Consider the following 72,089-nt stretch of genomic DNA (forward strand, 5'->3'; position numbering starts at 1 on the left):
GGAATACAAAATTGGGAGAATGATAAGTATGATTAGGATATAATTAATTAAGCTAGATAATAGGATTAAGAAGAGTGATTTGTAGGGATCACATAATTAGCTTAGTTAATTAAAAAAACTTAACTAATAGAGGTTTAGAAGAAATAAAGTTGTCTGAAATGATTTTAGAGGACTAGGGAAAAATTAATTTTGATAAATTAATTATAAAGCTATAGTGATAAGATTAATTAAATTTGATTTAATTAATCCTAAGAAGAAGGGGATCAACACAATTAAATTGATTAATCATGTGGAAAGACTTAAATTAATTAAATAATAATTTCATCAATTTTAGATGTCTACAAAAATCACACTCCAATATAGATATTGTAGACACCCAAAATTGTCATGTCTAATTAAATAAATATTTTATTTATTTAATCATCTAAGCCTAATTCTTCTATTAATTAAATAAATCCTTATTTATTTATTTAATTCATTTATCCTCTTCTAGCCTTATTTCTCATTTAAATAAATACATTTATTTATTTAAATTATCCTTTTCCTAAATTAAATAAATATTTTATTTATTTAATTATCTTATTTCTTCTATTAATTAAATAAATCTTTATTTATTTAATTAATTCATTATCTTTTTCTACACATGACACATGTCATTCATCTCTTAATTCCTACACTACCTACCTCTTTGATTATTTTACTATTTCTTCTACCTACCCTCTAATCCTAGCCGACATCTCTTTTTACACCTCTCAATCTTATCCCTCCATTTCATATTGTGTCTTCTATTTAAGGAGATGCCTTCTTCATTATCAAACCCAAACAACTTGATCAATTGGCTACACTACGGTTCTACTTGCAACCACATTTCGTTCTTTGTTGAGCTCTTGTGCACATAAAAATCTAAGAGCAAATATATCAAGCAAGATCAATGGAGATAGGAAGAATGGAGATCAAAACCTTATTGGACATGTGATGGTATAATCTTTGTGATTTTGTTTTATTTGCATTGGCTTAGGTAATCTTCATATGTTATGGTGGATCTTTGTTATTGTTAGGCTAGGGTTTTTGTGGTTGGATTCATTTAGCCTTTCAATCTTGTTATTATTGTTATCCATTTTCACCATATACATTTTGGCACACCTGGTGGGACACTTGTCCCTTTGCATTTAACCTTCTTGTTGCAGATTTTGCATTTTTGAGGTTGCAGATCGGACATTTTTCGATGGCATTTTAGGTTTTTCCGCGTCTGCGAACTTTCGGATCGCGTCTTTGATTTTCAGGCGCCTCTGCGGAATCAGGAATCGCGTTTGTGTTTTCGACAAATTTTATTTTGCAGGTTTCAGACAGGAGCGTCTGTGTTTCAGAAACGCGTCTATGTTGTTTCCCCCCGCGTCTGTGATGGAGAAGGGCGTCTGTGATTTTAAAGTGCGTCTATGAATCAAAGAACCGCGTCTGTGTTATCAAGACACGTCTGTGTTGAGGGTAACAGCGTCTGTGTATTTACTATTTCAAAATTTTCAAATTTTCATTGATTCAATTTTCGGATTTCGCACTTAGGGTTTCAGATCTGGTTTATTTTTGGACTAAACCTTTCAGATCTAGCTAACTAATTTTGTGCAGCTTGTCTTGGAAGCAAAACATTTTTGTTGAAGGCCCCTTTTTCATAAAGTCTTTTGGGTTTTTAAAATGCACCTAACTTGTGTGTTTGCAGGAAGGGGTGATTATGTCAAACAACCCAAACTACTAACAAATCTTGTTGCAGGTCCTTGGCTAGGGTTTTGAAATTTTGTTGTGTGCCTTGTTTTCATAGATTAGCAAACACTTCCATTGGTGCACTAAAATTGAATCATTGTCTTTTGTGTCTTGAGCAATAGGCTCTTTTTGTTTAATCTTTAGAGGGCTTGTCTTCCCGTGTGGTCATTAGGACTACTAGTGAGAAGAGAACGACCCAAGTGGTAGCGAGGAAAACCCACCTCATCCGAACCACTATAATCAAATGTATTCATGGTGAAAACTATGAATAACGTGTGCTGATTAGTTCATATCGACACTATGTCTCCCCATAAACCCGTTTGATCAAATTTATTTGATCATTTGTAGGGCGTAACCCCTACCGACTGGGAGCCTTCTGTATTTACAGAGCTAAAAGTGCTACATGTATGGCCACACGAGCGGATGCCCTTACTAGCACCTTTTTGTTTTAGAAGCCCAAATCCTTCTAGTTGTTGGGGCAGGAGGTCGGACCTCTGGTAGCGGCCCACACACATACGGTTCTTAGTAGAGATACAAAGTTTGCCATGGGGAGTTTTCATGGGGACTGATGCTTGGCTGACCCGAGAAGTGAGTGCCGAGGGTGGAGCCAGTGAGGTCAAGCATCTAAGTATCCACTCTGAATAGCGTAGCCTCGGGGGTAAAACCCTATGTGGGATCAACAACTATTGTCTTGGCCAGCCATAAGAATTGTGCTTGTCTTATGTTAAACATTCAAACAATCAAGACCAAACAACAAAACATTGTGTCTTTTGTGTCTTCAAGTGTATGCAAAACATTTTACATCAAACAACACACTTTTGGAGTCTAAACACTTGCAAACATTAAGTCCTCATCATACATTGTGTTCTCTTGTCACGAAAAATAGTCAAACAGTTGGATTTGGTCACAACAAAACAACTTCACAGATTGGAAAAATTGCACGAAATTTACAGAAACGCGTCTGTGTCTGTTTTAATCGTGTCTGAGTCATCTAAGTGCGTCTGTGAAGGGCATAATAGAGTATGTGTGTCTAGCAGCGTCTGTGTCGAACAGAGACACATTTGTGTCTGGGAATCGCGTCTGTGAAGTATACAGAAGCGTCTGTGTCCAGAATTGAAAATTTTTACAGTCCAGCAAACAAAAGAAATCAGTTTCGGAATACTTGAGCTTTCTAGGTTGTTTCTTCAGGTTTCATCTAGCATTCAACCTGTCTTTGGGTCTCATACAGTCCATCATTGTTGCACATCTCATTTTACATTCACAATTGTCTAAACTTGAGTCAAAAGGTCACTTGCTTGTCCTCATCATACTTTGTCAACACACTACATACAACAACACTTTGCTAAGTGGTCCCTCATCAAGGTTTCTTACCTTTGGGTCTCATTTGGTCTTACTTAGAGTCAAGGTCAGCTTACCTCATCAAGAGAAACTATCCTCTCTTTGGAAGTCACACCTACTCTACTACATACATACTTGGTCTTACACTTTGGACATTGCAAGTACACCTCAGATTCATTTACACTCCATACAACTCTTGGTCTTCCATACTCTTGCCATTTTTTCATCTAGTCTCACACATCTTGGTCAATACCTAGTTCATGGTTGAAACCCGTCTTCAAAAATCTAGGAGAAAAGCTAAAGAAGCTCAAGAGTCCGCAAACATGAGTTCTTATGAGTATGACAATGATTTATTTTTCAATCTTGAGCACACTACATTGCCTGACATGGATGTTTATAGAAACATTCCCAATGTGGAAAATGCAGACACTACAAACAACAATGCTACACACAATGACAATGTGGACAACTTTTCAATACATTCAGCTGATGTAGAAGAATCCATTATGAATCCCCATTTCAATAGATTGGTTGAAGAAATAATGAGAAGGGATAGACAATACTTTTTACACATGATGGCACAAAGTGGAGCCAAGATACCTCATGATTTTGACATGTCTCAACTTATGGAAAACCGACCTTTGCAACAAACTCACTCCAACATGGATCAAAGGAGACCTAATAGTGGAGGAAATAGAGGACCACATATGGTACCTGAATCACCATCAGCTTTGCTTCAAAAACCAGAAGTTCCACATACACATGGTCAAACATATGATACGTACCTTCGAAGACCATTATGGAAGTCTTATGCAGATAGATATGCTCAAGCTATGGATCAACCAAAACAATTGGACATTCAAAGGCATGCTCAAAATTTGGATACAAGGAAACCCCGTGTCAAATTTGGGGGCAATACAATAGAACATGACATGCCTGTAGAATATGGTGTACATGCGCAAAATAGATATGGGGTTCCTCAACATGAAGCTATACCAAGTGCTCCATATATGCCGCATCAATATAGACCTCCTCCATATGAACATGTGTATGATCAATATCATCCATATATGCAATATGCTCCTCCTACAATTGGTGCCTCAAACATGGGATATGGTTCAAGAAGTCGATCTCCACCTAAAAGAAATTTGGAGCAACAAATTAGAGATTTACAAAAGAAAATGGAGGACATAAATACACCAAAACCAACATACACAATGAGAGACATATGTCCTTATCCATTTGACAAGAGCATTCCAATGCCTCCATTTCCTGCACACTTTGTGATGCCAAAATTTGACAAGTATAGAGGAAAAGGAGACCCCAAGGCACACATAAGACAATTTTTCATAGCTTGCATCAAGGTAGTGGCAGAAGAAACATATTTGATGAGATTGTTCCCACAAAGCTTAGGCGATCAAGCTATGGAATGGTTCTCTCAACTACCACCTGGTATTAAGTCATGGGGTGACTTAGCGGAGGCATTTATTCAGCATTTCTCCTACAATATAGAGACAGATATCTCAGTCACTACTTTGTGCAATACTAAGCAAAAAGAAGGAGAATCTTTTGCGTCATTTTTACAAAGATGGAGAAATCTAGCTAGCAGATGCTCTTGTGAAATTCCACAGAAACAAATGGTAGAAATGTTCACTCAAAACGTTAACAAGGACATTGGCTATGATCTAAGGAAAGCTTGTTTGTCCACCTTCAAGGATGTTATTGAAAAGGGCTTAGCAACAGAAAAGGTTGTAATTGAACAAGGAGTCATTAAGATATTCAAGGAGAACAAAGATGACTTTAAAGGAAAAGACAAGCCAAGATTTTGGAATAAAAACAAAAACATAGTCAATGATCGTGTTGTTGATGCCAACACAGTGCGACCCAAATTCATCTTTTCGGGATCAAGTTCTACAAACAATCAAGTGAATACTCAAACAACTTCTAGACCATGAAGGAAGTACACCCCATTAGGAGAACCACTTGAATCAGTCTTCAAAAAGCTTGTGGCAAACAAAGTGATCACAGTTCCAGATTTTCCTCCATATGAACCAAAGGTCAAACCAAATTGGTGGAATGATGATGAGTATTGTGAATTTCATAAGAGCAAGGGTCACAAGACAGGAAATTGCCATCGACTGAAGAACATTGTGCAAGATCTCATTGATAGAGGTGATATTGAGATTGAGGGACACTCCTCCAATCAAGAACATGAGATGTTTAAGGAACCATTCCCAAAGCATGACAAGGGAAAAGCCAAAGTCACAGATGATCAGGCCAACTATACTAGAGCACCTTATAACTATGACTCAACTATCAATCATATCTCGATGGACAATCATATCTCTACTATTACCATCAAGAACAAAAATCCTGAGAATCCTCCTCAGAGACCCAGGATTGTCCTAAGAGGTGTTGGATCTTCTTCGGAACATAAGTCTGAATGTCATGTTACAACTCGTTGAGGTAAAATTACTTTGCTAGGTGCCTCCACTAAAAATACCGCTTCTTCATCAACCAAACCTGAGTATGACCTTGTAGAACAGTTAGGGAAGACACCCGCGTTCATCTCCATCCTTGAGCTCTTACACATATCCCCCGCTCATAAAGCTATTCTTGACAAAATCTTGAGAGACACTGTCGTTCCTACTGATCTGAACGTGGAACAGTTTCAAGCCATGGTGGGATACCTTTCCATTCCACACTCCCTTACCTTCACAGAAGTTGATGACGCCTCTGTAAGTCAGCCACATAATGCACCTTTACATGTTGAAGCCTTCATACACAAACATCGAATAAAGCGAGTCCTGATAGATGGAGGAGCTGGTCTAAACATTTGTACATTGAGCACCATTAAACAATTGGGATATTCTGATAAAGCTGTGAATTCAACAAATCAAATCACCATCAAGGCATATGATGATGAAGAGCGCTCATCCAAGGGCACAGTCACCTTACCTCTAAGAATTGGGCCAGTCACAAAGGATGTGGTTTGTCAGGTCCTAGATCTGGATCTCACTTATAATATATTGCTAGGACATCCTTAGATTCATGAGATGAGGGCAGTCCCATCGACATATCATCAATGCATTAAGTTTCCTCATAATGGAGTCGAGGTAACAGTTAACGGTGATCCTAATCCGTTCATATATTGCAATAACCTGAGATCACATACTGAAACCATCATTCCCAGTAATCGTGAGGCTGCTCCTTCTTCGACATACATTGACCCTGAGTCATTGAAACCTTCGACATCAAAACAAGGTGAACTTAAAGGCAAATTTCAGGACAAAGGCATGGGAGAATACATTTTAAATCAGACCATGTATTTACGACAAGTCATGAGCTCTCCAAAAGAATATGGAAGGCCACATCCTAACAAGCAAATATCCATCATGATACTCAAATGGGATCCTACTACCTTTCAAAGATGGGGCAAACTAGAAGAGGAAGATTTATACAAAATGCTCTACAAAGACATTGAAGAGGACACACAAGATTAGATCAATATACCCTGTGAGAAATATGGCAAAGGCTTCAAGATTCTACAAAAATTTGGGTATGATGGAAAAAGCCCTCTTGGGTTACGCAAAGAAGGCATTATGGAGCCCTTACAACCTGAATTGACTGTAAAAAGGGAACGCTCAAAGGGACTTGGTTTTCTGACTTCCAAGATCCACACTAAAAGGACAGAAGAGGCATCACAAATCAAAGTTACCAAAGTTCAACAAGAGGATTACTATTCCACAGATTCCAACGAATGGGAATGGGGTTCAGACAAATCCTCCAGTGACTATGAGCTCACCGAGACATTCAGAGAGCTAGATGAACCCACAGAAGAAGAGGAATTTTATAAAAAGTTTAGAGTTGGTCAAGAAACAACCCATAAGGATTGCACATAGTCTTCGTCTCGTGGTTCTAGGTCGAAATCACATAGGATGAGGACACCTGTCTCGGAAGGCGCAACTAGTGACCACAATTTGGATTTGCTTGCAATCGAAACTGATGAGGAGAGTGCCATCAATGACCTCGACGATTGCCTCGATATACTCGAATATAACCACATCTTCACTCTTAGCCCCGCAAACTCCGAAAACATTAAAGGCCTTCCCCTTGTTCACCACCAACTCATTGACTGGGATTATGAAGGACCAGCACAATTTGACACATTTCAAAATGACGAAGCTATTATTGACTATCTTGGCATACGAGATGATCTTCCCCTTGGGGACCACAAAGCAGGATACACCATAGAACTCAACAACATGGCATATTTTGGTGAGGGTGTCGGACCTTCCAGTCGTAAAAATGTGAAAATAAGAACAAATCAAGGGTCTTATGGCGAAAACCACACTGTGGCGCTATCTAATTCCAAAAAAGTAAAAAGAAAGGATGTATCTGAGGGTGAAAACCTCTCTGAGGCACCCGAAGATGGAAGGCTCGACATTCTCCCAGCATCATATGAGGAAAAGTCATCCATGTTGGTAGAGGATACTATCAAAACAAACATTGGTACAGAAGAAGTTCCACACAATATATTCCTGGCTCAATCATTGACAGAGTCCGAAAGGTCAAAATTCATAAGCTTCTTCAAAGAACGACAAATCAACTTTGCATGGTCATACGCTGATATGCCTGGACTAGATCCGGATTTGGTAATGCATCATTTGACAGTCAAACTGGAGGCAAAGCCAGTGAAACAGAAATTAAGGAAAATGCATCCACAAGTGGCATTACTAGTCAAAGCAAAGCTGGAGAAGTTATAATCAAATCAGGATTGCACCCGAGGATCAACACAAAACATCATTCACTTGTCTGTGGGGAACTTTTTGTTGGAATGTCATGCCCTTTGAGCTGAAAAATGTAGGTGCTACATATCAAAGAGCAATGACCACTATCTTTCATGATCTCATGCACATAACCATGGAAGATTATGTTGATGATCTCTTGGGTAAATCAATAGACAAAGATACACATTTGGACATACTTTCAGTAGTCTTTGATCGGTTGGAAAAATACAAAGTAAGATTAAACCCCAAGAAATGTGTCTTTGGCGTAACCTCCGGGAAGCTCCTAGGATTCATTGTGTCCAAAAGAGGAATCGAAGCCGATCCAGCAAAAGTCAAGGCTATCTTGGACATGCCGCCACCCAGAAATATCAGTCAACTTCGATCCTTACAAGGGAGACTCTAGTCTATATGAAGATTCATAGCACAACTTGTAGATAAGTGTAATCCTTTTCAGCACCTGCTACATAAAAATATCAAATTCAAATGGGATGATAACTATCAACAAGCTTTTCAGACGCTCAAAGATTATCTTTTGAATCCGCCAGTTTTGATGCCACCCATTCCAGATCAGCCTTTGCTACTATACATATCAGCTACTCCAACAGCACTGGGGGCACTCCTAGCACAACAAATTGCTGACGGCAAAGAAAAAGCAGTATACTATATCAGTCGCACATTGGTGGAATATGAGCTAAACTACACAACAATCGAGCGTGCATGTCTCGCTGTGGTCTTTGCTTCACAGAAATTACGTCATTATATGCTTACTCATAAGACTAAGTTGATTGCAAGAATTGATCCATTAAAATACCTTCTCAATAAAGCAACACTTACTGGGCGATTGGCCAAGTGGGTAAGGATCCTGAATGAATTCGACATTGAGTATGTAGACAGAAAAGCAATAAAAGGACAAGCAATCATGGATCAATTAGCAGATGCCCCCATGATTGATGATGTTCCTCTAAATTCACAATTTCTAGATGAATACATTTTAACAATATCACATGCAAAGCCATGGCAACTGTACTTTGACGGTTCATACACACAGCATGGGGCAGGCACTGGTATTCTCTTTATAACTCCTCAAGGCGATTCTATACCAAAATCATACTGCTTATCATTTCCTTGCACTAACAATATAGCGGAATATGAGGCATTAACAACAGGATTACGAATTGCAGTTCAATGGAAGATCCAAGAACTTCGTGTTTTTGGGGATTCTCAACTTGTCATCCGTCAAGCAACTGATGATTACCAAACAAAAGATGAAAAATTAATGCCTTACAAACAAATGGTGGATGGTTTGAAACAGCAGTTCACAAAGATAGATTTTGAGCAGATACCAAGAGAGCAGAATCGTGCTGTAGATGCCATGGCTACAATTGCTTCACTGATTGATCTACCTCAAAATGAGACTTGCTATGAGTTCCTGGTAGACAACCTGTTGGTTCCTTCATATGAGATCACTCCTACTAAAATGATATGCGTTGTTGGTCCCGAATCCCAGTTATATGGTTCCATATTCACATATCTTCGTGACAATATCCTACCTCCTGATCTATCAAATAACCAACGTCGCACTTTCATTCGCCAATCCTCTCGATATGTCATTCTAGCTGATATCCTATACTGACGAGGTCTAGATGGCACTCTTCTTAGATGTTTAGAAAGCGACGAAGCTCAGATTGCGTTACATGAAGTGCATGAAGGGATATGTGGTCCGCATGCTAGTGGTCCTACCTTGGCCAAGAAACTCATTAGGACTGGATATTACTGGCCCAATATGGAAAAAGACTCATATCAGTTTGTTAAGAAATGTAAGCAATGTCAAATTCATGGAGACCTCATACATGCACCAGCACAAGAACTACAACCACTTGCGTCTCCTTGGCCCTTTTGTCAGTGGGGACTCGATCTCATAGGAAAGATTCACCCTCCTTCTTCTAATGGTCATAAGTTCATTATTACTACCACATGATATTTCACAAAATGGATTGAAGCCGTGCCTCTCACACAAGTCACTGGAAAATAGATTGCCACATTCATCCTTAACTATATTATTTGCCGATATGTTATTCCTGTTTCCATTATCACTGATAACGGGCGTCCCTTCAAAAATCAGGATGTTCGTGAACTCTGTGACCGCTTCCATATTTCCCATCATTTCTCTACACCATATTACCCCCAAGGTAATGGCCAAGCTAAGGCATCTAATAAAACAATTCTTAAAATCCTCAAAAAGACAGTCGACGATGCTGGCCGTAACTGGCATATCCAACTCAATCCTGCACTTTGGACCTACCGCACAAGTGTCCGCACACCTACAAGAGCTACACCCTACTCACTTGTCTACGGCGCTGAAGCCATCTTGCCTATTGAGGTCGAGTTACCTTCTTTACGGGTCTCTTTGCAAAATATCATCAACGATGAAGATTACAGGGTCTCTCGCTTACAAGAACTAGAACTGCTGGATGAATGGAGACAAACTGCTTTTAATCATCTCAAGGCTTACCAACAACGACTGAATCGCAGCTACAATCACAAAGTCAAGCCTCGCACATTTGAGGTAGGTGACTTGGTTCTCAGAGAAAATCCCAAGAATCAGCAAGACAGAGAGAAGAAGGGCAAGTTCGAACCAAACTGGCTTGGTCCTTACATCGTTACAGCAGCCTATGGATCTGGTGCATATCAACTCTCAACTACAGAAGGTGAACCTTTGGAGGATCCTATCAACAACATGCACCTTCGCAGGTTCTACACATAGCTCTTCGGAATATCCTAATTCAAAAAATACAAAAAAATCAAAAAAAATCGAAAAATACAAAAAAATCAAAAAAATTCAAAAATACAAAAAAATTATAAAACAAAAAAATCGTTACTTGGTGAAAACCTGGCAAACAGGTGCCTTGTGACACAAAAAAAAAATTGAAAAAATCCAAAAAAGTAAAGAGAAATAATTTCGTCCAACGATGAAAACCACTTCGGTGGCGCCCTGGGCAAGTACCATGGTGAAAACTGGGTCACCAGCGCCATGCGTAGAGACATTGCTCCTCCCTCCTTCAGGATTCTCTTTCATCCTTTCACATTGCACACACTCACAACCTATTCACTCACAATAAACTTACCCATTCCCATCATGGCTTGTTATTGATCTACCCAAGATTGGTTAGCCATTCATAATAAACCGCCCTTTTCACTCCCTTTCCATCCATAATAAATCAGATCTTATCTGTGGCTAAGGCAATTCCTACGTCTAGTGATGGGTGTGGAACTGAGAACACCACATGTTTTGAGGGGTACAGTTTCTTCCAGCTTCCTTCAAGTCTATCTACGCACAATCCGCAATAAAGCAACATTTGCATCACAGATCCGCAATAAAGTTTCATCTTCTCCGCAATAAACTTTCGTCTTCTCCGCAATAAAGTATCAGCTTCATGGATTCAATCAGTTTCAGATGAGACAGCAGCAACAATGAGCTTCAACAAATCAAATCTTTCAATAGACTCAGACAACATTATGGTTTAGTGCTATCTATCCATTTTGTGAAAGTAAACATTATGACCACAATCAAATAAGACTTATACAAGTGACAAGAGACACTAAACTTGAGGACTACAGTGGATGTTGGTGTCGAGTCTTGGTTTTCTTTTGATTTTATCTTTTGGTGACATGTCTTTTAGCTTTTCCAGGATGTCTTTGACTAGAGATTCTATCTCCAGGATGTCTTTGACTAGAAAGGTGAGGATGGGGTATCGTCACCTATTTGCATTTGTTGTCTGTGGATTGTCTCTTAGTAATGCTATGACTTGTCCAAGGATATGAGGACACTGTGAGTCTAGTGTGAACTGGGGCATTCCTTGTTTGTGACTGTCTTATCTCCATGCAAATAGGTACAATGACTTTCTGGGTCAAACATATGCCTCGATTGTCATAACCTACTTGCCATAATAAAGCTCAATGATGATAACACACAAGAAGCTCTTTCACGGTCATATCTTCTATTTTTCATCCCCCTTTCTTGATTAACTTCCATCGTCCTTCTCAAGTCTGCGTAGCCTACTATCACATGACTGAGTATAATGACACACCAAAAACATTTGCATTTCATGTAGTTGCACTTGCATTACCACATATAAGCATTTCACACATACATATAGCTATCACAATTGCATCACATCCTGCACACAACACCTGTTAGCACAATTTACATTTGCATTATCATATTCATCTGCATCACATACATTCACATTTGCATCATGCATACACATATAAAACATAAAAGAACAAAAATATTGCATTGCATCATATACATATTTGCATCCATCACATAAAACATACATCATAAGAACATCTCATCACATAGGTACACATGCATATAGCTGCCGCAAAAATGAATCATCTCATATATATATATAAAGTGTCATGGTACAATGATGTCAAAAACAATCATATGGCTACAAAATCACCCGTAGGTGTCTACAATACAAAAATGGTACAAATACTGATACAAGGGAGCCCTCTATGGCTATGATGAACTCCCTCCCTCGGAGCCGCCTGGCCTCGATGGAATCTGAGCCCTCGAAGGACCCACCCCAGGATCACCCTGCCTGTCCCCTCTATCTGGTGGTGGTGGAGGACCCATGACCCCACCACTCGATGCCTGTCTCCTCCGGCTCCCTCCCGTAGCTGTCGCTGTCCGCGATGGTCTATGGAAGCTCCTCGCCCGCTGATCTGCTGGCACGACACCATAATAAAGGTCCCTCCAGTAGGAAATCTCCTCTCCAGCTCGAAGGACATATGCGTAGCTTGCTCCTGCATCCTCCGCCGCCTGCCTCCCTGCCCTTAGCGCTGTCTCAGCCTCCGTGTAGTGCTGAATCGCCTGATCCCTCTCTCACTTAGTGTCCCTGAGCCTCATCCTGAGACGGTCTCTCTTCCTCTCTAGATCCTATATCTCATCTGCCTGGCCCTGGCAAATCTCCCTGAGCTCAATTAGCTCATCCTCCTCTGGATCCCCACCCTCTACCTCTGCCTATGGCTCTCCCTTTGCGGGTGCCTGCCCCTGTACCTATCCCTGTACCTGTACTGGTGCCTGTACGGGTACCTATCTCGGTACATGCCTAGGTCCCTGTACCTATCTCCATCCCTGCTCCTATGCCTATACTGGCACCTGTCCCTGTACCTATCCATGTCTCTGTCCCTGTGCTCTAGGACCCTGTGCTGCTGGTACCTGTAGGGGAAATCCACTGCGACCCCTCACCACCTGGGCCTATCCCTCCTATCCACCCTCCCTCCGAGGTGCCACCCTCCTCTCCCCAACTACTCCCCTCCGCCTCTGTCGGCCTCGGCCTCCATCACCCCCACCATCATCATCATCATCTCCTCCTCCATCTCCCTCCAGTAGCTCTCCTGGATCTGTCAATCGAGGGAATGGATGCTCGGCCCAATATGCTGCATACTTTGCATCCATCCCGGCATCCTCGATCTCTGGCCACATATCCCAGGGTAGGGGCACCATCTCTGCCAGCTGTGTCAGTGCCTGATCATATGATAATAAAGGCCTAAACTGCGCCTGATCCCTAACTGTATGGGCATACATACCCGAGCCTCGTGGCATCCTCTAGATCCTGCCATACTGCCTACATACTTTGTCCACTAGCTGTCTCTCCAGTATATAGGGCGTCTGCCCAATCAGATACCTGCTCTAGAAGGTGTAAGGCAGCTCCACTGTATCATCCTCCCACTCCTTGCATCCTAGATACGGCCTCCAGATGACTACGTCAATGTCATCTATCACTCGCCGCCAATGCTCTAACCTGCCAATCCGTGGCTGTGAGGTGATCATGTCATACAGATGAACAAAACTCCATCCATGACCTCTCCCTCTGAAATGTATCGGTCACGTAATAGGTAGATGCTTGTATGCCCAAACCTGCAGTAGTGTCACTCCATAGCCCAGTCCCACTGATCCATGGTATACAAACTGGTGAAGCTCATAATATAGGTGGGCCAACACACATGGACCCCATGCATATCTGGTGTGCTACGTCACTAGTGTCTCCAGTGCTCCTCCCCAGCCCACTACCAACCCCCGTGTCGCCCTGTCTGGACATAGGAACCCACTAATAGCTCCTCCGATCACAGCTGGCAAGGCTAACCCTGTCACGGTCATGGTGTCCCATGCCACATGTCCTGCTCTCATCTCTAGGCCGGGATCCTGAAACACTCGTCTCAAAGTTTCTCTGTCTCCGTCATGATCATATGGAATCAGATCTCCATCAATCGGTATATGCAGAATCCTGTAAACATCCTCAAGGGTGACTGTCATCTCACCCATCGGCAAATGGAATGTGCAAGTCTTTGAATGCCATCTCTCGGCCAGCGCAGTCAGCAAACCCATGTTTGCCTGAAACTTAGGCACATACAGCACATGGCTCAAACCCATCTCCTTGATAGCAGCTCTATCCTAAAATGACAACTCCAGTCGCAACCTCTGTGTCGACGGGAATCTCTCCCATGACTCTAACATAGGCAAATACTCCTGCAGTCAAACAAATCAAATCATGTCAGTCATCGTGGCATTCACTGTTCATCACAAAATGCTACTTTTTATCTAAATGCATATGGTTATCTATCTTAGTGACACTCACTGTTCATCACAAAGTGTTGCTTCTATCCTAGTAGTACTCCCTGTTCATCACAAAGTACTACGTGTGTGACACTCCCTATTCATCACAAAGTGTTACTCACATTTTGCACTCCCTGTTCATCACAAAGTGCTGCTCATACTTTGGGTACTCCCTGTTCATCACAAAGTACTCTATCTTGGTGCTCCCTGTTCATCACAAAGTGCCTTGATCTATCCTCGTCTTCCTAGAGGACCTGCTTGAGTGTATCCTCTCAGCAGCTTATCCAATCGACAGCGTATGTTCATCATAGAACTGCCGATTTGACCTAGAAGATGCAAATTCATACTTTTCAAATGCAAACGCGCTTTCCTGACATAAACGTGCATTTATTACATTACCTGGTATGCATTAATGACAACAATAAATGCATCAAAGTACGAGGAGGTTTTGTGGTACTCACCGGCTCTCCTGCCTCTGCTGGCCTCTGAAATCGGCGAACGCGGTCGAATCTGTGTACGAAAGCCATCGCTGCTGATTGCTGCTGCTCTTTTCTCACTCTGCACTTTGATCTCATGAAGGTGTAGATGACAATGAGGATGTCTTTTGCCCATGGTCTATCTTATAGCCTACCCTAGCCTTGGCCTTCATTTCCCGAGTCAGCCTTCTTCATCTCGTGATTTTGTCACTTTATTCGGTCAGTCCATTCTAGCCTTTCTTTCTTATCGAGAGATTGTCTGCAATCTTTTCAGACATTTTCATCCAATCTCTCGAGGGGGCATATCATTCCCATACTGGGGCAACTTTGTATCAGTTCATCTTATCTTCTTTGAAACAACGCGACAAGCCGCATTGTCTCAAAGAGGGGCAAAATGTAGACACCCAAAATTGTCATGTCTAATTAAATAAATATTTTATTTATTTAATCATCTAAGCCTAATTCTTCTATTAATTAAATAAATCCTTATTTATTTAATTAATTCATTTATCCTCTTCTAGCCTTATTTCTCATTTAAATAAATACATTTATTTATTTAAATTATCCTTTTCCTAAATTAAATAAATATTTTATTTATTTAATTATCTTATTTCTTCTATTAATTAAATAAATCTTTATTTATTTAATTAATTCATTATCTTTTTCTACACATGACACATGTCATTCATCTCTTAATTCCTACACTACCTACCTCTTTCATTATTTTACTATTTCTTCTACCTACCCTCTAATCCTAGCCAACCTCTCTTCTTACAACTCTCAATCTTATCCCTCCATTTCATATTGTGTCTTCTATTTAAGGAGATGCCTTCTTCATTATCAAACCCTAACAACTTGATCAATTGGCTACACTACGGTTCTACTTGCAACCACATTCCGTTCTTTGTTGAGCTCTTGTGCACATAAAAATCTGAGAGCAAATATATCAAGCAAGATCAATGGAGATAGGAAGAATGGAGATCAAAACCCTATTGGACATGTGATGGTATAATCTTTGTGATTTTGTTTTATTTGCATTGTCTTAGGTAATCTTCATATGTTATGGTGGATCTTTGTTATTGTTAGGCTAGGGTTTTTATGGTTGGATTCATTTAGCCTTTCAATCTTGTTATTATTGTTATCCATTTTCACCATATACAGATATATATGATTATGATGATTAAGCCACGAGACGGGGATGTCATTGCTCTAGACTTCCTAGATAAGACACACAACCTTAGGGAAATATATAAAAGAAAATTGCACAACTGAAACTCACTGCTTCGAGACAAAATATAGAGAGCTTCCCAGAGAGACACGTTGTCTTTCAATAGGAATAGATGAACTAAAAATGAATAGGATCTCGTGATCATGAAATTGACCTTGAACCTTTGTGTCAAGTGTCCAATATCATGGCAAATACATCCGACCTCAAACTCTGTTACCAAACACTATCACATATCTTCTCAACTAGCTTTCACGCATCTTTTCTATGAAATATGTTTACATATCATTCACATTCACATCACATAATTTTAAACATATCCCACTCTTCTATGCACTTCAACACATAAATTTACTCATCCTTATATACAAAGGTGTTCATTAAAATTCTCAACTAGGTTAGCCCAAAATAGAGTATATATAATTACATAAACTAGGCCATCCAGACCACTGGTCCACTCCAGGAGAAAGAGGGGACCCAAAATCAGCACCACACACCCTTCTAATTTTATTCCAATTAACCACATACCCTAACACATCTTCCAAAGCTAGTTCCAAATGAAATGTGTAGATAAACAATAAAACTTAGAAACTAGTTGGCCCAAAAACATCTTCTAATGCAAATTACTTAATGTAGATCTCCGCACACCATGGCGAAACCAAAAAAGATATTCTAACTCAACCTCCGATGCATATATAGACCAAAAAAAGAATGATCCAAACAAGATAATCCATCTAGGCACATTGAGACCCAACACAATTGACTAGTCTAAGCACAAATGAACATAACTCACTTGCAAAATAAAAACAATACTAGAAATTCAAACTAGAACACTGCACGGACCAAATAAGCATGTAATCCAAACCACAACACTTGAATTCTCATATCTAGAAGCCACCAAGTAAATTTTAGACCAATATGTGAGACACTCTCACCATAAGAGAAAAACAACAATTAATCTCATCATCTAAGCAACTTGAAGATCTGCACTCTTTCCTACCTATTATAACTTATACTACATTGATCATCTACAAACTCCTTATGTAAGCACAAAATCTTCACCAGGCAATATGAAAACATCTGAACACTCAATACCAAACCAAATATATCATTGAACATTTATCACCAACTATCAACAATAGTAGTTTGCACAACACAAGACCATATCTAGACCAACAAGTTTGACATCAGTGACAACATAACTCAAATTTCCAACAATCTCCCCCTTTTTCATTGATGGCAACACTTGTACCATCTTCTACTAAAATATCCCCCCTTTGACATCAAAGACAAAGGGCACATATCTAAAAATAGTCACCTTCCTTTGGAGCTCTCTCTCCCTTTGTAATATTCCTCTAATCTCTTTTATCTTGGTATATTCCCTTTCTTTGATACATGCAATACTCCACTTGATAGGGGAAACTCTAATAACCAAAACACTTCATCCACCACTACTCCCCGTAAGAGCAGCCACAAGATTAATATAGGAGATAAAAGATAAGCCTTGAATCTCCCCTTGGAAAGATGCATCATATCTATGCATCTAGTTAGATAAAGGAGGGGAAATAACCCCTAACATCAACTTGAGATACATAAAAGTGTCCTTTTCTAATGCTTTAGCAAAGACATCTATAATTTGTTCCTTTGTAAGTACATACTCCAATCTAACCTCTTTATCTACAACCTTCTCTCTCAAGAAGTGATATCAGATAGAAATGTGTTTATTTCTTGAATGCATTGTCGGGTTCTTTGAAATGTTTATAGCATTGTCACACATAATGGGAATTGCTTCATCATACATTACGTTGACATCACTAAGAGTTTGCTTCATCCATATAACTTGAGTATAAAAAGATGTTGTTGCAATATAATCTACTTTTTCTTTAGATAATGAAACTTAATCTATTTCTTACTTAACCAAGAGACCAACCTATCTCCCAAGAAAAATGAACCTCTACTTGTGTTTCTCCTATCATCTACATATTCAACCCAGTCAACATCTGTATATGCCTTTAGTATGAAGTTACCATTCTTTTTATACCATAAACCATAATCCAGAGTGCCCTTCAAATATCTGAATATTTTGTTTATTGCTTGATCATGTGATGCTTCAAATTGGCCTAAAATATTGCAACCAAATAGATATCCTACACAATGTTTGGTCTAGAAGTAGTCAAATACAACAATCCACCACTCATAGATTTGTGCTTCTTTTGATCAACATTTAAAGATTTATCATCCTTTCTCAACTTACAACTAGTAGACATAGGGGTTGCAATCGGTTTACTATTCTCCATCTCAAACTTCTTTACCATTTCCTTGACATACTTGGCCTAAGAGATAAAAATTCCATTTTCTAACATAGTAAATTGAAAACCAAGAAAGAAAGACAACTCACCAATCATAGACATTTTGAAATCCTTTTACATTTCATCAACAAATCTTACACATGTTATTATCACCTCCAAAGATAATATCATCAACATACACAACAACAATCAACAACTTATCACCTTCAACTTTGAAATAAAGATTGTTGTTCTCAATACCTTTTTTGAAATTTTACTGCAAGATGTACTTATCCAAGCTAGCATACCAAGCCCAGGGGGCTTGCTTAAGTTCATACAATTCTTTCTTTAATCTACAAACCATGTCTAGAAATTGTGACAACTTAAACCCATGTGGTTGTTCAATATAAACTTCTTCTTCAAGCTCTCCATTTGGAAAGGCTGATTCGACATCCAAATGATACACCTTAAAAAAAATTATAAAGTAGAAAATGCAAGAAACATTCTTATGGTTTCCATCCTAGCTACTAGAGTAAATGTCTCCTCAAAATATATACCTTCTAATTGTGAATAAACTTTACATACTAGTCTTTTGTTGTTTCTTATGACTTATCCATCCTCATTCAACTTATTCCAGAACACCCACTTAGTTCCTATCACATTTTTGTCTAGTGGTCTAGGTACTAGTTCCCATGTTTGACTATTCTCCATCTAATTTAGTTCTTCTTCCATAACCTTTATCCAAATTTCATATTTTCTTGTTTCCTTATAAGACTTTAGTTCCACTTAAGATAAGAAACAATAATTTGTCTTCTCACTAGCTTATGCAACTTTCCTTCTAGTATGAACATCTTTGTGTTTTATCTCCAATGATATGGTCTTCTAAGTGGTTCTTTTGCACATACTTAGCTAGTTTTTTGGGTACTTTCTTAGGTTCTTCTTCTTCTTCAGTGATTATCTCTTCTTTGTTTTCAAATTTTGGATCATTCTTCTCTTTTATAACAATTGGAATAACTTCTATTTCAGTCTTAGAATTAGGTTTTGGAGTAGCCTGATCTCTTTTTTCACACACTTTTATATTTGTGCTTTCTATCATCTTGTTTAGCCTTTTGTTGAAACATCACCAAGCTTTTCTATTTGTAGCACATCCCCAAAAATACCTTCATCTACTCTAGAATTAAACTTTCTTAGGTCTTCTTCATCTCTCTTGATATAACACTTTCTTCCAAAAATTTAGAAATACTTCAAAGTGGGGGGTTTATCATTCCAAAGCTCATAAGGTGTCTTATTGTGATTTAGTCTCACATGTACCTTGTTAAGAATTTAAACAACAGTTTGCACAACTTAATCCAATATACATTAGTCAGGTTAGCATATTTCAACATAGTTCTAGCCATTTCAATAACAATGTTATTATTTTGTTCTACAACTCCATTCTACTTTGTGGTCCTCGGTGCAGAAAATTGCCTTCTAATACCATGTTCCTCACAAAATTTATCAAATTCAATTGAAGTAAACTATCCTCCTTTATTAGATCTCAAACATTTGATCCTAGCATATACATGATTCTCTACCATTTATTTTAACAATTTAAACCTTTCAAAATCCTTAGATTTTTCCTTTAAGAATGTAACCCATGTTATCCTAGAGTAATAATCAATAAGCAACATAAAGTACCTTTCTCCACTGAGTCTCATTGTCCTAGTGGGTCTAGAAAGGTTTGTGTGAACCAGCTCCAAAGGTTTTCAAGTAGAATATTCTTTGTTCTTGAACCTCCTTTTCATCTATTTTCCTAGTTGACATTCCCAACACGTGGCATTAATATGTTTGATGATCGTTGGTAAATCCCTCACAACTGCAATAGTTCTAATCTTCACCATATTATAAAAATTGATATGTCTCATTCTCTTGTACCATAGCCAACATTCACTATTTTGAGCCAACAAATAGTTATTTATGTTGGAGTTGAGAAAACACAACACCACAGGAGCCTAAAGATCTTCTACAAGCTAAAACAATCTATTACAAGGAGAAGCAATGAAGCAAAGCAATCTGAAGAACAATACACAGCAAAAATATGCTCAAAAGAGGAGAGCTCAATATTCACCAAAAAAGTGTAGTGTCATAATAATACAAAGAACTGAAAAATAACCTCTAATAGGTCAAGAAACCCTAAAAGGGAAAACCTAGGCTTGCACATAATAATTAATAAAAGAATTAATTATTATGAACCTAATGTTAGCTTAAGTGTAAAAAGATAATAGGGAACTTAAATAATTAAACAAATATTGTTTAATTAATCAAGTAAATACACAATTACTCTAACACCCCCCCTTAAGCTAGACTTAGGGAGAAGCTAAAGCCTAGAACAACTACTACAAGCAGGAAAGATGGGTCCCGACAACAAGGCCTGATCAAGTACCCAAATACAATGAAATCTCTATGAAACAAAGAAAAGGAGAAAACCCAGTGGGAAAAAACTCCTCTCCAAAAAGAGATAAAATAACATGCTGAAAGAAGAAGAAGGAAGTCAGGCCTCATAAAGACCCCCCAACGACAACTTCTTTCACCCAAGCATAGAATGCAACTGAAGATAGCACGGTGATGCAAAAGGTTTCGTGAAGATGTCTGCAACTTGGTCGGTAGTGGGAATGTACTCCAGAATGAGAACACCATCCTAAATCAACTGGCGGATGAAATGCATGTGAAGCTCAATGTGCTTCGTCCGCTGATGCTCTACCAGGTTGCAGGAAATATGAATAGCACTCTGATTGTCACATCAAAGAACAGTGGGACTATCAGGAGGAAAACCAAACTCAGTCACCAACTGTCGAAGCCATAAGATCTCCTGACTGGTGAGCACAGCAGCTCGGTACTCATCCTCTGTAGATGATAATGCATGAGCAATCTGCTTCTTGCAAGACCATGTGATAGGACCAGAGCCAAGATAGAAAACAAAGCCAAAAGTAGACTTCCGATCAGTGACATCACCAACCCAATCTGAGTTAGTGTAGCCAACAATGTAAGGGTCCCCTAATATATAGTGAATGCCATGAGAACTAGAGCCCTAAATGTACCGCAAAATATGTTTGGCTTCTTGCTAATGACTCTCATGACGATCATGGGAGAATTGAGAGACAAGGCCAACCGCAAAGGAAACATCAGGACGGGTGTGAGTCATGTACAACAAACTGCCAACCAACTGCCTATAAAGTGTAGAATCTACTGAAGGAGTGGGGCAAGTGTTGGTCAAAACAACCCTTGACTGAAATGGAGTGGGAGCAGGCTTGCAATCAAGCATGCCGAAGCACCGAAGTATATCAAGAGCATACTTCTACTGGTAAATGTAGATCCCACCTAAAGACTGAATCACTTGAAGACCAAGATTTGTCATCTCAAACTGATCCATCAAGGCTCACTGAGTATGCTGAATCATAGAGGATGAGCTACTAGTGATGAGGAGATCATCAACATATAGCACAAGAATCAAGATCTCACCCTCAAGAAGCTGAATGTACACTGTGTGATCAGAATGACTATGGGTGAACCCAGTGGAGAGCAAGAAAGAATCCATCTTCTCATACCAAGCCCAAGGGGTCTGTTTGAGACCATACAATGAACGTCGAAGTCTACAAACCAAAGAACTATCCTGCACAAATCCCTGAGGCTGCTCCATGTAGATTTTCTCTTGTAGATCCCCATGCAAGAAGGCACTCTTCACATCCATCTGAAAAATAGGCCAACCCCGAGAAGCTGCAAGAGATAGTACAAAGTGAATGGAGTTCATCTTGGTGACAAGGGCAAAGGTCTCGGAGTAATCAATACCCTCAACCTATGAGAAACCCTTTGAAATAAGATGTTCTTTGTACTTATCAATGGAACCATCAGCAGCATACTTGGTGTGATACAACCAGCGACACCTAACAATCTTTCTGCCCTTAGGAAGAGGACGGAGATCCCAAGTATGATTCCTCATCAAAGAAGAATACTCCTCCTCCATAGCACAACCCCACTCAGGATGACTGGTAGCCTTTGAAAACTTTTGAGGATCATCTGAAATAGCATGACTCAAAAGACTAGAACCCACAGTATGAGAATGGGTCCGACAAGTATCTGAAGGATCATTGGCCAAAGGACCTGCCGCCTCAATAGGAAAGCAAGCCCACTTGGGCATCTGAGGTGGATCATCAACACCATCATCAGAATCATCTTCAAAAAGATCCTGAAGAGATGCAGTGGAAGGAGTAGGTAGAGGAGGAGACACTGGAGTCGGGGTATCCACTGTGGGAAGGTGCTCATCAAACTGAACATCCCATCAAAATAGGACCCCTCTAGAATCAGAATCAAACAACTTGTACGCTTTAACATCCTCATAGTAGCCAACAAAAATGAGAGGTCGGCTCTTCTGCTCCATGGATTTCCTCTAAGCATCAAGAATAAAAGCCCAAGCCCCAGTGCCAAACACTTGGAAAAAAGAAACATCAGGTTTGTTATGAGACCAAGCCTCCTCAACAGTCATATGTCAAATAGCCTTGTGAGGCATCCAATTCTAAATATAGTTGGCACAATTGATTGCCTCAGCCCAAAAAAATGAATCCATGGACTTGGACTGAAGCATACAATTCGCCATCTCCCGTAAGGTTCTGTTCTTGCACTCAGCAACACCATTCTGTTGAGGGGTGTAGGGAACAGTAAACTGATGCTGCAAACCATGCTCAGTGCAAAAATCTTTGAAAGCCTGATTCACATACTCCCCCCCATTATCTGTACGTATTCACCGAATAGAACAACTTGACTACTTCTCAACAAATGTCTTGAACATTCAAAATGACTCAAAGACATCAGACTTATACTTAAGAAAGTACACCCATGTGCATTTGAAGAAGTCATCAATAAAAGTGAGCACATACTTGGCCCCAGAAAAAGGAGTGGGAAATGACATGAGATCACTATGAATCAAATCCAAGGGTGCCAAAGCACGAGGGGCTCTTCCCTTTGGAAAGGGATCTCTATGATGCTTGCTAAGTACACAACCATGACAAACACCATCAGTGCAGGAAATTTGTGGAATCCCAAGAACAAGTGTATGTGTACTCATCTGCTGAAGATATCTGTAATTGACATGGCCCAAGCACTCATGCCAAAGCTTACTCACTAAATCTGCATGTGCTATAAGAGACGAGCCAACACCCACAGAGGGCTCAAATCCATCAAATCTATATAGACAAGATGCAGTATCCACACTCCCAGTAGCCACAACCAAATTAGAGTCATGGAGGTCTCGAATAACCACATCATGTGGTGAGAACTTAATTGTCTTACCAGAGCCAGAGTGGCAAATCTTATAAATGGACAGGAGGTTCGTCGAGATGTCAAGAACAACCAGAACATCCTACAGAGTACCCCCATCCAATGAGATAGAACCTAAACCCAAGACTGAAAGTTGAACTGAGTCACCCACTGCAATCTATGAAGTACCACAAGAGGCAAGAGATGTAACCAACTGCAGAGTGTGAGTCATATGGTGAGAAGCACCAAAATCAAGTATCCATGTGGACCCATAGGTTGAAGCTCGAGTAGTGAGAGAATGACCTTTCCCTATGGAAGGAGAAGATGCCCGAGGTGAGGAGATGTGATGATGTTGCATGGCTTCCTCTAAAGCCTCTAAACGTTTCCAACACTGGGAAACATGATGTCCTTCCTTGCCACAAAAACTGCAAGTATCTCTAGATTTCTTCTTAGTTTTGGAGGAAGACTCACCAGACTGTGAAGATTTACCATGCTTGGGAGGAAATGGTGGTTTATATTAAGACTTATGAGCAGGCTTGGAGAGATTCTCACTACCTGCAGAAGGCTTCTTCGCCTTCGGTTTCTGCTTTTGTTTCTCCTTAGAGGACTGAGCAACCAATGCCTTGTGCTTGGATCTTGAAAGCATATCCAGCTGAGAAAGATGAGATTGCTCATGAGACAAACACTCACAAAAGACTTTAAAGGTAGGCATGGTGAAACAAGCACCCAAGCCATCCATGATGGAGTAGAAAGCAGAGGCAAAAAATTAAAAATGACCCCGAAGCTTTGAAAGAATCAAATGAATGCACTTTGTGTCTATCTTGATCTTGCCACATCCTTGAAGAACAGATCGGGTAGTCTTGAACTTGTTCAAGAAATCCTCAATGGTGGGAAAGGAATCAGGTGACAAAGAAACCAACTCTGCCTCAATCTGTAATGCCTAAATCTCATTGACCCTCCCGAAGAGAGACTCAAACTTCAACCACATAGCCCGAGGAGTGAGAAACTCATCAAGGTGAAATAGAAGACTATTTGAGACATGCAATGAGAGCAAACCCAGGGCCTCATCCATCTTGTTCTTGTGCTAAAGAAGCTCATAAGGGCGCTGTAATATTGGTTGAACCTCATCCAAACAAGACCACAACCCTCGTGCCCTGAGGAGCCTCATGATGCGGGGCTTCCAGGTGTGATAGTTGTGTGAAGTCAACAACTCAACTGAAGGATTGGCCATGAGAACAAAACTCTATACCTGCACCTGCACCTGCTTGTTGGTTTTTTTATTATGTGATCTTTTAGAATAGACATAAGTTGTAGAAGGGTTTGTTCATTTTGAGAGTTTTGATGTTTTTGATTTTTGATATAAATGACAAAAAGCAAGAAAAAACACCCCCCCATATAGATAAACCCAAACCCTAGTACATACTGATGAGAAGGAAGTAGTGCATAAGCAAAAAAACTTCAAACTGATATCTCATGTACCTGATGAAAATTTCGGGTGGAGAAGCCAGGAGGAGGTAGCCAGAGGGCAGAGATGGTGGTGGTTGGGTCGAACGGAGGTGGTGAATTCCAGGCCGAGTGGAGGCAGTGAGCAGCGTTGTCGATGGTGGTGAGTTCCAGCGGGGAAGCTGGTAGGGTGGTGGCCGGTGGGGGCCAGCAAGGCGGTGGTCGGCGCCCGGGCGGTTGCCGGTGGGGGCCAGAGGGGGTGCCAACGGTGGCCAAGGCCGTGCCACAGGGACCTGCATGTGGGCCAGACTGACAAGGCCAGTTGTTGTACGATGGCCAGACTGTCAGTACGGGTACTTGCACAATCCCCAAGTCCCAAAACAATTTTTAAAAAAAAAAACTTATTTTTTTTCACCTTTTTTGTGATTTAAAAATAAATAAAAAATCTAGCCTGCATGCCGTAAAAAGGCACAATTTTTTTGAATTTTTTCTCAATTTGCGTGCCAGAATCGTACGGCCTGGTGTTGGAGAAAAAAATCACCCAGATGCTTAGGAGTCAAAAATAGACAAATTTTATATGACTATAGGGGTTTTTGGGCCTTATGAGCACGATGGTGAGGTCCATTTAGGCCCAAAGTGCTCAAAAAAAAAACCTATCCCTAAGCACACAAAAAAAATTCCTGAAACCCCAAATTTGCTTCCAATGCAAAAAATCTCAAAAATAGGAACAAATAGCTGTCAATTTGAGCTCTGATACCATGTTGGAGTTGAGAAAACACAACACCATAGGAGCCTAAAGATCTTCTGCAATATAAAACAATTTGTTACAAGGAGAAGCAATGAAGCAAAGTAATTTGAAGAACAATACACAAGAAAAATATGCTCAAAAGAGGAGAGCTCAATATTCACCAAAAAAGTGTAGTGTCATAATAATACAAAGAAATGAAAAATAACCTCTAATAGGTCAAGAAACCCTAAAAAGGAAAACCTAGGGTTGCACATAATAATTAATAAAAGAATTAATTATTATGCACCTAATGTTAGCTTAACTGTAAAAAGATAATAGCGAACTTAAAGAATTAAACAAATATTGTTTAATTAATCAAGTAAATACCCAATTACTCTAATGGTTTCCACTCTTGTCTTTCATATAGTAGACATTTTCATTTGTTCTAACACCTTTTTCAACCAATCTTGTGGAACTTGTTTTTCTGATCACACATCTAGACTCTTTAAATATGAGCTCAAAACCTTCATTGCACATCTATATTACACTCAACAAATTATGTCTCATACCACTGACATAGTAAACATCCTCAGTCTTACACTTTCCATTAATTGTAATGTTTTCTTTTCCATAAATAGGTGTTGCCTCTTCTCCTATAAATTTCACCAATCCACCATCTAACCTCTCAAGGTTAATGAACTTACCTTTATCACCTGTCATATGGTTTAAGCAACCAGAGTCAATGATACAAGCCTTTGGTTCAACTTTAACATGCAAAGTAGCTTTTCCTTTTATAAGGTTTCCATTATTCTTCATATTTTCCAGTCTTTTAGACCTTCCATTATCCTTCTCCTTTATAGCCAATAATAAGAATTATTCATTTGAATCATCACCATATTCAACTTCAAATAAGTGTCTCTCCATTGGAAAAAGACCTCTTTTTCCTTTATCTCTGTCATATGTCTTCTTATTTTTATCACAACTTTTGTATCTATCATTCCTTTTATCATCATTAGATCATTTGTAATCTTCCTTATACATACATATAGAAGCATAATGAAAAATTATATCACAATTCAAGCATTTAGAGGTAGCTTACCTTTGTACTTTGTGATTACTCTTTTTAGTTTTCTAACAAAGTTTGATTCGAGCTCATACATCTCTTCACTTGCTTTTGGTTCATCTTCAGGTTTCTTTCAAACATTGAATGTTGTTTCTCTCATTTCCTTTTTGGTATCATCCATTTCAATAGTCTCAAAAGTAAATAGTGAACCAAGAATTTGCTCCAGTGTGTACTTATCCAAATCATGACTCTCCTCAATTTTATCAAACATCTTGGGTGTGTAGGGTTTAGGCAATATCAACAATAGTTTTCTTACAACATCGCTTTCTTCTATTTTTCCACCAGCATGTTTGATATCATTTACAACTTCATTTATCCTAAGTATATAAATTTCAATGAGCTCATCATCAGAGATCCTTAGGTTCTCAAATTTGTGCTTCAAATTTGTCAATTTAGCTTCTTTTTTTTTAATCTTCAAATCACCTTCATATACACTTCTCATCTTGTCACAAATTTATTTAGAATTCTTCAATCCCACAACCCTGCTAAACACTTCATCACTTAAGCAACTGACAATAGAAACCATAGCCTTTATATTATTCTTAAAATATTTTATCTCATCTGGATTTTGTGGAGGACCATTCAGGGAGGAATATAACTAGTCTTGATAATTTCCTATATTTCCTTTGGTAGAGACTTTGAGTGAAATTCCATTCTCTCTTTCCTATAAGAGTAATTTGCACCTTCAAACTTTGGTTCTTTGAAATTCAAATCCTACGCCATTCCAGATCTCCCTCAAGTGATTAAGCTTCTCAAGAAGGGACCAGACTTTAATATCCATTATTGAACACACAGTAGGGCTGAGAGGCAGGGGTAAATCAGTTTGGATCTCTACCACAACTTTATTTCTGATATATATTAAACTTCAAACATAGCCAACACATTACTTTAATGAAATCATGAAAGCACAAAACACAATCAACTCATGAACACCATATCTATGTGAAAAACCCAGGAAGGGAAAAACCACAGTGAGAATCACTCACAATATAGATATAAACGATTTCAATTATTAGGCCACATGCCAAGGATCTCACTACTCTATAATTGCTAGCTAAGGCGCATAATCTTAGGGCAAGATACAAAGGACTTGCACATTGAAACTCACTACTTCAGGGCAAGATATAAAGAGTTTCCAAGAGAGAGACACTATCTTCCAGTAGAAATAGGTGAATTGAAAATGAATAAGCTCTTGTAATCATGAAATTGACCTTTAACCTTTGTATCAAGTGCCCAATATCATGGCAAATGTATCTGACCTCAAACTTTGTGACCAAACACTATCATTGTTCTTCGCTATTGAATTGGTTGAAAGAAACAAAATACTAAGAGAGGGGGGGGTGAATCAATATTCCCATAATTACTAAAACTTTCTCATTATTTCTAAACCTTTTATTGATATACCAATTTCATCAATTAAGCATATAAATATGAAAAAGCAAATGCAGAATAAATAAATTTTACAACCACAAATTGAACACCAGAAAATATACATGGAAAACCCAAATGGGAAAAACCACGGTGAGTGTTAGCTCTCAAGATAATATAACTAGTTATATGGTGTTTACAAAAGGGGTGGCTCACTGCCAGATTACAAAGATGACTCACTATCAGAATGCTCAATGCAATAGATGTAAATCAATTGAACAAAATTGCATCTTTTAATGCATATGGTTAGTTCCAAATTAAGTTCAAATAACAACTCACACATCTTACAGTAGATCTAGAAAGGGATCAATATACCATAGTCTACAATCACCTACAATAAGTCTAGTAAGGGATTACTACACTATGCTATTGAACCAACTACTTGCAACAATTTTTTTAAAGGATTACTGCAACACCATTTGCACACTGACTCTGCTATATACTCCTCACACTATAACTACTCCATTGTCCTCAACTCTATCATTCACATACCTCTTACTATGTTATACCGCACACACCCTGCTTTCTTTCATGCTCTTCACACACCTTCTATATATATATATATATATATATATATATATATATATCGGTAAGCACATATACCAAAATACTATGTTGGCCAAGGACAAATTATTTATACAATAATAAACTTCTCAGAACAACGTGTTATCCAATAAAGCCTTGACCAAATCATGATAACAAAGTTGGCCTTTCTTGATCTCCTACATGCATCCTTCACACATTTTATTTACCAATGCATATACCTTAATTAATGTAACAAAACAAGGGTCTACTAGACCCATAGATACAACTCATAAGCATAAAAAATCAAAGCACAACAACTCCTAACTCCTAGATACAGATGCCACAAATGCCGAAACATAGATCATGATAGATATGACTAGGTACAACTGATACCGAACCTCACACAACTGATACTGGAATAGGATATTAGCTAAAATAAGAACAACACATGGTTATATAGATGAGGAACTTCTAGAAATGACTTTAGTAGATAATCTATGCCTTATTGATTTATATCGCATTGATGCTCAATAAGTAATACCAAAACTGGTTCAATAACATACACCATCCGGTCCTAATTGGATAACTAGGTTTGACATCAATGGCAAAAATGACAATATTCGCATAAATCCAACAATCTCCCTGTTTGTCATTAATAGAAAAACATCTAAAAAAAGAATAATGCATGAATCTCAAAACTCCCCCTTACTCATATGATTGATATATGTATTCCTCCCATATTATATTTCTCTCCATCTCTATTCCTCTCCCCCTTTGACAATAATGAAAAAGGGTGCCAACAAAACGAAAAAAGTAAAAAATGTAAGAAAAAAAAGTTCCTTAACCGCTCTTCTTTTGAAATATTTGCTTGCACTTTTCCTTCAATTCTGGAAGGAGAACCTCCCAACAATGCACAACCAATTTAATACTAATAGGTAAAGTTCTACATTCTACTAACAATTTAATGACATGAGAAAAGTTGTCTGGAGCATATAAATTCTACTCATAATTAACTGTATGACCAAGCAATATAGAAAAGTGCTCTAGCTTAGCTTCAATAATTTCCTTGACCTTGTATAAAAACACTCGCATAGTCTTCTCTTTTCCTTTGCAACATTAGCAATTCAGCCTGAAGAGAATTTATCTTTTTCCTCTTCTCTCCATCCTTGCCACCCATTAAATCAAATGACTTACCCAAAGAATACAATTCTTCTTCAACAACATCAATGTTAGCTTTATGCTTCACTATAACAATCGACCATGAAAGACAATATCCATAAACCTTGCTAGCATTGTCGATACAATCTCTTATTTCATTTATACATTTGGATAAATCCCTTTTCTTCTGAATTCTATACTAATAGGTTGTTCAATCAATCTCTCTTTAACTATCTCAGACAGATTCCAAAAGCACATCATTGACATCTTCAATCTTGGTATTGTTCTGGAGCAAATGATCTATTAGAATATTCTCAATTTTGTCCACCTCAATAGAAGTTAGCCATATATTTCCAATCTTCTTTATTTCATCTAGATTGCCAATGATCTCCAACAAATTAGACTCATCATCAAATTCAGATGCTTTCACTTTCTGATATGCAACAACTACTCCCTTAGCCACAGGAGAATTTGGATCCTCAATTACAACAGTGTCTTCTTATATCTGATACATCTTTTGCTTCTTAGATTCCAAAGAACTAGAAGGCACAATCTCTTTCTTTTTTCTTTTTCTAGAGGAAGAACCTTCCTTAACTAAACTAGTAGTGGGGGATACTAGACCAATAATCCACATATCCAAAAATGATTTGAAATATGCATTACATAAATCTTCTTTCTTATCCAATCCATTCAAATATTGTAATATTTGCCCAGCAACAGGGACTCCAAATTACCATATCACATTCTCCTTAGTCAGAAGGGATCCCAGACAATACATAGCCAAACAAACAAGCAATGATCCAAACTAGAAGCAGTAACCTTGATCATTTGTCACTTTGATATTCTCTAACAATTGATCCTTTAATAATTCACATAAATTGAACATAGCATCTTCCATAGAAATTTTATGTGCAACATACATTGCAATAGCTGAAGTTGAACCTTCTTTATTTCTAAAATAGATCTTATAGGAAATTTCATATGCTACGTACCTCATACTAGGATGAATGATTTTTTTGATCAACAATGCCCTTTGATCACCCATTACACTAGTTAGGGTTTCATCCTCCTTGATTTTCATTGTCTTCTTAACCAGTACACTCCCACTATCGCACAGGCCAATAACAACCAAAATAATTCCCTTCGTGATCGGATAGGGTTTATCCCACATGATTCTTTTATTCTGCACGTGACTCAAAATTAACTTGATTACATATTCATTGTCAAACCACGAGAACTCGCTCCATAAGTCCATTCCTTTGTGACTTAACTCTTTAACCTTCTACAAGTCTGCTTCACTAAGATTCCTTTCCATTTTTATGATCTTCTCTGTGTCAAATTTATCTAGCTGAACTCTTTCCATCAATTGAAAACTTATGGTGCTTGATTCTCCAACAATCATCTTTGATTCCATGCTTGCTCTGCTTTTTTTCTTTGCACTCTATTAATTTTTTTCTCCTCCTTCTCAAGCAAATTTCTCTTGCATAATGAAAAAAATGATCTTTAATTCCCAAATTTAACTCACCTTCTTCTAGGGTTTTTCCACCAAATACTATCTTATCAATGACATAAGCACAAACCTTTAATTATCAGAGCGCATCTCTAACACAATCATGCTAAACCAATGACATGAACCAACTCGAAAGAGGGGACCAAAAGATTTTCTTTGAAAACTCCCCCTGAGCTGAAGCAATGAGCTCAATTACCCAAGGAAGAGGTGCAGGCACCAGATTCCAGTACACTAGGATTGCTTTCATTGTTTACCTCTTTTCTCTAGACCAACACTTCCTTTTTCTTTGATTCAATAGTCTTTACCATATTCTTCTTAGTATACTTCTCCACATTTTCATTTTTACATTCATTAGCATAATGTCCGGATTGCTTGCACTTGTAACAATTCATGTTCTTATGTACTGAATTTACTAAATATGGTCTGGATCTGCATTGATTAGCTTTGTGACCACAACCATTGCATGTGTGACAATATCCATGAAAGTTATTATTCACCTTATTTGCTTCAACTAGATTGTGATTCTGACTCATAGCATGATTTCTATAGTAATTTGCTTTACAACCAAACCTCTTGCAATTTTAACATTGAATGCTTCTACAGTTTACAATCTTATGACCAAATTTATTGAATTGAAAATAGTAACCATTAATGATGGGTACCTTTGTGCATTTGGTTGTCAAACCGGTAGTCTTCTTGTAGTATACATTCGTTTCAGGGGATTGCTTGCATCTTTTGTTTTCTTCTTTGATTCTACCTTAACTTCTTTTCTTTTATCTTTATCAATCTGATTTGAGCTTTCACCGATTTGAAATCGTAGTCTAGTCTTCTCTAAATGAGATTTCTATATGTTAATAAAATCTTCTAAAATTTCATTGCTATCAAGAACCTTACTTTCCGCATTCAACTTCTTGTTCTAGCTTCTCACATTCTGCGGTCTTCAGCTTGATAGATTCTTTCAGGGTTTCTTATATCTTGATCTTTTCCTCAATCTTCTACATGAAATCCTTAATGGTTTCATTCACTTGCTTCAACTAATTGTTAGCTTCCTTATGTCTCAATTTAAACTTTTGGATTTGTTCTCTCAACTTTTACGCACATCCATTCGATACCTTTACATTCTCTTTCAATTCTCCATTCTCATATTTAGCACTTTTCAGATCTTCAAGAGGTATTTGCAATTCCTCATTCAAATGATATTCTCTAGTCATACTCATCAATGCCATGATTCAACCAACAAGAATCTCCCTTGAGCAATTAAACTTTCAAGCAAGGGACCAAATATCTAATACCAATTGTGTTGAAAGGACCGAAATATTGAGAGGGGGGTGAATCAGTATTCCCACGATTACTAAAACTTTCTCACTATTTCTAAACCTTTTATTGATATACCAATTTCATCAATTAAGCACCTTACAAGTTTCACACAAGGATTCCTATCAACTTCTCAGGCACATTACATTTAAAAGAGGGGGGAAAATTCACTAGATCCAATCTCAATGGAAAGAGATTGAATACTAAATGAATTAGCAATGGATTTGGAAAGTGATACTAACCCCTCTTTTAGAATGGATATGTTGAATTATGTGATTTAAGACTATGTAAAAGTGACAAAGAAATGATTATAACTTGAGATAGAAATGCAGAATGAAGTTCTGCACCTAGAATTAGCAGTAAAATGTTGAGATGAAGCTCCCCTACAAATTTGGGTGAAAGTTGTTGGGACTATGTTGAAAGTACACACGGTCCACCGAAAAATCCGCGCCTCGAAAAGGGTTTTTTCGTCTCTAAAAGTGAAGTCCAAATATGCAAATATAGTCGCACACCTATAACCTACACACATAAAAGAAAGAAAATGTTGTTGGGATTGGGGGTTTTCCTTCAGGTCAAACCATGGTTTTGGAATTAACCAATTGATGAAAAGTACTTGCAAGTAAATGACTAAAGTAGAATTCACCTCAAGAGAGGATGCAATTGAAATATTGATAGAGTTGTTTGAAAGGATATATAGAATAGGATGTCAAAGAGATTTCCTCTATAATGGTTGAATCCTTGACTTGAATGCAACACCTAGCCTTGAAAGGAGATTTGAGAATGCTCAATTCTTGAAAGGAGATTTGAGAATGCTTAATGCTTGAAAGGATACTTGAATGCTTGATTTTGCTTAGGATCAAAATTTCCACCTATTGAACTCGTATCTCCCAATGGGAGGGAAAAATTTGTCTTATATATTCGTCAATTAGGGTTAATTGACTAATTTTTCGTTATAGGCCGACACAGGGAAAATTTTCCTACTTCAAAGTTGCAAATATCAATGCAAATTTTGAGAGGAGGGGGCAAAAAATAGGGCAAGGACAGGGGTGCCACGCCCCTGTCCAACCCTAAATTAGGATAGAGAGCAGGAACATGTAGTACGGGGTGCGAGGAAATGCAGGTTTCAGGGGGGTGCAAGCATATCTCAGGTCTCCAATTAGGCTTAGGGATTCGTTCACCAATATGAAATCCCAAATTTGGTTGAAAATTGCAAGGTCACAATTTTATGACACTACATTTAGCCCCCGCTTTAGCGGGAGTATAAGTGTATGCCAATACTATCGGTAAAGTACAAAGAAACAAGATTGAAAGACTTTCACCACGTCAAGGAGGCAAGATACACCAAGCCCCTACTGGACTAAGGATCTTACAACATCGATTAACAAAGTAAGAGGGAAGATCAAGGAGGAAGAACCATGACTGGAAGTAGAAAGTTCCCCTCACTATGAGTCATGAAAAAGAAAGGATACCAAAAATTACAAAGTAAAGTCAAGTCAAGTAAGTAACTTTGAGAATAAAGAAGGAAAATATGAGTGGAGTGTATGTCCCCACATTAAAGCGATCGCGTACGCCTTACCAGGAGTGATTGCTTTAAAGTAGGATACACCCAAGAGAGAAAGAAAGGGAGCACATTATCGCAAGAATTTAGCCCCCAATCGAGAAATAAACCCAAGGATAATGAACACAAAACACAAAGCATGAGGCAGTTTTGCTTTCCTCAGGGTCAGTATGTTGTATGATGACTCATGTATATCACATATATATGCATAGAATAGTCCCAATTCCCCCAAAAAAGGAAACTACCTTGGAAGAAAGGGAAGAGAGTTGTCTTTTGAGTCAACATGAAAGAGACCAAAAGAGATCTCAATGCTTTGCATCATCCTCAAGTAGACATTACTAGGAAACATAGAAGAACAGGGATACACATAAAAGAATGATCACAAAAGAGAAAGAAAAGAGAGAGAGGTAGAGGATCTACAGTGCTAATGTAGCTAGTCTAGCATGACATCCACCTCTTGATCTTGTTGATCACTATTTCAGGAAGGTGGGAAACATGCCAGAGGAGTGATATCGATCGCAATATATGGAGCTATCACAAGATCCAAACAAGGGCTATGCTCATGTTCTAAGTCACTTTGTTCAATTCTAGGAGCTGGGATTAAGGATTTTGAAAACTCTGCAGACAAATGTTTGTCAACATCAACATATTCATATTCACTTTCAGAAGCATTAGGAGTTATATTGTCATCATGAATAACATTTTCACCTATTTCTTTATCAATATTTATAGAAAGAGGAGGTCGCACATGAAAAGAAGTAAAACCATCACATGTTTTTTACAACTTAGTATTTGGAGATTTAGGTTCAACATCTTGCTTAGGAGAAAAGGGAATAATGTCAACTATTGGAGTTTTGGGAGATTGAATATTTTGAGGCACAACTTCATGAGCTCTAGCACGACACTTTCATTGGTGTTCTCTCACACAATGATTCCATTGAGTCTTAGTGGAAGACTGAGAAGAAGGAGGAATATTTGTTGAAGGAGGAACATTCTCATGTTTGGTAGTTGGAGGTTTAGGTTGAGGTCTTTTAGGTTGAACAAGAGGAGAGGCAGTCTCTTCTCTCTATAAGAGCAAGGAAACAAAGCTGCACCATGTAAAGGAGGAATGTTTGGTGTAGGAAGGAGACCAGGTCCATCATGAGGAGGAGGTACAGGTCTCACCTTAGGAGAAATATTATTGTTCTTCTTAGGATAAGTCATAGTTTCATCCATAGGAGGAAGATTAGTTCTATCTGTCGGGGGAAGAACCTCATCTTCAAGAAGAATAGGAATATCAAGTTTTGGAGTTCTAAGATGGCTTAAGGATAAGATCATATCTTTCTTCCATTTTTGATAAGATTGAAAGAGAGAATCACTTCTTGATGGAAGAGATTGAAATTGTTTAGGCCAAAAGAAATCAAAAGGAACACCAGGGTTTCTTTCAGCTGGTTGAAATAAGCTATGGTTAACAGTTATGATTTCTCCATTGCGAGGGAATTTCAAATAGTTATGATTTGGAGAAGCAATATCCTTCATGGAAGATAGACAAGGGTAGCCCAACTTCACAAAAAATTTCTTAGAGGAAGGAATGATAATGAAGTTGACATCCATAGATTTAGTGTGAACCTTAATAGGAAGTGTGATAGAACCAATGGTAGGACAAGAGAATCCATCAAATAACCTAACGACCACATTGGTATCATCATAGATTGGTTTATGCCAATGTAAAATGAAAAGATACTCCTCAATGATGACATTAACCATGCAAGAGGGATCTATAAGCACACCATGACAAGGCATGTCTTGAATCTTAGCAACTATGTATAAACGCCCATCAGGTGCTCTAATTGTCTCACTAGGGTCAAATGTGATACATAGATTCTTAGGTTTTCCTTGTTTCTCTACCATATTCACCAAGTTTTGAACTGTGGTAGTCACATTAGAAGGAGAGAAAGAGGCATGTTTAGTCTCAATGACATTAGAGGTATGAGAAGGTAAAGGATCAGTAAAAATTTTAAGATTTTGATTGGGAGGAGCTACTGATTTGTTTCCCTTATCATTCACACCTACCACAGATATAGTATCATTATCAATTAAATCTTGAATCTTACTTTTTAATGCAAAACATTTCTCAGTATCATGACCAGGTTGACGATGAAATTGACAAAAAGAATTATTATCAAAGTAAGGTGAGGCTGCCTTAGAAGGGTCAATTGGTTTTATTGGAGGAAGTTTAATAACATTTCTTTGTAACAACTGAGACATAATGCTATGTAAAGATTCATTCAAAGGATTAAATTGTCTTTCTCTTTTGAAAAATTTAGAAATAGGAGGCACACCTGTAGTAGCATTCACATTGTTGTTGTTGATGTTGTCATTAAATTTGATGAGGCCTTTACTTGGTTTGAACTTCGCAAACGGTTGTTGAGCATTGCCACCCTTATCACTCAGAGCCATAGGAATGGATTGCTCCAGTTGATTCACAGTCAATTGATAATTGTGAAGTGTTGCACACAACTACAGAAAGGATGTAAACTCAGAAAGGAGAAGTTTTTCTCTAATATCTTTTTGCAAATTAGAAATGCAAATTCCTTGAATATCATTATTAGGCACTGGAAAAGAAATTTGAGAACATGAATGCTTATATCTACCAATGAAATCAATCACTTTTTCTTTAATGCCTTGTTTACAATGCATTAAATTGGTCAAAGTGATTTTTGGACCTATGTTGTTTTGAAATTGTTGAATAAAAGCATTTTCTAATTGTTGAAAAGAAATAATAGAATAGGAAGGCAAAGAGCAATACCATTGTAAAGCCTTATCTCTTAATGTTCTAGTAAACAATTTGGCAAGCAATCTTTCATCATAAGAAAAGTCAGCACACAAAGTCTAGAATGTCTTGACATGTGTTAAAGGATTACCTTTTCCATTATAGAGTTCCAATTGAGGTACTTCAACATGTTTAGGAGGGACAACTCTAACAATATCAAGAGAAAGTGGGCTTGCGACATCAAATGTGGGCACACTAAACTTAGATTGACTCATGGAAGCGATTTTTTGTTGCAATGATGACATAGTTTGAGAAAGGTTATTAATGGTTGCTTCGGTTGAAGAATTTGTGTTAGGCATGTTTGATTGAGAAGATGGTGTGATATTGTTAAAAGAAGGCATTGATTGAGAATAAGGTGGTGGAACATTATGGTAATTAGGCATAGGTGATGATTGAGTGGGAAATGGGGCACTAAAAGGAGGAATAGAATGATTGGATGAATTTCCCCCTTGTGTCATATTGATTGGGTGAGAGACAAGAGTAATACTTATTGAAGGCATAGGTAAGGATGGAGAATTGATTGAAGAAGAAGGATTACCCCCATGACTAACGATTGTAGGCATGACATTTTGAGTTGATGTAGCCATGATGTTTGAAGTGAAAGTAAGAATGCTAGCCATTGAAGTGGTCAAAGGAATAGTAGAAGGTTGTGAATAACCTAACTTCTCAACACAACTCTTTATACACATGACATTAGAACCAACAATATGAGCAATGCCACGCAATATATCAATTCCATTCTTATCACTTTGAATCATGCATTTTAGACCTTCAATTAATGGAAGAGCTTCACTATTAAGATATTCTTGGGACATCCATTGTTGAAAGTTGTCAAATTGATTATCCAATTTTGAAAGTTGATCTATGGAAACTCTAGTCAAAGCTTCTTCCTCATCATTAGAATCATCAATTGGATAAATAGGGATGTTATTAGGATGGGAAGAATTAACATTATCCTCATTGAAAAAGTCACCCAAATTAGGCTCCATCTCCTTGGTAATTAAACCTTAGGAAGCCTCAATTCTAATGCTTCGTCTAACGGGGATAGTATAGGTAGGACTAATAGTGGTAAAACTCATGCACTAGAGGGAAATTTGGGATTTTGAATTTGAATTTTGGGAACAAAGTTTGCAAAATCGAATAATACAAAATTCAAGAGAATTATGATTATACAATTTGAACTTTATTGAAAGGAGAAATGACACAATTTTTTTAAAAAAATTAAGAAATTGAGATTTTAAAATTAGGGCCAATAGAATACCACTTAATTTCAAAATTAAAATTGTCAAAATTTGAATTTTTAAAATCAGGTCAAATTATAATTAACCATTCAATTTCAAACTTTTCCTTGAAAGTTGTGATGTTGAAATTTGGAAGTATTCTTGATTTTAGAGAGATCAAAATTTGAGAAAATCAGCCAATTTTTTGGATTCAATCAATTAAATGCAGTCATAATAGTCTCCCGAAATTTCGGGTAAGAAGCCAGGGACCGTGTTGAAAGTGCACACAGTCCTCCCAACTTTTTTCAAAAAAATTTAGGGATGAAAGTTACAATGATTTTAAAGCTAACCTCAAAAAATTTGTTAATTTTATGAATTTTAGATAGAGGAAATTAAGGTGTGAATCTCAAAATAGGACCCTATTAGGGTTTTGAAAAAGATAAGAATTTGAATGGTAAATTTGAAAAAGGTCAAACCTAATGGATAGGGCCACCTTAAAAAATGTTTAAAAAATTGAAATTGATTGAAACCGATTGAAATTTACACAAAATCTAAGTAACTTTGAAAATTAGGGTTTTAAGACCTAACCACTCAATTTTAAAATTTTGAATTTTGGAAAAGGGAGGGAAATTGAAATTTTGAATTTTAGGAAATAGGACAAATCTGAAAATAGTTCCAAATCTGAAAATTAAATGTGAATTGATTTTTTGCACAAGTTCAAGTTGATTTTTGAAAATTCGGGTTTTGACAATTAACCACTTAATCTTGTAAATTTAATTTACAATTTGAACAAGACAATGAAGAAATTGAATTTGACAAACAATGCAATTTTCAGATCTAAAACAATATATGGCAATTTTTTGCAAAACACAAGTTCAATTCCAATTTTTGAAAACTAGGGTTTTGATTGTATTAACCACTAAGTTTTGTAAATTTGCAAGAAAATTAAACTTGTAAATGAAAAATATGCAATAATTTGTAATGTCAAGCATGTAAGACATTGGGTTCACCAAAATGTAATGTGGAAAAAAGGTGAAGAGAGAAGATCAAGTGGAAAGGACTAAAAGTTTCACACAAGGATTCCTTTCAACTTCTCACGCACATTACATTTAAAAAAGGGGAGAAAATTCACTAGATCCAATCTCAATGGAAAGAGATTGAATACTAAATGAATTGACAATAGATTTGGAAAGTGATACTGACCGCTCTTTTAGAATGGATATGTTGAATTATGCGATTTAAGACTAAGTGTAAAAGTGTCAAAGAAATTATTAAAACTTGAGATAGAAATGCGGAATGAAGCTGTGCACCTGGAATTAGAAGTAAAATGTTGAGATGAAGCTCCTCTGCAAATTTGGGCGAAAGTTGTCAAGACCGTGTTGAAAGTGCACACGATGCTTCGAAAATCCGCATGCCGAAAAGGGTTTTTTCGTCTCTGAAAATGAAGTCCAAATTTGGAAATACAGCCATGCACCTACAACCTACACACACAAAAAAAGAGAAAATGTTGTTGGGATTGGGGGTTTGCCTTTAGGTCAAACCATGGTTTTGGAATTAACCAAATGATGAAAAGTACTTGCAAGTAAATGAAAGTAAATGACTGAAGTAGAATTCACCTCAAGAGAGGATGCAATTGAAATGTTGATAGAGTTGTTTGAAAGAATATGTAGAATATGATGTCAAACAGATCTCCTCTTTAATGGTTGAATCCTTGACTTGAATGCAACACCTAGCCTTGAAAGGAGATTTGAGAATGCTCAATGCTTGAAAGGATACTTGAATGCTTGAATGCTTGATTTCGGTTAGGATTGCAATTTCCACCTATTGAACTCATATCTCCCAATGGGAGGGAAAAATGTGTCTTATATATTCATCAGTTAGGGTTAATTGACTGATTCCTCGTTCTAGGCTGACATAGGGAAACTTTTCCCACTTCAAAGTTGCAAAGCTCAATACAAATTTTGAGTGGAGGGGGCCCAAAATAGGGCAAGGACAGGGGTGCCACGCTCCTATCCTAGGGGGGACAAGGGCGCCATGCCCCTATCTTGCCCTAATTTAGGATAGAGAGCAAGAATAGGCAATGCGGGGTGCAAGGAAATGTAAGTTTCAGGGGGTGTGAGCATATCTCGGGTCTCCAATCAAGCTTAAGGATTCGTTTGCCAATGTGAAGACCCAAATGCAATCAAAAATTACAAGGTCACAATTTTATGATGCTATACGAATAAACAAATAATACAACCACAAATTGAACACCGTATTTTACACGTGGAGGACCCAAATTGGAAAAACAACAGAGAGTGTTAGCTCTCGAGATAATATAACTAGTTATATGGTGTTTACAAAAGGGGTGGCTCATTGCCAGATTATAAAGATGACTCACTGCTAGAATGCTCATTGCAATATATGTAAATGAATAGAAGAAAATTGCATCTCCTAATGCATGTGGTCAGTTCCAAACTAAGCTCAGATAACAACTCACACAACCTACAACAAATTTGGCAAGAGATCATTGTACCACTATCTACAATCACATACAACAAGTCCGACAAAGGATTACTACACTATGCTATTGAACCAACTACCTGCAACAGACCCAATAAAGGATTACTGCAACACTCTCTACACACTGACTTTTCTATATACTCTTTAGCTCATATACTCCTCACACTATAACTACTTTTTTTTCCACAACTTTTTCATTCGCATACCTCTTACTCTGCTATATCTCACACACTTTGCTTTCTTTCATTCTCTTCACACACACACACACACACACACACATCGGTAAGCGCATATACCAAAATACTATGTCAGCCAAACACAAATGATTTATAAAATAATAAGTTGCTTAGATCAACAAGTTATCCAATAAATCCTTGACCAAATCATGATAATAAAGTCAGTCTTTCCTTGATCTTCTACATGCTTCCTTCACACATTTCATTTACCGTTGCATGTACCTTAATTATCAGGACAAAATAGGGGTCTATCAAACCCATAGATACAAACTCATAAGCACAAAAACTCCAAGCACAATAACTCCTAACTCTAAGATACAGATACCACAAATGCCATAAATTTCGAAATATAGATCATGATAGATACAATTAAGTACAACTAATACCATTGATACCAAACCTCACACAACTGATACTGGAACAATACATTAACCAAAATAGGCACAACTCAATATTCTAGAGCTGAGGATCATCTAGAAATGACTCCAATAGATCATCTATGCCTTACTGATTTATATCACATTGATGCTTGATCAACAATACCAAAATTGCTTCAATAACATGCACCATCCAGTCCTAACCGGGTAACTAGGTTTGACATTAATGGCAACAATGACAATATTCACACGTCTAACATTTTCAACTAGGTTTCACACACCTTTTCCATCAAATCTACTTTTATATCATTCACATTTACATCACATTGTTTCAAACACATCCCACTCTTTTGTACACTTCAACACATACATTTACTCATCCTATATACAAAGTTGTTCATTAAAATTACAACTAGGTTGGCCTAAAATAGAGTATAAAAAATTACATAAGCTAGATCATTCAGACCAATAATATCCAATGCAGTCCACTCTATGAGAATTAGGGGACCCAAAATCAACACTACTCCTCCTTCTAAGTTTGTTTCAATGAATTGAATACCCTAACACTTCTTCCAAATCAGATTCCAAATGAAACATGTAGATAAACAATAAAATTTTGTAATTAGTCAGCTTGAGAGCATCTTCCAATGCAAATTACTTAATGTGGATCTCCACACACCACGGTGAGACCCAAAATAATATTCTAACTCAACCTCCAATGCCTATTTGAACAAAGAAAAGCATGATCCAAATAAGATAATCCATCTAGGCACACTGAGACCCAACACAACTAACCATACCAAGCATAAACTAGCATAACTCACTTGTGTCCTTATATACAAAGTGTGTAGGGGAAAAAGCGAGACTAGGTTAACATGCCCTAATCCTACCTTTTGACACACATTACGGAATACGAAAGAGCCTAGAGGTATCACACAATTGGCTACTTCTTTTTGTGAAAGAGAGAGCCATGGGCTACCTATTAGGATTTCTATTCCTTTGTTGTAATTGAAAGATAAAATGATGCAAGTTCAAGTCCTAATCCCAAAATGCATGTATGAACTAATAACAAGATTGCAGAATTGCGATTAAACAATGAATAGCTGTAAACACAAGGACAAAACAAGAATGCAGATGCGTACCCAGAGTCAAAATATGAGTGAAAATGTTCAGGACAGGGGCACGGGCGCCACTGTCCTGATACTGTGCTAGAAACTGCTCCTGAAACTGTTGTCTTGCACTCTGGAAAACTGTTGAAAATGCTGTCTGTCAGGAGGACCAGGGTGCCCAGTGCCTCTGTCCCAGGGACCAGGGAGCCCAATGCCCCTGTCCTCGTAGGACCAAGGCACCCCACGCCCCTGTCCTAGTCTTTTTCTCTGCAATTTGGTGTGGAGTGTTGTCTCAACCTGCTTTTCCCAGATCTGCAACCTACGACATCGTCTGAGTCCCGAAACCTGCACTTGTATTTGAAAAGGGTATGGTGGGCGGCTATATAGGGTTTTGCCTTAGTCAAACCCCCGCTTTGGTGATTTCCACCTCCACGAATAGCCAAGTTGTATTGTAAAATGTACTGTGTGTGCAGACCTTGTGTGTGTGCAAGATCCCAAAATGCAAATAAGCAAACTAGAGCAACCTAGAAAGTAAACCCTAATTGCTTTTAAATGATAATGTAAATGCTCTAAATCAAGATGCAAAGTGATCTAAAGCATGAATAAATGATATATTGAAGCTTATGCAAAGACATGAAAACAACATGAAATCATACCCAACCCCCAAGGGAGGGGTACAAGCCAATCTTCAGTCGGTAATCTCCTATTGTTCTTCAATGTCTTCCAAGCCCTAAATGGATGAATGAAATTGATAAATGCTTGATAGAGGGATGTTGAATGTTGTTGAAGTCTTCAAAGATCTTCTCTTTCGCTGCATATGAGGTTCCTGAAAACAAAAATCTGGATCCTTTCAAATGAAGAAAGAGAGCTCTTATGTATGAAACCCTAGGTCGTAATTTCGTCTTTTGGCCGACCTAGAGATTGAATCTCCCGCCAATTTCTTGGGGTTAAGCTTTATTTTATGATTGGATTGTGCTCCTAAAATTTTGAGAAAAATGTCCGGGACCATGTGCACTTCGGGCGCCACGGTCCCGACAACTTTTCACCAAATTTTTAGGGCCATTGGATATGATGATTTTAGAGAGAATCCCAAAGTTACAAGTGATTTCGAGATGTTTTGACCCCCGAAACCAAGCCCCCAAGTTCAAAATAGGACTTAATTAGGGTTTTTGATTGAATGATGTATTGGAGGAATAAAATGAAAAGGGCACACTTTAACGAAAGGGCCCAACTTTATGATGTGGAGAATGGTGAAATAGGACCTTAGACTTAATTAATTTGATTAATTAAGTGCTAAAGGAGAAATGCAATGCAAAATGTAAAATGCACCAAGGCGGGTACTAAACTAGGTGTGAAATTGTACCACCCTAGCAAGTGCGTACAATTTACGATGCTACATAGAGATATTCATTAAAATTATAAACTAGGTTGGTGTAAAATAAAGCATATAAAACTACATAAACTAGGCCATCTAGACCAATAATATCCAATGCAAACCACTCCAGGAGAAAGAGGGGACTCAAAATCAGCACCGTTCATCCTTCTAAGTTGATTTCAATGAACCACATACCCTAACACACCTTCCAAAGCCTGTTCGAAGTGAAACATGTAGATAAACAATAAAACTTAGCAACTACTCGGCCTAAGAACATCTTCCAAGGCAAATTACGTAATGCGGATCTCCACACACTAAAATGAGACCCAAAATAATATTCTAACTCAACCTCTAATGCATATCCAGACCAAAAAAAACATGATCCAACAAGATAATCCATCCAAGCACAATGAGACCCAACACAACCGATGATACCATGCATAAACTAGCATAGCTCACTTTTTGAACAATAACAACTCTAGAGATTTAAACTATGACACTCCACAAGATAAATAAGCATGTCCTCTAAACTACAACACTTGAATTCACATATCCAAAAGCCACTAAGCAAATTATGAACCAATCTAACAAACTCTCACTGTTAGAGAACAAAAATGACTAAAATCATCTGAGAAACCAAAGGACCTGTAAAGTTGATAGTACACCATTCACAGAATATTAACATTACATCCAACTCTGAACACCATACTCTTCACAATTCGGAACAAAATATTCTTCCATTAGGGCATTAAATACTCTTTTTAGTGTATTAAAACTTTTGCTACACTATTTTTTGAGAAACTCATCATGTAAGCACAACATATTGGTGTAGGACCACCTAGGTTCTAATTTCCTTGTTTTTGCAAATTTTGGCTTGTACTGACCTTAGCCAAGTCGGTGGTGAATAAGGACTCCAGGAGGGTCCAAGAGTGAGTATTTTGGCAATGTAGGTCTAGCTGGAGTTCATTTTATCTAGGTTTGCATTTTTGTGTAGATAGTGTGTTTTGAGTAGTTTTGACCTTTTTGTTGGTCAAAAGTGTCAAATGTTGACAAAATCCTTAGAGGGGGTTAAGTAAGCCTTAGAAATGTTTAAGATGCCATATGTGATGACTGGGTATAGGTCTCTTAGGTTGGAGAGATCAAAAGTGTCAAAAACACAAAGTTGCAAAAAGTTGTCATGACAACTTTTGTCCTGAAGTTGGTTAGCGGTGGATTTAGGGATTGATCAATGCCATGGAAGGATTAAACACGTGGAAAAAATATATAAACCCCCTCCTGCATGTTTTTCAAGGTTTGTGTACTTGGAATTTGAAAGCAATAATCAAAACACAAGATTTTGGACTGCACTTGTACATTGTTTTTGTCAATTTTGCATTCTTGTGAAATTTTAATGGATTGAATCCATGAATCCAATGATGGATTGAGATTCAATAGTGTATTGCAGAGTAGGATTTTCATTTTCAAGCATTGTAATTAGGTTTTTACTACTGTTGAAGTGATTTGATTCACAAATAGCCAGTTTTGGCTTGTAAATAGTCTCCTCTTTGTAAATATGGTTGCCCCATGAATCCCACACGTGTTGCCATCACGACTAGTTGGGGTATGGTTGGAAACCTTTTGTATAGTGTAAATATATAGGTTCAAGTGCTGGATAAGTGTTTGATCATGATTGACACCTCTTTCTAGGCGAGTCCAGGAGCAACTTGGTTAGAGAAGAAGAGGTGAAAAAGTGTCGAATAGTGCAGAGGTGAAAGCAAAAGCACCATTACTAAATTTGGAGGAGTTCATGGGCTTGGGAAAGACTTGTATGAGCTAGGAGGATACTTGAAGAATCCATTTCATAGAAAAACCCCAAATTGCTTACTCACTGCCAGTTTAAGCCCTTGAAAACCCTACAAACCCTCATTTTGGGGTTCATACCTTGTACGGTCAGACCAAAGCCTAAAACCACAAAAATCTATTGGGCATGGGTGTATCATTGAAGGAAAGAAAAAATTGTTTGGGGGTTCTTTGAGTCATTTTCCTCCAAGCCCTATAAAACCAGTCTAGGAGGCCTAATTAGGCCTAATTCCTTGTAGCCCTTTTTCGGACAAGATTGTGAAACCGGTAGGAAATCTTAAGATTGAAAACTACCAAAGGACTCCTTATGCACCAAAAAAATGTTAAAAGAACTATTACACCTCTGTAACATCTCAGGTCAATTGGGGGTCAATATGACAAGTGGGGGCTAAGAGGCCAAAATTGAGCACTAGAGAAGTACAGTGAATTGATAGGGTTCCTAACCAAAACACCTGAAGCAAACACCCTAGAAGGGACAAGAACCAAGCCCTAGAAGAGAGTGAGAGGGATTTGGAGGCCTAAAAAGCAACTAGGATTGGTGAGTTAGTGGAATTGAGCAACATCAACTAAGAAAGTGTTGAGTGGGCTAGGTAAACCCCATCAAATTGGTATCAGAGCCTACAAGATTTGAGCTAGTAAGGTTGATGTCCTTGTTGTCAGGAGAGTTGTTTCGAGACAAAATGGTGATCAATTTTGAATTGGCAAGGAAAGTGGAAGACCAAGAGGAGGAGAATAGGCTCCTGAAGGAAAAGTTGGAAAGATTGGAGAGCAAGCTTGGTGATATTGAGAGCAAGGCAAAAGAAGTGTATGTAAAGGTGGAAGGAGTAGAAGGAAAGGGTAAAGAAGTGGCAGAGGTAGAAAAGATACCTGAACCTGATCTTATCTTAGAGAAAGAACCTTTTTTTAAGGTATTGAAGGCCTTGAGTGACAAGTCACTAGAAGGATTGCCATTGTTCACTAGCAAGATGGAGGCGAAAGTGGTCCTAGAATGGATAGAAGGTATGGAGAACCACTTTGAGTGTGAATGCATAACTGAAGCCCAAAGAGTTAGAGTAGCCAAGTCCAGGATGAGAGGCCCCGCTCTCACATGGTGGTCGTTTGTTCAAGATGAGAGGAAGAAAATGGGCAAAGCACCCATCTCTTCTTGGAAAGGGATGTTAGTTAAAATCAAAGAAGTCTATCTCCCTAATAACTATGAAGTGCAAATTCATAGGAAGAGGCAAAACTTAAGGTAGAAGGATCTTGATGTCAGTAGCTACACCAAAGAGTTTCACAAACTTAGCCTTAGATCTCATGTGGTAGAAGAGGAGAGTCTCAAGATTGCTAGGTACCTAAATGGACTACGGTGGAACATCCAAGAAGAAATTAGTTTGATGAGCCCAAAAATAGTCCATCAAACTTTTCAACTTGCTCTTAAGGTGGAGGAAAAATTGAAAAGAAGACATGAATCAAGCAATAATAGGGGCAGAGGCAAGGGAAAATACAATAGAGGCCATAGAGGAGGCTTTGGTGGAAGAAGTTCTGAACAAAGAACAGAAGGAGAGTCTAAACTCATTGAGCAACAAGATAGTGTCAGCAGCAGGGGAGGATTCAATAGAGGAAGGCGATCAAACAATGGTTCTAGAGGAAGATCTAGTAGCCAAGGTAGAGGTTCCTCATACTTTGCAACAATGAAATGTTATCAATGTAACCAACTTGGTCAACCAACATATAGGTGTCTAGAGAAGGGATTATTATCACATGATGGTGAAAGAAGAGTGAGCTACCTCCAAGAAGAGTCTTCAAGCAACAAGACCTCAGAAGTTGCCTTAGAATCAAAAGTAGGTGACAACTTGATGATAAGGAGAACTTTGATCAAAGAACCAGTTAGAAAAGAGCCTAGCCAAAGAAGGTCCTTGTTTAGGATCAAATGCAAGACTTTGGATAAAGTATGCAAAGTGATCATTGATTCAGGGTCTATAGACAATATAGTGTCAGAGGAGGGAGTAGGGAAGCTCAAATTGCAGAGGATACCTCACAATGACCCTTATAAAGTCACTTGGTTGAACAAAGGACAACATGTTCTTGTTAATGAGCAAGCATGGGTGGATTTTACCATTGGAAGGTATAAGGACAAGGTGTTATGTGATGTCCTACCCATGGATGCATGCCATATTCTCTTAGGAAGACCATGGTAATTTGATAGACAAGCTATCCATGATGGAGCCAAGAATGCATATTCATTCAAGAAGGATGGAGTCACTTTCAAGATTTAGTCTATCCTTGAGGAAGGTGAAAAAAGGCAGCGGGTCCTAATGTTCTTTTGGTGAGTGAAAAGCAGTTCTTGAAGACGCTTGAGGAAGGTGAAGGCATAGGGTTTGCACTTGTGATGAAGCCCAAAGAAGAAGACAAGAAAGAACAACAAGATTTACCCATAGAGGTGCAATAATTGTTGAAGAAATTCAAAGGTATAGTAAGTGAAGGACAACTAGCCACCTTACCTCCTAAAAGAACCATAAGCCATCAAATAGACTTCATTCCTAGAGCATCTTTGCCTAATAAGGCAGCCTATAAAATGACTCCTCAATAGAATGTTCAAATGTCTAAGCAAGTCCAAGAGCTCTTAGATCAAGGCCTAATTAGGAAGAGTATTAGCCCTTATGCTATCCCTACCGTGTTGGCACCAAAAAAAGGTGGTACTTGGAGGTTGTGTACTGATTCTAGAGCCATAAATAGGATCACCATCAGATATAGGTTCCCTATTCCTAGAATAGAAGACCTAATGGATTGTTTAGGGGAAGCCAAGTACTTTACCAAGATTGACCTTAAGAGTGGCTACCATCAAATAAGAATCAAGGAGGGTGATGAATGGAAGACTGCATTTAAGACTACTGAAGGTCTTTATGAGTGGCTTGTAATGCCATTTGGCTTATCCAATGCTCCAAGCACCTTCATGAGACTCATGAATGAGGTGATGAAGGACTTCATAGGTAAATTTGAGGTAGTATATCTTGATGATATTCTCATTTTCAGTTAGGATAGAGCAGCACATATTAGTCATTTGCAAGATGTATTACAAAGATTATATGATGAAAAGCTAACCATGAATTTGGAGAAATGTGAGTTTGTTAAGAAGGAATTGGTTTACCTTGGGTTTTTCTTATCTCAAGGAAACCTCAAGATGGACCCAAGCAAATTTCAAGCCATTGTAAATTGGCCCACTCCTAGATCAGCAACAAAGGTGAGAAGCTTCCATGGATTAGCCCAATACTATAGAAAGTTTATTAGGTAGTTCACTGCAATATGTGCCCCAATGCTAGAAACCATTAGAGGTGGTATGAAGGTAAAGTTTCAGTGGAATGAGGTAGAAAACAAAGGTTTTGAAACATTGAAGGAGAAAATAGCTACCCAACTGGTACTAGTATTGCCTAGTTTTGAGAAACTATTTATTGCAGAGTGTGATGCAAGCAATGTAGCAGTAGGTGTTGTCCTAAGTCAAGAGGGAAGACTAGTAGCCTTCCATAGTGAGAAGCTAAGTGATGCCAAGAGGAAATACTCCTCTTATGATCTTAAGTTGTATGATTTGATGCAGGCATTGAGAAAATGGAGACACTATCTCCTACCTAAAGAATTTGTGGTGTACATAGATAACCAAGCGTTAAGTTTTCTGAATTCCTAAGACAAACTCAGTCACAAACACATGAAATGGGTGGAGTATATGAAAGCGTATACTTTCACCATTAAGCACAAGAAAGGGCAGCAAAACCGGGTAGCTGATGCACTGAGTAGGAGGCTCTTCACAGTCCAAGGAATTCAGTTGAGAAGCATCATTGTAGATAGTTTTAAGGATTTGTATGCAGAGGATGAAGACTTCTCAAGTGCCTACCAAGTATGCAAGGAATATCAAAATCATTTCCATAGTGAATACTTAGATTTCACTTTGCAAAATGGGCTATTGTTGAAAGGTGGACAACTTTGTGGCCCTAGAGGCTCGATGAGGGAAAATATAATACAAGAGAAACACAATGGCAACCTTAGTGGTCATTTTGGAGTCAATAAGACTCAAGAATTGGTTCAGAGATTCTATTATTATCCAGGGATGAATCAAGATATAAAGAGGTATGTGGAGACTTGCATAGTTTGCTAAAAAGATAAGGGTACTTCAACAAATGTCGGTTTGTATCCACCTCTTCCCATTCCAAGTAGACCTTGGGAATGCATTAGCATGAATTTTGTGGTAGGTTTGCCAAAGACTAAGCAAGTATATGATAGTATTTTTGTCATTGTGGACAGATTTAGCAAAATGGCTCACTTTGTGCCGTGTAAGACCACTCATGATGCATGCCACATAGCTCAGTTGTTCTTTAAGGAAATAGTAAGGATACATGGTTTACCATTGAGTATAGTTTCAGATAGGGACTCCAAATTTATGAGTCATTTTTGGAAAACATTATGGCAAAATCTTGTCACAAACCTCTCTTTTGGATCAGCCTACCATCCTCAAACACATGGGCAGACTAAGGTGGTAAATAGAAGTTTAGGAAACCTATTGAGGTGCCTTACCAAGGAGTATGGTCAGACATGGGATCAAGTACTTGCTCAATTTGAATATGCATACAATGACACTATAAATAGGACTACTGGTAAGAGCCCTTTTGAAATAGTCTATGGTGTGCACCCAAGAGGCATTTTTGAGTTGAGAGATTTAGGAAGTGCAACAATCAGAAGTGGATATGTAGAGGACTTTTCTTAGTCCATGAAGGAGGTCCAGGAATCAGTTAGGAAAGCTTTGAAGGAGAACACAAGCAAAATCAAACAAAAAGTTGATGAAAAGAGGAGAAATCTACAATTTCAAGTGGGGGATCTTGTTATGGTGCACTTGAACAAAGCAAGGCTACAACAAGGTGTGCCAAACAAGTTGCAGATGAGGAGGATAGGTCCATGTGCCATTTTAGCTAAGTATGGTGGAAATGCATACATGGTGGATCTTCCTAGTGACATAGGCTTATCACCGGTTTTTAACATAACAGATTTGATTGCATACAATGGGGTAGTCCAAGGTATAGGTTGCAGTCCCATAGAGGTTTTAGATGATGCACATAACCTTCACTTACCACCCAAGCCTAATCCTAAGGCCGAGAAGGTGTTAAGTTCAAGAATTGCTAAGAAGACTAGGCATCAAGCCTATTGGGAGGACCTCATTAAGTGGCAGGGAATGGATGATGTTGAGGCTACATGGGTGATGGAGTTATAGTTTTAGAAGCTTGGCATTGATCCAACACTAATTCCTCAAGAGGTGGCATGATCTCTTTTTGTTAGGGAGAATGGTGCAGGAGCACCTAGGTTCTAATTTCCTTGTTTTTGCAAATTTTGGCTTGTACTAACCTTAGCCAAGTCAGTGGTGAATAAGGACTCTAAGAGGGTCCAAGAGTGAGTATTTTGGCAATGTAGGTTTAGGTGGAGTTCATTTTATCTAGGTTTGCATTTTTGTGTAGATAGTGTGTTTTGAGTAGTTTTGACCTTTTTGTTGGTCGAAAGTGTCAAATGTTAAAAAAAGCCTTAGAGGGGGTTAAGTAAGCCTTAGAAATGTTTAATATGTCATATGTGATGATTGGGTATAGGTCTCTTAGGTTGGAGAGATCAAAAGTGTCAAAAACACAAAGTTGCAAAAGTTGCAAAAAGTTGTCATGACAACTTTTGTCCTGAAGTTGGTTAGCGGTGGATTTAGGGATTGCTCAATGCCATGGAAGGATTCCACACGTGGAAAAACTATATAAACCCCCTCCTACAAATTTTTCAAGGTTGGTGTACTTGGAATTTGAAAGTAATAATCAAAACACAAGATTTTGGACTGCACTTTTACATTGTTTTTGTCAATTTTGCATTCTTGTGAAAGTTTAATGGATTGAATCCATGAATCCAATGATGGGTTGAGATTAAATAGTGTGTTTTAGAGTAGGATTTTCATTTTCAAGCATTGTAATTATCTTTTACTACTATTGAAGTTATTTGATTCACAAATAGCCAGTTTTGGCTTGTAAATAGTCTTTTCTTTGTAAATATGGTTGCCCCATGAATCCCACACGTGTTGCCATCATGGCTAATTGGGGAATGGTTGGAAACCTTCTGTATAGTGTAAATATGTAGGTTCAAGTTCTGGATAAGTGTTTTATCATGAATGACACCTCTTTCTAGGCAAGTCCAGGAGCAACCCGGTTAGAGAAGAAGAGGTGAAAAAGTGTTGAATAGTGCAGAGGTGAAAGCAAAAGCACCATTACTAAATTTGGAGGAGTTCATGGGGTTGGGAAAGACTTGTATGAGATAGGAGGATCCTTAAAGCATCCATTTCATAGCAAAACCCCAAATTGCCTACTCACTATTGGTTTAAGCCCTTGAAAACCCTACAAACCCTCATTTTGGGGTTCATACCTTGTACGGTCAGACCAGAGCCTAAAACCACAAAAATCTATTGGGTATGGGTGTATCATTCAAGGAAAGCAAAACTTGTTTGGGGGTTCTTTGAGTCATTTTCCTCCAAGCCCTAGAAAACCAATCTAGGAGGCCTAATTAGGCCTAATTCCTTGTAGCCCTTTTCCAGACAAGATTGTGAAACCGGTAGGAAATCTTAAGATTGAAAACTACCAAAGGACTCCTTATGCACCAAATTTTTTTAAAAGACCTTATTACACCTCTGCAACATCTCATGGCAATTGAGGGTCAATATGACAAGTGGGGGCTAAGAGGCCAAAATTGAGCACTAGAGAAGTACAGTGAATTGATAGGGTTCCTAACCAAAACACCTGAAGCAAACACCCTAGAAGGGACAAGAACCAAGACCTAGAAGAGAGTGAGAGGGACTTGGAGGCCTAGAAAGAAACTAGGCTTGTGTGTTGGTGGAATTGAGCAACATCAACTAAGGAAGTGTTGAGCAGGCTAGATAAACCCCATCACATCTTCACTAGGCAATATGACAACGTCTGAAAAACTCAATATCAGATCAAATATACCACTAAAAATTTGTGATCAACTATCACCAACAGTAGTTTGGATAGCACAATACCTTATCTAGACCAGACCAGATCTGAACCAACAAGTTTGACATCAATTACAACATAACTCAAATTTCTAACAAAAACATGTTTGCTTGGAGATTGTTGAAACTTACTACTCAACAATGCTCAAATCTAAAGAATACTTGAAGGATATGGTGTGTTGAAATGTCACCTTGATAATTGAAGATGGTTTGGATATTATAGAATGCTTGTGATATGAAAATGAATTATATGAATTGTCTTATATAGGATTCTTAAGGTATTTCATAAATTAGGCCGACCTCCAACGATCATATTGAGACATGTAATGTCCCCTTTTTAGTTTGTTCCTATTCTTGAGTGATTAGCCTATCATTTTGACCCTCCTAGGCTATAATTGTGGATAGAGGGTCTTTTGAGGCAAGGGCTTGGTTATTGGGGGTTCTCGACTTCTCCAGAATTCGGTATGTTCCAGTTTGGTCTTCGTTTGGTTCAGATTGGACTTTGTTTGGGATCTGTATGCATTACTAAAAATAGAAAGGGCCCCTCTCTATGTTCTCAAGTGAAACTTTTTATAGCTCATTCTCCATAGTTGTCCTCATATCCTCTTGAGTTAAATCAACATTCTTAACAAAGTCATCATATAAATTTTTGGCTATCATGGGTGAAGTATCTCTATTCCTTGTTCTTCCTTTTTTCTTGCCACAATCCATCAAATACTTCATCTAGCAGTCAAAATCTAGAAAAATTTTGGTCTTATATGGAAGTGCTCTATATTCCTCATAAGCAATCATCACTTCATCAACAAATTTAGAAGCCATATTTTCCACATAGGGTGGCGGGATGATAACTTTGTTACCACTATAATATCCCCTTCTCATTTATGACTCAAAGCGTGCAAGGAATATCAACAAACAAATGTTTCCTAACATTCAACCTCTTGTTCAAAAGAATTAGACTGTATAACCTGTGTGTTATGTGATTTTCTAGATAGTCGTATAATCTTGCGTGTTGTGTTGTTTGGACTTAACATGCAAATACATGGACCAAAATATGGAAAATGTACACTAATAGCTGACTAGAAATTTGACAAATAGTTGGCATACAATCATGTAACAAGATATAAACTAAATGTAACCTTATATCTCTCTTTATTAGAAGGCAATAGACTTATTACAAATGTCTAAATAAGGGCCAAGACTCTTAGCTAATAACAAACAATTTTCAGAATGTAGTCATATGTAGCTCCAAACTCTTTAATTGCAGCATTTTAGATTAATTACAATGATTGAATATGCCAACTATTAGTCAAATTTACAGTCAGCTATTAGTGTACAAATAAACGGTAATATCCGAACTATAAGATTCAGGTCACTGGCATGTTCATACATGCTCAATTACAAAATTGGTCAACTTCAGACCTTTAAATCTTATGATATATCTTCTATATTATTTTTGATGATTTATGATGCTTAATTACATTGATTTATATGGTCTAGAGGAATCCAGTCAGCCTAAGAAGAATCAAACAATGATGAACAAGATGAAACGTGCCAAAACCACCATGTCGACCTCCGCCAAGGAAAATCCTCCAGAAAGTCTAAAGGATGAAGTGTGGATCAAAGGGAAGGTTGGCCACATTCCAAGGAACATTGGAATAATGCGTTGAGGCTCTGCAATCTATGGAAAGGATTTGCAAGATTCGCTAAGAGCAAATAGGTCCAAGAGGCTCCAGTGTTCTAAGCAAGAAAACTATCTCGGAATCCGGAAGCGATAACTTATCGAAAAATAATCTAAACGTCTCGCAGTTTAGAAATAAGGAAGATGATCACGTTCACAAGCAAAATCCAGCACCACAAGATCCGGTGAGAAAATGCAAGAAAATGCAGAAAGAAATGTTGAAATTGAAAACTGAAAATAAACTGAAAATAAATGTTTTTGGTTGATGCAAGATTGCCAAGAACCGGGGATGCTCTTGTATCAGACATCCAAGATTGTTGAAAAAAGTGAGTCTCTCACTTTGATGGGGTCAGAGGAAAACCAAGGTGGTCCACCTCTTCCTGAGAAGTCCAAGATGAATCTTCAACTGGTATGTTCTTCCATTTCACAAGATACTCCTTGTACTGACTACGTCGGGTACTATGCCCAATCATGTTGTCCAAAATGTCTTCAATCTGATCTGGTTCCTTCTGGGGCAACTGTTTCTCCAAGTCTGCAATACTGTCTTCACTAGATTCTGATTCATGATACTAATGTGGATCTGCAATGTTGAATATAGGTGAAATACTCAAACTATCCGGTAGCTCTACTTCATATGCATTTCCGGAACTAAATTTCCTCAAGATCTTGCAAGGTCCAAACTTCTTCATCTGCAACTTGTTATAGGTTCCAAGTGGAGATCTCTCTTTTCTTAGATACACCATCACTTCATCACCCACTTCGATTCCTTATGTCTTCTCTTCTCATCTTCTTTCTCCTTATACTTGTTGTTCATTTCCTCCAAATGTTGCTTAACCTGAATATGTAAGGCCTTCATATGATATGCAAATTCTTCAGCCTCTACACTCTGCTTGTCTTCATTACTGATATCTCTCAATTCTGATATACCTCTAAGGTATACTCTGGTAACAATCTCAAAAGGTGTTCTTCTGATACTCTTGTTTACTGAATTATTGTAGGCAAACTCTGCTTGTGCAAGAATTAAATCCCAACTTCTGGTTTTCTCTCCTACTAAGCATCTCAACAAATTTACCAAGCTCTTGTTTACTACCTCTGTTTGTCCATCGGTCTATGGGTGAAATGTATAACTGTACTCCAAATGTGTCTTCATCTTCTTCCAAAGTGTTCTCCAAAAATAACCAACAAACTTAGTGTCTCTGTTTGAAACTATGCTCTTAGGTAATCCATGTAATCTCACCACTTCCTTGAAAAATAGGTCAGCTATATGTACTGCATCTGATGTTTTCTTACAAGATATAAATGATCCATCTTCGAGAATCTATCCACCACCACAAATATAGAATAATTTCCTCTTTGTGTCTTAGACAATCCAAGTATGAAATCCATTCTTATATCCTTCCAAGGTCTTTCCAGTACTGTCAAAGGTTTATACAATCCCACATTCTAACTACCACCTTTTGCAACTTGACAAACTTGACAACTCTACACAAATTTCTTGACATCCTTATGAATCTGAGGCCAAAAGTAATGTTCACTCACCAATGCTACTATTTTGTCAATAACAAAGTACCCAACTAATCCTCCACTATGTTTTTCTTTTACTAGATCCTCTCTCATAGAACTCTTAGGTATACACAAATGAACTCCTCTGAACAATATCCCATCCTAAATGAAATAATCTAGCCACTAACTTCTGTCCACCATAACCATTTCTCTACATGCTTTCCAAGGTTCTACAAAATCCAGGTCATTAGCGTACAAGGTCTTCAACTCCTCAAATCCTACTACTGTCACCCTCATCTTTGTTAGAAAATTTATTTTTTTACTTAATGCATCAACAAGTTTGTTTGACTTTCCACTTCTATGCTTCAACATAAAGGTATAACTCTACAAAAGTTCTACCCATCTCATATGTCTCTTATTCAACTTACTTTATTTTTTCAAATACTAAGGCTTGATGATCAATATACAACACAAACTCCTTAAGCAACAGATAATGTCTCCACTTCTTCAAAGCTTGAACTATGGCATAAAATTCCTAATCATACACTGAATATCTCCTCCTGGCATCATTCAAATTTTTATTGAAATAAGCTACTTCTCTCCCTTACTGACTTAATACTACTCCATTTGCATTCTCACTTGCATCACAGTCTACTTGAAATACCTTGTTGAAATCCGGTAAAGCCAACACAAGCTACTTAGTCACCTTTTGTTTCAAAAATTCAAAACTCTTATTTGCTTTGGTTGTTTACTTGAATTCTTTTTATCTCCTCTCATTGTCTCAGTCATAGGGTTAAAAACTAAATTGAAATTTCTGATAAACTTCCGATAGAAACTAGCCAATCCATGAAATGATCTTACCTCTCCAATGCTTTCCGATGTAGGCCATTCAATAATTGCTTTTACCTTTTCAAGGTCAATCTTCAATCCATCCACAAATATCACAAATCCCAAATAGACTAATTCTTCTTTCATGAAACTACACTTTTTTAAGGTTTATCAGTAACTTCTCTTCTCTCAACCTCTACAAAAATTGTCTTAAATGCAACAAATGCTCCTCTATTGTTTTATTGAAAATTAAAATGTCATCCAAATATACAATAACAAATTTACCCAAGAATTTATTCAATACCTCATTCATCAACCTCATGAAAGTACTTGATGCATTAGTCAACCCAAAAGTCATCACCAACCATTCATACAATCCTTCATTTATCTTGAATGTTGTCTTCCACTCATCTCCTTCTCTGATTCTGATATGATCATATCCACTCTTCAAATCTATCTTTGAGTAGTATTTGGCTCTACTTAGGCAATCCATTATGTCTTATATCCTAGGTAAAGGAAACTGGTACTTTACTGTGATCTTGTTTATTGCTCTGGAATCAGTACACATCCTCCATTCTCCATTCTTTTTAGGTGCTAACGTTGTTGGTACTGCACGGGGACTCAAACTTTCTCTAATCAAACCTTTCTTCAATAATTCATGCACTTGTATATTCAACTCTTCATTCTTCGTCGATGTCATCTGGTGTGCAGCTTTGTTGGGCAAACTAGCTCTGGGAATCAGGCCCATGCAATGACTGATACTCCTCATAGGTGTTAATCCATCAGACAAAGTATCTAAAATGATGTCTTCATACTCTGTCAACAACTCCCTTATCTCCTTCGGTTGTCCTTCATGCTCTGGGTTCTTAGTCTTCTTAGAAACTAAGGCAAAACACACATTCTCATGTCTCATTTCATCCACCAAACAGATTCTAGCATCCATACAAACTTCACTCTTTAGGGGCTCCTCTAAGGGTAACAAGTTTTGTTTCATCCCATTCGTTAAAATAATGTATATGTTCTTTCTCCCATCATGTATTGCCTATCTATCAAACTGCCAAGGTCTACCCAACAAAATGTGACAAATATCCATAGCCATAATAACACACAAAACTTCATCATGATAATTTCCGATTTTCAATTTCACCAAGCATTTCTCACTCACTAACAACTTATGAGCATCCTGAATCCATGTTATCTGATAAGGCTTAGGGTATTTCAATCTTTCCAACTTCAATTTATTCACCACTTCTTCTAAAACAAGATTATCTTAACTACCACTATCAATAAATACTTTACAACACTTATTGGATACCTTACATCTAGTATTGAACAAATTTCTCCTCTACAAGGGCTCTTCATCTTCTTTGGTATGACATAGGGCTCTCCTCATCATCAACAATTCTCCATCTTCTGGTTTATTAGCTGATCCAGTGAGGCTTTCTTCTACCAAGGTTTTTCTCCCCTGTGGTCTCCATCTTCTTACATTCGAAAGTACGATGTCCTTCTCCTCCACACTTAAAGAAAGTTCCTTTAAACACTCTCTTTTCTTGTCTTCTAACATATTTTCCAAAACCATCATTCTGGTAACCATCAGGTTCTCTTCTCCGGTAGAAATTATTGTCATCCTTTAGGTTCCTATTCCTCTGGAATATCCTATTCCTCCTTGAAATCTTTCTCCAGAAAACCTTCCACCTCTTCCTCTCTGTCTCTTCTCATGTCTTTTGTTCAACTTCTATTATGCTTTTAGGGCATATTGGTAAGCTTCTTCAACACTCTACAACTTGATCAAACTGAGTTCATCTTGTATAGACATCTGGAATCCATTCAAATTTTTTGCAACTTGTTCAATCTCATCATGGACATGTCCAGATTTGATATTCAACTTGTAGAATGCTTTGGTATACTCCTCCACACTAGATTCTTTCTGCTTCAAGTTTTGTAACTTCCAGAACAGATTCACTTGATAATCAACTAGCACAAAATTTAATTTTAGCTTGGCAACCATCCACTCCCATGTTTTGATCTTCTCTTTACCTCTTCTCTATCTATCAACCGGCAAATGTTCCCACCAAAGAGATGCATGACCTTTCAACCCAGAACAGGCATATTTCACTTTTCTTTCTCTTGCGGTGTTCTCAAAATCAAAATAGTTCTCCATCTCAGAGATCAAAATTCATCTGAATCTAACTTTCCATCATACTCTGGTGGGGTAAAATGTGGTTTGGTATTATCTCTACTCAAAACCCTCAAGAACCTCTCTTCATCTGGATCAATCACCTGTGGGTTTGCTACTTATTCTGTCAGTGCTTCTTCATCTTCTTCATCTTCGCTCACATATTCAATATGTTGGCCTCTTCTCTAGGTTGTCTCAATGACTTCTAATCGGGCTGCAATTCCCCTCAACAATTCCATCATAGCAGGGTCTACATTCCCATGCACTCCATCATTCCTATTTCCTCTTTGGGCCATCTTCACACCAGTCCTCTACAGCTGCAGGTCAGATCCACAATCCGCCACCCCACAACAAAATCTTCAAGACAACGCAATATCCAGAACAAAATCTCACTCTGATATAACTTGGTGTAGTCACTGGTTAGGAGAGACCTCAAAGAGATCAATCCAAATTGGGTAGCAAGAGTAAACACAATGGAAACAAGAGGATATGATGGAGACAATGAAGAAATGAATGAATTATATCATGAAAACTAATTACAAATAATTAGTAATATCCAAATTACAAAATTCGGCTCACTAGCTTGCTCATACATGCTCAATTACAGAATTAGTCAACTCCGGACCTCTAAATCTTATCATATATCTTCTATATTCTTTCTGATGATTTATGATGCTTAATTATATTGATTTATATGGTCTAGAGGGATCCAGTCAGCCCAAGAAGAATCAAACAATGGCGAACAAGATGAAACATGCCAAAACCACCATGTCATCCTTCTCCAAGGAAAATCCTCCAGAAAATCCAAAGGATGAAGTGCGGATCAAAGGGAAGGTCGGCCACACACCAAGGAACATTGGAAAAATTTGTCGAGGCTTCACAAGCTACAAAAAGGATCTACAAGATTCGCTAAGAGGAAATAGGTCCAAGCGGCTTCGATGTTCTAAGCCAGAAAATTGTCTTAGAATCCAAAAGCGATAACTTGCCAAAAAATAATCCAAATGTCCCATGGTTTAGGAATAAAAAAGATAATCATGTTCGCAAGGAAAATCTAGCTCCGCAAGATTTGGTGAGAAAATGCAAGGAAATGCATAAATAACTGTTGAAACTGCAAAACAGAAAACAAACTAAAAAGAAATGTTTTTGGTTGATGCAAGATTTCCAAGAACCAGGGATGCTCTTGCATCATAATTTTATGCAATAAAGTACATCGAGTTATGAAAGCTGCAACTCAATAAATGAAAATTGAATCCTTGAAAAGAGAAAAGATTGAAACACTATCCTTACCTCCCAAGCATGTAGATGGGAATAAGAAGGCTATTATGTTGCTAGCCAAGTATGATTACACATGAAATTTTACCATGATGAATGAAAAAAATCCCCCAAAAGAAAATATACTAATGTTATTTAATGAGGAACAACATAATAGGTGAAGTCACAAGTGCTAATGTGATACCTTCTCATTTGGATTGAGAAAAAGCATGTGATTCGATGTAAGATGAATAAGATCCTTGTAACATAAATATTGAACATGTTGTTTAAAAGCTTTGCAATCACTTAGAGAATGACAATAACTATGATGAAACAAACAATGTGTATTACCATCACTTGGCTTGGGATTCTTTGAAAAATGTTTTAAGGGGAGCTTGATGTTTTTATCATATTTGAGTTTCTAGAAGATTCTTTTTGCTATTTTCAAACGATCCTTGATAGAGATAGGCTTTGTTTCTTGTTGAGTAGGAGGAGAAGGCTTAGAGAAAACAACTAATAAAGGAGGAAAGGATTTTTATCATAAACCTCATTAAAATTGGTTGTGTAAGTACATGTTGAAGGGCAAAAGGGATGAATAGATGAAGAAGGAAGATCCTTTGTAGGGAGATTCTTATTTCTTTCATCACTATTCATATCCACTTTTTTGGGTTGGGAAGAAGTATATGAAGCATCATCTTAACTCAATGTTATGTTAGGAGATAAATCATGAATAAAATGTATAACATCATCTTGTCTCAAAATATGTTGATGATTAAGGTAAGCTCTTAGAGAATAAGGAGGATCTAGAGTGATATATGTACTAAGATTAACACACTTACCTTGTCCATCTTGCACCAAAGTACCTTTGTGAGAAGAAGATTCATCATCACTCTTCAATGTTGTATCTCCATTGGAGAGAACATTGATGCATTAATTATTTCCTCATGAATAAAAGACACTCTAGGAGAGGTACAAGTATTATTAATTTCAATACCATCCCTAAGATTAGCAAGGGTTCCATTCGAAACATCTACCAAAGCTTTTATGAAATCCAAATATTCTATTAACCTCTTTAAAAATATCATCATAGAGCCACGTGAAATATGTTTGAAAGCTTTGAGAAATCAATTTAATTTGAGAAAAATATTTGAACCTTCATAATGCCATACATTAAAGTTGTATGAATGAGTTTAAACAACATGAAGTGAAAGAAGCTATTATCCAACACATGATTTTGATAATAATAATAATAAGTAATGTAATCACATGTGAAATAGCAAACCAATCAAATTTTGTAAATTTCATTATGAAAAATTAGTTTTGAAAACACCCAATCATATATATGAAAATTATTAGAAGCATAAGGTTCACCAAAATATAATGGTGAGAGGTTTTCACCAGTTTAGCCATGTAAACAAGGAATGAGCCTACTTCTAACTCTGATTACATAAAAGAGGAATAAAATCAATAGATTCAACCTCAATTGTATGAAAAGGGTTGAATGTTGATTGATTTATATTCTTGCATTGTTTTAGTTGAAAATGAACTATGGAAATATGTAAATTAAATGCAATATCTAGGGCTAAGGATGTGAAATTTATAGTAATCAACACTAACAGTCAGTCTTAGATCATATATGTGTAAGGTGGTGAAATAAGGAATTAACAAATTAGACTAGTTAAGGCACTAATTTCATGGGACCAACTTACATTAAGGGGGATTGAATTCAATTGATCCAAACCTAAAAGGACTAAATACAAATTAGATTAATCCTCCTTGTTTGAGTTGAAATTATATTTGAATTCGGTTTGAACTGCAATGCTAGATATAGGACAATCAATGATAATTTGACATAAAATAATAATAATAGTAAGTTCTAGATGTCATGCAAAGATATAAACTTGAATATGAGGATGGGAAATAGACCATAACCTGTGATAGAAAATTTGGGCTGAATTGTTAAGACCGGGAGGTGTGGGGCAACCTCGTCCTTTGAATGTTAGATGTAGACAAACTAAATCTTTTTTGGAAAATGCTGATGCAAAAAATCTCCTATCGAAATCTCATCATAAATTCTCAAGACTAGGTAGTGTGAGTTAACCCTATCCTCCACTTTTCGTGCCTTCAAAATCTAGATTTGATTGTTGTCATCTATTATACTGAATTCTTAGCTCGTGAACCTTGAGTTAACTTCCTGCATATTGAATGATGGAATTTATTTGTTGATGGGAGATTGATTAGGTCAAACCACAGTTTAGGAATTAATCTTGAAATTGAAACAAAAATTGAACTTGGAAATGGAATTGATGTGGAGGAAGCTTGCTTGAATCCTCATATGAGGATTTAGGATGCCACATAAAATATCTTTATAGAATGTTGATCGTGGATGCCATCATGAATCCTTGAACTTCACTTGACCTCTCCTTCATTGCTTGATGAATGCTTGATTGCTTTCTCACATAAACTTGAATTTGCTAGAGTGCAATTGAGATCTTGATAGAGGTTCATGTATTGAGAGTTTACCAAATGAGGGGAGGTAGGCTTGCTTTTATACCTAATCGTGTCTTAATTATTTGAATTTTTGGAGTAGGCCGACATGGATCTAGATTTCTCACCCACAAGAAGTTACCATTGAGGGGTCCAAATTTGGGCCCTTTTTGGGAGAACCATGTTACCTAGGGTGTCTTGGTCTTGTCAATAAAGACTCAAACTTGAACCAAAGTTGGAGAAAGAGTTGAAAATACAAATTCCAGGATGGTATGGGCGGAATCAAAGAAGGTACAAATCATTGAATGCTAGAATGCAAGATGAATCCTAGGTAAGGACAAAATTGTATAGAGATACAATTTACAATGCTACAATATGAATATATAATGTACATATCTGGGAATGGGAAGCAAAGAGGATCTTGCGTCTAAAAATTTGGGCTTAGAACTAGAGGGAAATGGTGTCTAAGGCATTCTTATCCATGGAGTATCATATGTGGATAAAAAAATTTCTTTTTGGTATCAGGATGTTGTTCTAAGTATTTCCCTGAACTTTCATAAAAAAAGTGTTAGATAGTGGTGCTTGGGGCAACCTTGTCCTCTAATTTTTGCCTCTGCCAAAGATAGTTTTGTGTATCTTACTTTGCTCTTCCCAAATCTGTATCTATTTTCTTAAGATCATGTCACTAGCACATAGAAAGGAGGAAAATATTTTCTTAAGATCATGTGGATAACAAATTGTCTTTTCGGTATCAGGATGTTGTTCTAAGTATTTCCCTAAACTTTCATCAAAAAAGTGTTAGATAGTGGTGCTTGGGGTGACCTTGTCCTCTAATTTTTGCCTCTGCAAAAGATAGTTCTGTGTGTCTTACTTTGCTCTTCCCAAATATGTATCTATTTTCTTAAGATCATATCACTAGCAAATAGAAAGGAGGAAAATAGAGTTGTTGATAGGGGTTTGCTTAGGTCAAACCACAATTTTGGAAATGACCCCATAATTGAATTGAAATTGAAAGGAAAACTCTAAAGTAAAATGTTCAATATTATACCTTAAGGTTGTTGAATTTAATGATGGTTGATGATGTAGTGCTCTTTGAATGTGATCACAAGTGTTGATATAATAACATGACATGATAAGACATAAATGAATCATTCATAAAAATATGCTTACATGGAGATTGTTGCAACTTGTTACTCCATAATGCTCAAATCTAAAGAATAATTGAAGAATATGGTAGAATAAAATGTTGCCTTAATACTTGAAGATGATTTGGATATGATAGAATGCTTGTGATAAGAAAATATATTGGAAGAATGATCTTATATAGGGCTCTCAAGTTATTTCGTAAAGTAGGCTGATCTCCAACACTCATATGGAGATATCAAAATTGAGATCCAATTGGTGGTAATTGGGCACTAACATATTCAAATTTGGGATTAGATTGGAGGGACAAGGGTGCCCAAAATGCCCCTGTCCAGGGCAAGGATTCCCTAAGCACCCTTATCCACCCAAAATAGGATGAATCAAGCGTGAATCAGGTGCACTCAGTCCCAAGATAGAGGTTTAGATCACCATGTAAACATATGACATTAGTTTTATAGCATAAAGTTTGGAAATAGGCTTGGATACGAGTTAGAAGAAAATGAACTAAGGCAAGGGCACAAAAAGCAGTGCAAAATTGTACAAGGTTACAATTTACGACACTATAATATGCAATATGTATAGACCATGTAGCAAGAAAATTACACAAAACCATGTAAAATCAAACACATGTTGGCAATTGACACTCATCCGTTGATTTACGATGATTGATTTATGGTTTAGGGTTGTCATTGATGGAAAATCTTCTTGGAGATTCGATCTGGTGGTTGTGATTCTTCTTATCCAGAAGTAGGAGTTAACCAGTTAATCGGGGTTATTTCTATAAAGTTTTGGTCCAAAAAGATTTCTAATAATTGTTGTGATTTTGGTGACTAATTTCGAGGTGAAAATGATGAGGCCAACATTGGTGAATCATTTTGGAAAATTGTTTTGGTCTTGTGATATGTTTTGTTAGAGATTGAAGCCGACTTGAAGATACACGTTACATTTTTGATACTTGACTTGGAGGAGATTATTTTTGATATGACTAGATATATAAGATTGAATTGGTGATTGTTTTTTGTAGTATTACTTTTGTGGTGATCCATTTTGGTGTGATTGAGTGCAATGACATGCACATTTGATTCCCAGGTGATCTGGTAGCTAACTAAGACATAAATAGAGCATATTGCAGAGCGAGTACAGTCAAAGATCTTGTGCTTAGCCAAAACTCATTTTTGCATTATTAGATGCTATTTCAGAGTTCTTTAATTGTATTTCCTCACCATAATTAAATTGTAAGTTAGTGAGACTTCTTTGAAGGTTGTAGCCTTTCGGGTCATTGTAATTGAGCAGTGAGCTCTAGGAAGTGAGCCTGAATGCAAGTGCATTCCCCATCTATGTAATATTTTATGTACTCCTGGTCATAGTATATAAATATTGTGGGTTCTAGCCCCACCATGGTTTTTCCCTTTCCATGTTTCCATGTAAAAATTCTGGTGTTGTGCATTTGTGGTTTATTTATTGCTTGCCTATGTTCTTTATTGTTATGCATTGCTAACTAGTGGATAAAGAATAAGTTTTTGAGTATGATCTCTGACAGAACACTGATTCACCCTCTCAGTGTTCCTTAATTCTAAAAACAAATTCACAACAAGGTCATCAAAAAACATAAATGAAATGAATAAATTAAACAATCAAACCATCCAAGATCCTTTGACAAAGGCCTCGTTGCTCCTTATTTATCATCTAATTATGCTAGTATGTTGGATCAATCCATTATGAAACTCATATGAAGCAAAGTAAAAAGCAGGATAGGCAAGAATACATGAAGATTTATAAGTATATGATTCAAGAGAATGATAGCATAAATGTAGACTGCTAAGATGTCAAAATGAGGAAACAAGAGCCCAATTTATAGACTTTGAGATCACATTGAATGAGCAATATCAACTCAATTCAACAATTGAGATTTCGTGCAAGAATGAGTTAAAAGGAAAATTACCATTAGAAGTGAAGACAAAAAGGTGTTAAATCAAAAAGAAAATGGAAGTTTATCCATTTAAACTCGAATGAGGTGGAATTAATAGTTTAAAATTATTAATTCCAATCATGACTCAAATTAGCCAATTAATATATACAAATAATAATTATGGGAAAAAGGTGAAAGAATAAATAAATATTCATTTATTTATTCAAAATGGAGGACATGCTAGTAAGAAAGGGGATTGATTAATTATTTAATCAATCAACCTAGGGGAAATGATTTGAATAATTTAAGATAACAACCTTGTTGGACATTACTGCTGCTAGGATATGTTGTTGTCATTGATGTCAACATATTCCTGTGATTTATTATTTTGGTGATTACAGATTGGTTTATTGGGATCATGGTTTGGTGTATGGAGTATTTCTAGTATAATTACATCTTTCTGTATTGGTTTCAGTAATCCTAAAAGCCTAATTGATCATATCATATGATCTGGGTTGCAGTTGTTTTTCTAATCAGTTCTTTGCACAATTCAGTATATTCCGGTGTGATCAGATCTTGAGCTAAGATTTTTGGAGATTATTTGGGATGGTCTTGTGTATCTTCATTTCAGATGGTTCATGAATTGGTACTCCACAAGTTATCTTTCTTCGTGATAGCTATTGTTGATTGAGTGTTATTGATTTTCAAATATTGATCGATGAAGATTTGATAAGTGGTGTTGGTGCAACTATTGTTGATGATTCTAACATGTTTGCTGGTGTTTCCTAATTGTTTCCTATTTGTTTTGACGATCCACATTAATCATTGTGCAAGTTTTTGGTGATTTTGCTGATCCGGTGACGTTCTTCATGTTATGCAGTTTTCTTGATGATGTAGTGTGTTGTGATTGATCTTGGCATGATTGCTGGTGGATAAGAGCATTTGGAAATTTCATGTTATATCATGTATACCATTATATTGGTCCAGTGGTCGATCTTTGTATCATATGATGTAATTTTGTAATTGTGAGTTGAGGGTTTAGTCGAACTTGTTGCCAATGTTGATGAATTGTATAAATAGGTGATATTGTCATGTAAGTTGGGTATTGAGGTTGTGTCTGCATTAATAGAGAGTGATGTATGTGTGAACAAGGGATTCATCTTTCGGTATGGTGTATTGAGCAGAGATTGGTGTTGCAGAGTAGACAAATGTGCTTAACCAGAACTATCATCGGGCATTAGCAGATGCTATTATTGCAGTTCATTCCTTTTGGATTGTAGTTTAAATCTTGTTGCAAGTCAGTGAGACTTCACTGAGGGTTGTAGCCTTCCAGGTTATTATATCTTGAGCAATGAGCTCTAGGCAGTGTGCCTGAATGCATGTGCATTCCCCATTGAAATATTTTCACGTACTATTGCAGAGTATCATCTTATTGTGGGTAGGTTCCCACCGTGGTTTTTCCCTTAACTAGGTTTTCCACATCAAAATCTTGGTGTTGTGTGTTGTGCTATCAGTTTTCTTATCTTTGTTGTTGTTGCAGTTTATCAGATCTGTGTTTGTGGTTGAGTTTGTAGATCTGGTGAAAATTGATTCACCCCCCACTCTCTCTTTTTTCCTTCATTGTTGTTGCCAACACAACTGATTGTTGAATTAAGCCCTAATAGTGATGATTGATTTACTAATAATTGATAAAAAATAATTGCAATTGACTAAGGTTGATAACAAAGTAGGACAAAAGATCGAAAAGATCCCAGTGATAATGATTTTGATAAGAGATTGATAAGATCGATTGATAAAGTGTCATGAAATGTTGATAGAGTGTCATAGAGGACTAATTGAAATGGATTGATAAAGAGGTTGATAATTAACAATTGATTAATTTTCAACAAAGAGGGAATTAATTGTAATGAGACCAACTCGAATGATTTGAAAATGATAAAATGACAATCATAATAATCTAGGACCAAATGTGAACGAATGAGACCGATTAGGGTTGGATTTGAAATGAACTAAAACCAGAGGAATGCCACAATATCAACATGTGATGAAGATCAAATACGACATAGGATACATGTTAAAAATTAGGTTAGCGACGTAGGAGTGATGACTAATTTTAAGTGTCTACAAACCAATTTATAATAAACTACATTCATTCATATATACACATCCATTACATTATATATTCATATACTTTAATGTCTTACACATGTCTTATAATACATTCATTATTCTTCATCCATATATACATATATCATATATATAATTCACACTTCACTATTCTCTCATTTATATTTAGTCCATATATGCTTCCATACTATTCCACACTCTTATCTCTCACTTCTCCCACTTTGTAGAGTCTCTTAATGCCTTTCTATCACATCCTTTCATAATAACTCTTAATTATCTTATTCCCATGAATTTTTCTTTTATTCTATAATATTTTACTATTTTATAGCTTATATAGGCAGATTAGAGGCATTTTAAGGTAATTTAAGGGGTATATAATGGATATCTAGGTCTAGAAATCACCCAATGACATCTATGATGCCTCACAACCCTATTTACTACCAAAAAGGGTCAATAAAACTAACAAAAAGAGAAACCACAAGGCGATATACATGATAACGATAGCAATAAAATTCTTGGACAACAAAAATACAAGATGCTTAGTTAGGAGGGCTTGAAATCACCACTATGACGTATGATGCAAGAAACCTTCCAACATGGTTGAATCAAGTAGTTTAAAAAAAGGAAAAGGAAATATAAAGAACCACATGAAGAAGAATTTGTCATCTTAGACGAATCCTTTGAAACCCTTAGTAGTAAAAGTAAAAAGGGAAAAAAGGGCATCTTTATTGGCTACTAACTAGCATGAACACCTAATGGATCAAATAGTTGTACCATTGGTGGACAAACCCAAAGAGGAAATTTAACCACAAGAAATTATCAAATCTAGGATGGAGATATAAGAGTCCAAACTAGACTAGATGAAAAATAATCTTTGTAAATGGTTGTGCAAATCATCCTTAAGTGTATGAAAAAGGATGAAACTAATAAAGAGGAGTTGAAAGCACAAATTGTGAAACTTAATGCACAAATCATAGGACTTGTGGATTTGGCCACTCCATCACTGAGACTACAAGGATCATTGAGCAAAGAGAGAAGACTCTAGCACCTAGATGGATTGCTCGTTGATGCTACCGAGTGGAGAGAGAACTTGCAAACCCTAGAAGATGAAGTGATTAATATGGCAATAAAGTTTGATCATTATTTGAGTGATGAGGTAAGTTTAGCTCAATAGATGCAAGTTGGAGTATATGAAAGTATAATGACATGGGAGAACTATGTCCCTATGTTCAAAGGATAAAATCCACAAGTTCAAAAGAAATGCTTAAGGAAGTTGTTATAGACAATAAAAATTAAGATTTACCAAGCAATGGTTGAAGGCTATGAGGATGATAATCAAAACCTTGAAGAGATGTAGAGACAAGTTGATAAAGAACCAAACCTCTACAACCAAGTACTAAGGAAAATTAAAGAGTTTATGGGAAGTCTCTCTTGAACAATCTAGGAGACATATGTTTTAGTATAGACACCTTATACAATGCCTTAATAATTCAAATATAATTTGCAAATTGACAAGTTACAAAGGAAATAATTGATGAGATGATGCAATAAAAATTTGAGTTATTGAAAATGTAGTAAGAGATTCCCATTTTCAAAGAGCTATGAAGAATGTTAGAAAAATTCAACTACTGTTAGGGCATTAAAATCAAATGCATCAAGAAATTTGATCTTGGTGATTTGAACGAAATGGTCAATGCATTTATTGACACATTTCTAGAGCATGAAGGAAAAATAAGAATATGGATATTTATTTCTAAAGTGCATTGTCACTCAAGAGAGCCTAGTATTTGTATTTTGGATGAGATTATGGATAATAAATTAATCATTTTTGTCCTTCCATGTAGCCACCATGTAGTCTACCCTCAACTTGCAGTTCCAAGCACAAAATTTGAGTAGAAGGCTTGGCATGAAGATTTGACCCCTAATTTAGGGCCTCAATGCATTCCTTTTTCACTTTTATAATAACTACATGCCCTTTTTAGGCACTTAGGAATCGGTTTTTAGCTAGTTAGGTTATTGTTTTGATTAGTGTAGTTGGTAACAAGTAGTAGCTAGATTATTAAACACCCTAGTTAACTAGGATATTTCAACACCTAAATCCAAAAGCTATGGAGTTTGATAAGTTTTATAAAAACTATATAGTCTAACTTTGGAATCTAAATTAGGGGTTAGAAATTTCGCTTTCTTGCACAAACTATCATTTTGCAACACACAATATATGAAAACCAGAATGTTATATTTTTTGAGAAATTGATGAATGAATTAAGCTATTGTTTCACTAGAGATGGGTTTTTGATCACTTGGAATTAATTTCCTGCAAATTTATTTGTTTAGAAGTGGATAGCTTGATTGGATTTGCATTTGAATGTACTTACATAATATTCTGTGTCATTTTAGTGCTTAGGTATGGCATAATGATCCAATAAAATCTAGAAAATCTTAGTTTTGTTCTTTCCTTTGATGATTGCATTGATATTATATTTAATTATGTCAATTTCTACTTAATATGGTATTGGTTATCTTAGATTCAATCCAATGTTCCAAACAAATAAATGAATTCATCTTGTCATTATCTATTTTAGTTTAGCATTTTATTCATATTTCTCCCTAACCTACCTCTTTTGCATTATTATGGACATCTATTACAATATATTTATTTCAAAGAAGCATTTATGATTTCTAGATCTACTTACGAGCATGTATACATTTAAAATTTCATAATTATAAATCTTGCATGTTAGTGTGTTCCAGGAGATTGAAAGAGTTTGAAATTCATTAACTCTTGGCTTACACCCGTGTTTGCTAGGAAAGGCCTCTCATAAAACATATACATCAGCCATTGGATTGTTTCAACATGGTCAAAACTTGACTATAACGAGACCTTGGAGTAATATTATTACTTTTCAAGAGGAGTGATCAATCTTTGTATCACTAGTTGTGCTAACACCATAATCAACGAGTTAGTTGAAAAATTTGTAGTAGAATATTGTGTCTGGGTTTTCATATCGATGTTTCTTATTACACTTTATGATTCATTATCATGAAGTGGAGGAATAATGGATCATTGAGTGTAATCTAAAACATTGATGAAAATATTTAAACATAATTTTTCTCAAAAACTTTCTATATCAGGTTTTGTATTTTGAATACATAGATAATTACTAATTGAAAATTGGGTTAGCCCAAAAATTCAAATTTGAATTTAAAAGTTATGGGGTCACTTATTCAAATTGCACAATTAACCTAAATTAATCTTATAAATTGTGATTCTAAACATAGGCAAGGAATGATAAATTGAGGAAAATACCAATCCTAGTTATTAGTAGATGAAATCAAGTAATGTTTGAATTGTGTACCAACTTTCAATCACACCAACTGTATATTTGTCACCACATAAAGGATAAGAACCAACATGAAACCACAACAAAAGGGAAAAATACTAGTATGCAACTTTTACCCTTACACATAAGTAATGTTTTATCATAAATTACTAATGATGTACTCTATTTATTTATTAAAAAAATATGATATATAAGAAAAATATACTTCTTTCGATATAAAAAATAAATAAAAACTAGCACTTGCACCCCAACGACGTGCAATGGTTGCATTGATAGTTAGATATAGTCAGATTCACTAAAGCATTAATAGTGAGACGATTAAAAGACATGATTCATTAAAGAAATTAATAGTGAGAAAGATTAATGTGAAATTCAACTAAGATATTTTGTCACTTCACGATTCCCATACTTGTTTTGGGTTTTTGAGGAGCAGGTGGATAAGTGATTCACTGATTTTGACAATGATAATAAAAATTGTATTGCTTAAGGAGGCTCAAATAACTACTCCAAGGGATAGTGTACATGAATTCTAAGATCTTTGGAATGAATTTATGCCTTACATTTTCCATCTTGAGGATAGATTTGAAATCAT

The sequence above is a fragment of the Cryptomeria japonica genome, chromosome 7 (assembly GCF_030272615.1).
Source record: "Cryptomeria japonica chromosome 7, Sugi_1.0, whole genome shotgun sequence".
In the NCBI taxonomy this organism is placed as follows: domain Eukaryota; kingdom Viridiplantae; phylum Streptophyta; class Pinopsida; order Cupressales; family Cupressaceae; genus Cryptomeria; species Cryptomeria japonica.